Here is a 71,822-nt window from a genome sequence, read left to right on the forward strand (position 1 = left end):
CCAGCCTTTTTGGGCCCCCTCGTCACTTTAGACCACCTTTTTTAAATAAATGTCACTGTAAGCATTCCTCGCCCATGTTTGTCTGCACTTTTGGGTCCACTTTCCTGGGCGAACCTGTTGGTTCATGACACACATCTTTATCCACTGAAGGCCACCAGAAATATTTTATTCAATGTCTTTCCTGTGTGGGCGGGGGGTGGGGGGGTTATGAGCTCATGGCTGAACTAGTTAAACATGATTGTGTAGAAAGAGGTTCATCAGGAATGCTCAATTACTGAGCAAAGCTTATACTACTACTATTAAAACTTCATACTAAACTTTTCCTAATTTTTGAACATGTGGCTCAAATGCAGGGCTCTAGACCAACTTTTTGCCAACTTGTTTTTCAACCGCGTCACTTAAAACCGCAGTTTTACATGTGCACTTTTCTAGCGCAAAAAAGACGTAAACACAAAGTGCGGACCCGCCGACACATCAGAATCAGTGAGCTGTCGGCTTTCAGCCCCGACGGTGTGTCCGTGTACGGTCCGTCAGGTGAGAAAGCCGAGAAAGAGAACGCTGATTCTGAGGCGTCGGTCCGCTCTGTGTTTACGTCTTTGTGTGGAACCCGTTTACCTGCTCTTATTTGCTGTTTGGTGGTTGTTGAAATAGTTTTTGAGCTTTATCGCTTCATTCAAGCTACTCACCTCTCTCTATCCACCTGCACTTTCAACTGGACCACAGCCAATCAGAGAGGTCCCGCCCTTGACTATATCTGATTGGTTTAGACCACGATAGGGGCATAATGTGTGTCTGTGGTTGACCACACGGAGACTTTCAGAGTTGCGGAAACTTTTCCTTTTTTTTTTCTTTACTCAAACAGTTGGTCTCACCGGTGCGAACTAGGATGTTTTTTAGTCGCACCATTGAAAAATTGGTCTCACTCTAGAGCCCTGAAATGTCAAGGTTAGCGGGAAGAAAGGACCCAGGCATCGGTCTCTCATTGACTGGACACAGTACATTTTATTTACAGTGCCCCAAAAACAGTTCTAAATGTGAAAAAGTCCCAATGGTGTTCTCTTCCCCAGATGCCAGTGGTAGTGCAGCTTTACTCATGAAAATCCAACGTGCTTCTTCTCCTCTGACTGTCCACTCCCATTCATTCCCATTCATTTCCTATGGCGATCACTTTTGACTGGGAACACCACAGGTGTAACAAAGTTGATTAAAACACTCAAAATTCACTGAAAGAGGTGCTGATCACTTTTATATGTTCAAGTGCATAGTGTGGAGGATGTCATAAGGCCTTGGGGCAATCAGATGTAAAACACAATATTTATGGGTGTTTTAAGTTGTAAATCGAACACGACAGGAAGGATTAAAGGAGAAAACATACATTTTAATATAGGTTTAAAATATATTTTGATGAACTCAGGAGTCATTTTGTAAAAATATATCTTTTAAAAATGTGTCACCAGGACTGTGAAAAAAATGCTTTTAAATTTTGTTGACCCTATAAACAATTTAAAGTTATACACAGAAGTTTCATACAGCTTCACTTTAGTACAATAAATTCTGAGTTTGTATTAGCAAAACTAAATCAGGTTGGAGTTCAGTATGAGTAAATATACTAATAGCACTTATAATAGTATATTATATACTATAATACACTATAAACTTACACAGTTAGATAAAATGGTCCAATAACATAAAGAAAAATCTCAAAATGTATTAGTTCATACTAACAAATTATATGTGTTATAAGATTTTTACATGTTACACGGATTTTGGAGAGATTCAGTCCATACATTAAAGGGTTGAAGAGCGGTGGGCATGTCAGAAAGTAAAGTGATAGAAATATCCTCAACATATTTGGTGAACTGTTCATGTTAAATCTGCTCTGCAGTATTTCAAAGCAGGCTCCAAAGGAGAAGTTGAGCAGAGAAGCGAGGTGAGGCGTGCAGGTGCTGACGGCTTTCTGTCGAGTCTGTTTGGATCCAGAAAAACAGACTTTCAGGATCCTCATGTAGGTGTACAGGATTACAATTAAAGGCCCAAAGACTGACAAGGCACTAACAGTGAGTCCATAGATGTTATTCAGTGTGGTGTCAGAGCAGGCCAGCTTCACGATGGAATGGTTGTCACAGTACACTTTGTTTATAATGTTTCCACACCGTTTTAAAGGAACGATCAAAGGCAGTGTCAGGAAATTCACAAGAAGTGGTGGTGACCATACCGCTACAATGAGTTTAGTAACTTTGTTAGATGTCATCAGTTCGTTGTATTGCAGAGGACAACAGATAGCAAGATACCTGTCATACGACATGACTGCTAAGTTTAAAAACTCTATACTTCCATAAGAGTAGACAGAGAAAACCTGCAGGAAGCAGAGAGGAGCAGAAACAGTGTGAACATCAGAGAGGATCTGAACCAGGAGGGACGGAAACAGCCCTGTGCTACCATACAGCTCATTCACAAACAGGCTGCACAGAAACATGTACATAGGTTCATGTAAGCTTCTGTTCACACAGATAACCACAATCAGCAGGAGATTAGATCCAAATATAAACACATACAGAGACATGACAATAGTGAAATATAAGTACCTGAAAGTCCCACCGTCAAAGTAGGCACCAAGTATGAAATCTGAAAGCTGTGTGGAATTTTTCATGAGCCTTGTTTTCATTCAGTTACTATTGTTCACACGAAAAAACAGTTCTTTGCATTTTGGTGTTGACTTGACTGGAAGCTGTGAGGCAGCTCTTTCAAACTTGTGTTTGTTTCGCATGACGTAGAACTAAAATTTGAAGCCCAATTTGAAACAACAACCAGTCACAACTTACAACTCAAAGCCTGAAACGTTCAGTGAGTCTGAGTCAGCTTCAGCCTGCTGGAGCCGCTGAAACTCTGCTTAGGCTTCTTTAAAACGTTTAGAAGACGCCCACAGCAGTGTGACCTCATTATGAAAGGTCACACTGGTTAATATTCATGTCTTATTATTGGCAGACAAACAAACAAATAAATGCTGAATGTTGCATGGTCGTCGTCCTACATTTTACTGTGCTTTCTTAAAAATATTTTTAGTGGTTCATAGTAGGACTGCAATTATCAATTATTTTAGTAATTGATTAATTTAAAAAAAATACAGGTCTTTCAAAATTAACTGCTCATTTGTCAAAAAGAAACAAAACAACCCATTTGGATTCACGTGTCATTATTAGATTCAATTTTTTAAATAAAACATTTTCTTAAATGCAAAAATATATAAATACTTTCAAGTAGGGTCAAATAAGATAAGATAAATGTGCAGCCTAGACTAAGGCACAACAAATGAATCTTTACTCTGTGTTCTTACATGTGTGCATGCTTGTTTAAATGTGTGCCTGAATAAATGAGTTTGAGTCTGTTCGTGTCCTTTAAAGGAGAATGTGATGGCTGCAATGAAGAAAAGCGAGTGTGTCAGCATTGTGAAGTTTGCCCTGTGCTTTGATGCTGAAAACAAATGTTATGATGGTGTATACCTTCATTAATATTAACAATAATTCTGTTTCCAACCTAAAATCCCTCAGGTCAGTGACTCAGAGTTTTACTGGCCCGTGTACATTTTTAATGGCTTTATTAGATTTTGAAAAAAGCTTTAATTTTTATATTTTTAAATATTACCACAATTTAATTTAGATACTATTTAATAGAATTTCACCTTGAAAGAAATATGGTCTAGTACACCGCATGCCCCCCTTTAGGCTCCCCCTTGATGGCTTCCATGTAAAATTGGACAGCGTCCTTCAGGCTTCATTAGGCTGTGTAATTTAAACATGCATCAGACTAAGTTATCAATTCATTCATGTATTTTAATACTATGGAGCCCCGCAGGGGACTTGGGAGAAAAAAAAATTAAGACGGACTTTTGCGAGATCCCGAGTTTGTTTTCCGAGATCTCGCAAAACAAACTCGGGATCTCACAAAACTTTTCCGAGATCTCGCAAAACAAACTCGGGATCTCGCAAAACAAACTCGGGATCTCGCAAAACAAACTCGGGATCTCGCAAAACAAACTCGGGATCTCGCAAAACTTTTGTGAGATCTCGCAAAACAAACTCGGGATCTCGCAAAACTTTTGTGAGATCTCGCAAAACAAACTCGGGATCTCGCAAAACAAACTCAGGATCTCGCAAAACAAACTCGGGATCTCGCAAAACAAACTCGGGATCTCGCAAAACTTTTCCGAGATCTCGCAAAACAAACTCAGGATCTCGCAAAACAAACTCGGGATCTCGCAAAACAAACTCAGGATCTCGCAAAACAAACTCGGGATCTCGCAAAACAAACTCGGGATCTCGCAAAACTTTTGTGAGATCTCGCAAAACAAACTCGGGATCTCGCAAAACAAACTCGGGATCTCGCAAAACAAACTCGGGATCTCGCAAAACTTTTCCGAGATCTCGCAAAACAAACTCAGGATCTCGCAAAACAAACTCGGGATCTCGCAAAACAAACTCGGGATCTCGCAAAACAAACTCAGGATCTCGCAAAACAAACTCAGGATCTCGCAAAACAAACTCGGGATCTCGCAAAACAAACTCGGGATCTCGCAAAACTTTTGTGAGATCTCGCAAAACAAACTCGGGATCTCGCAAAACTTTTCCGAGATCTTGCAAAACAAACTCGGGATCTCGCAAAAGTTGAATTCCAACAATGGCGGCAGCTACTTAGTTGTAATATTACTCTTTCTGGGTCACAAAATACACTTTTAAGATATTTTGAGGCGTGAATGTAGCTGTGTAAACGTCAGATACCTGCTCGGTTTACAAGACATCACATATTTGCAAAAGTGCTCCGACGTTTTCGGAGATCTGACACCCACTAGCTCGAAGCTAACGGGAGGTCGAGACCTACTACAGCCAGGAGGAACACCGCTCTCGCGGCACATCGTGCCTTGACCTCCCGGTCGGCTTTGAGCTGGCGGCCTCCGAAGAATGCGGCTAAAACTTTTGCGAGATCTCGCAAAAGTCCGTCTTAATTTTTTTTCTCCCATGTCCCCTGCGGGGCTCCCTATAATACAACTTCTGGAGCTTTGCTGCAGATTATTTGTAAAATGAACAGCGGTGGATGGAGCAGCTACAGAGTTCGCTTTTCTTCATGTCAGAGTTTGTTGATCAGGGGCTTTGTTGATGGACTCACACAAGCTTTTACCAAGTAAAGATTTGAATGGTGATCACAGGGACTGTGACTGTTTTCTTTCACTCAACCAGTAACAGCTCCGCCTCTTTACTCGTGATGGTGCATAAACAGACTCCGCCTCAACGTTAAACTGTGCCAGTGTCACCATCACTGCTGTTGTTGTGTAATCAGTCTTTTTGTTAAAAACTGGGGGGTGGGCTCAATATTGTCAGACTTTCTATTCACACACTGCTCCCGAATAAGTTTGTATTGCAGGTCTGTTTTAGTTGCAAATGTGGGTGAAATGCTGGTGTATGAGTCTCCATTTGAGCTGCTGCGTTTCCCCAGTTAGACATGTCTCCATGTCTCATTTGGTACTCTTGTCTCTGTGATTCATGTTCACTCTGTCTTCCCTGTGTGCTGTGTCTCCTTGTTTAGTTGGTTTCTCTGTGCCTATCTTGTATTTCCTGTTTTACTTTGAAGGTCTTGTGTCCTGGGTTTTCAGTTTTGCTTCCTCCTCACTTTGTTACATCAGATTAGTCCTAGCTGTGTTTCTCTCCTGCTTCCTATTCCCTCACTACTGAGTGGTAGTGGTGTGTATATAAGCCCTGTGTTTTCCTCTGTCCGTTGTAATTTTCCCAGTTTCCTAATTTTAGTTCCATGTTTCTAGTTTGGGTTAGCACTTTTATATTTGGCTCTTGCATGTGCAGCAATAAAGCTCTTTGAGTTTACTTTTCTGTTTATGAGCCTGCATTTGGGTCCTACATCATGCCTGCCACAGCACCAAACATGACAAGAGGACTCTCCATTTACATGAACAAATCGGAGTCTATTAGATAGATATGATGCAAACCACTGCCACTTTTCACCCTGCTGATATTCTCTGGGTCTGTCCAGATCCCCTCAGCAGACACGAAGTGACCCAAATACTGAACCTCCTTTCTCACAGGCTGGCACTTAGAAGGCTTTAACTTCACGCCATGCTCCCGAAGCCGATCGAACACCAGCTGCAGTCTTTCCAGATACTCATCAAAGGTTTTGGAGAATATGGTGAGGTCATCAAGATAGATTAGAAGGTGGGTGAAGTTCATATCACCAAAGCAGCAGGTCATGAGTCTCTGAAAGGAGGAGGGAGCATTCTGTAATCCAAAGGGCATACGATTTGCTTCAAACAGCCCCATAGGGGTGCTGGCCACACCAACTTAAAGACAGTCCTCCCCAGATTCCACCAACATGTCTCCTGCCACACCAGAGGAGACAAGACTTTAGACCATGTGTATTCCAACCTGGCTGGAGCCTACAAAGCCACACCCCTCCCCCACATTGGACAATCGGACCATCTCTCCCTGTTCCTCACACCTCGGTATTCACCACTCATCCAACTTGTGAAACCTGCTGTGAGGACAATTAAAGTGTGGCCAGAGGGAACAGACGCAGCGCTCCAGGACAGATTTAAAAACACAGACTGGAATATGTTCACCCACACAGACCTGGACCAGTACGCCTCATCTGTACTGGATTACATCTCCAAAACCACAGACAGTGTCACCACCCAGAAACGGATCACCATGTACCCCAACCAGAAGCCTTGGATGAACCGGGATGTTCGTCTCCTCCTGAAGGCCCACAATACCGCCTTTAGGTCAGGAGATGCACACGCCTACAGTACAGCCAGGGCTAATCTAAAGAAGGGCATCAAAAAAGCCAAACACCATTACAAAAAGAAGGTAGAAGAACACTTCTCCAACTCCAACCCCCGACGCATGTGGCAAGGACTCCAGACCATTACAGACTACAGGACCACCAAACCCTCCCCCGCATCCTCTGATGTCTCCTTCCTCAACGAGCTCAACAACTTTTATGCTCATTTTAAGCGAGGGAACCCCACAACCACAACCAAAGCAGACATGACGCCAGACCACCAACCTCTGACTCTCTCCCCCACCAATGTAGGAGCGGTGCTGAGCAGGATCAATGTCCACAAGGCTGCAGGTCCTGATGGCATCCCCGGGCGTGTTCTCAGAGCGTGTTCTGGGGAGCTTGCAGGAGTGCTCACAGACATATTCAATCTGTCCTTGGCCCACGCTGTGGTACCGGCCTGCTTCAAATCCACCTTATATCTCACTTATCTTAACTGCACTACTGTATAGCTCTGTGTAAATAATCATTCTGTACATTCGATAATTTTTAATCCTACAACTGTTTACAACTTGCACAGTTCCCATTTCTGTATAGCTGTATATCTCAGATTCTGTAAAGTTATTTATTTCATATTCTGTATAGTTTTTCATATTTATATCCTGTTCATAGCCTGTACATAGCTTGTACTCACTACAGCCTGTACATACTTATAGTTATAGAATGTTCACAACATACTTCATACCGTGTACATTATAACATACCATAATAGACCCATTTCTGTAATATACTCACATATCTATATTATTGCTAATATATATTGTAATATATCTATATCACTAAAGCACTTCTGGATGGATGCAAACTGCATTTCGTTGCCCTGTACCTGTGCATGTGCAATGACAATAAAGTTGAATTCTATTCTATTCTATTCTATTCTAAGTATCATCCTCGGTCAATTCAAAATAAATTTGAATGTCATCCGCGTAGCAATGATAAAAGAGTTTGTACTTTTCAATAATACGACCAAGGGGTAACATATATAGAGAAAACAGCATAGGACCCAGCACAGACCTCTGAGGGACACCACAGATAACGGGGGCAATGGAAGAGGAGTAGGTACCCGCATGGCAGGGAAGGACCTCTGCATTAATTACATTAAATCCCTCCTTAATAATGCGAGATGGGAGAATGTCGTGAACAGAATTTGAGTTTTTTAGATAATCAATAATTCCCTTAAGGGTAGGAAGTGACACTGGTTCAAACTGAGCAAGTGTCATAGAGCAGCATAAAGCGGGGGCTTGGCACATCCCCGAAGCTTTTAAGGCTCTTAAGGTGGAGATTTTATCAGTGAAGTGATTTAAAAACTGCTCACAAAGAGCCGAAGAAGCCAGCCACAATGCTTCAGGATAAGGGTTAACCAAGGAGTTAAAAATATTGAATAAAACGCATGGATTATGACTATTATTAGTAACGATGGCTGACAGAAAAGCCGCTTTAGCCATCTTAGCAGCTGGGACAAGGGACACCTGGAGCCTATCCTTTTTCCACCGCCTCTCAGCTTGGTGGCAGGTATGGCGTAGGGCACGTGTAGAGTCATTTAATCAAGGTCGGGAACAGCATATAGGACATTTCAGTTTTGAAGGGGCCACAGAGTCCAGTATGGAGGTGCATATAGCAAGTAGGGAGTTGGCAAAGTCATCAAATAAAGACTGTGTGATGCCATCCGTATCAGGGAGAACAGATTCAGAGAAAGACACATTCAGCCACAGTCCCAGGATCACTGAAACGGCCAAGGCGTCGAGGGTCCCCAGGGTTCAGATCAGTTTCGTATAGATCAGCATGAAAAATGACTGGAAAGTGGTCAGAAATCCCAAAGTTGCTAGTGTCCCTGACACAAATGTCCAATCCATGAGAGAAAACCAAATCAAGTGTGTGACCTTTAGAGTGTTTTGGAGCATTTACCCTCGGAGTAAGATTAAAAGAATCAGCTAAAACCAGAAAGTCTTTGGCAAGCCTGTCGTCTTTACAACAGATATGAATGTTAACCAGCAATAAGAAGACGGTCATAATTTAAGCAAATAGATCCTAAAAAGTCAGCAAAATCATTGATAAAAGTCTTGTTGTATTTCAGAGGACGGTAGACCACAACACAAAGAGCCAGTGGGGGGACCAGCAAGTTCCAATAATTGTGCTTCAAAGCTAGCAAACATTGGCGAGGGCAGCTGCCGTATCCGGAATTTATTCCTAAAGACCACCGCAAGTCCTCCACCCCTACCCGAAAGCCTCGGTGAGCTGAAAAAAGCACCGAGGGGAAGGAGCTCAGAAAAGGGAAAGGACTCACCAGGACGAATCCAGGTTTCTGTCAGGAGCAGTAAATCCAGACCCGTAGTGGTAAAAAAGTCATTCATGATAAAAGTCGAGCCGACGAGCAGGTCACTGGAAGGGCTGGGTATGCTTGACTTTCAGCAGGTTAAATCCATCGATGATTGAGCAGTCTAAAAGTAAACAGCGTGAACCAGATCGAGAATCCATCTATGTTGAGATGGTATCACTGACGCTCCAACACGGTTCCGGCCTGTAGGGGTCCGGCCCATAAGTATGGAGTGGGCGAAGACTTAAAAGAGTCAGCCGGTCATAGGAAATCGAAGCAAAGCCACCAGAATAGCATATGAGCAGAAGGACAAAAAACAACAGAAGACAAGGACGTAGACAGAGACGGCAAACCGAACACACTGGCGCCATCTTGGGTGATAGTGGCAAGTCCTTTCTTTACATCAGCAAGAACTCTGGCAACCGGAATGTCTTGGGTGAGCTGCAGGGAGGGGTGACCTTCATTTAGGTCTGTATAAGTCTTTCTTTGCGGTCCGGCTTTTATTTTGCACATTAAATCCATCTCTTTCCCTGCTGGAATGTGTACCTTACGGCCAGTGTAAACAACGGGGCCCACTGTGTCATCCATATCACACTGTTCAGTGCTCCCAATCTCTAGTAGGGAGGTGTACCACTCCGGATGAGTCTCCTTGACCTTGAGAAGGAACTGCTGGCCGTAGGTTGCCTGGAGGTGGCTTCTGGAGGCACGGAGGACATTAGTTCCCACCAGAGATGGGCAGTAACGCGTTACTTGTAACGCGTTACTGTAATCTGATTACTTTTTTCAAGTAACGAGTAAAGTAAGGGATTACTATTGCAAAAACGGTAATTAGATTACCGTTACTTTCCCGTAGTAACGCTGCATTACTGCGTTACTAAAACCGTGATTTTTTGCGAGAATGTCTCACGACAGTGACATAAGCGAGTGCGACGTTCGTGACAACAGCTGTGTGCAGATCAACAATGGATCACATATCGAGTGCAGAGAGAGTATGAGCGTGCAGCGTTTAAAGCGTGGAAGTACTGACCTTTGAGTTTGATTCCATAAAAAGTGACAAAAACATTAGTGTCCGCTGTGCGTGGGAAGAAAACTTCTTTTTACAGCGAAAAAAACCCTAAACTTCCAACAAGCACCGAGTAGCTACGACGTAATGGGAAACTCACAGAGAAACTCGCGGATTCTTCAACTGACCGCGGCACACCTGCACCAGGGTAAACCTCCGCCTGCCCCACTCCTGCTTTACAGGTGAAAATAGAGCAACAGGACCGCTGAGTCTTTGACTTTATTTATTTTCTGCTGTGTTTTACTTGCATCTATTTGAAAGACTGAGTGTAAACACAAAAAATATTTTATTTTATGAGCTGGAATGTGCAGAAAATAGGTTTAAATGTTAAACTAATTTATTCAAGTCAGAGAATGTTGCATATAATTAAATTTTGCTTGATGCATAAAGTTAAAAGATTAAAACTAATAAAACAAGTTTTAAAAAGAGACTTTTCCATTTGATTACATTTTGTATGATGGATTATGTAGAAAAAGTAGAATTGGGCTGAAAGATCTATCGCTTTATCACCTCTTCAGGTTGTAAATCGTGTTTTTAAAAAGTAACTAAGTAACTAAGTAATTAATTACTTTTGAAAATAAGTAATCAGTAAAGTAACGGGATTACTTTTTTGGGGAAGTAATCAGTAATTAGTTACTGATTACTTTTTTCAAGTAACTTGACCAACACTGGTTCCCACAAGCAGGGGAACAGAGGAGCGGTACTCTGAGTTAGTGACAACAAAAGCAGGCACACCCTTAAACTCTCTCCCCATCAATTTCAGGTTGATGTGTAGCACACCATGGTAGGTGACACTCTGGCCACTTGCATCTTCCATGGGTACTTTTGAGGGCTGTAGCTTTTGTTTATGGAGGGTGGTGTGGCTACGCCAGTACTGATGTGTAATACTGGTTATCTGGGAGCCAGAGTTGATGAGTGCCCTGCACTTCATTCCATTGACTCCCACCTCCCCCTCATTCCTGGGACCCACTAGGGGAGTGCTCTCTCCTTCATCACTTTTGTTCACCTGCAGTATGGTGACTTGCTGCTCGCCCATGGTTGCCCCGGTGACCATGGGCTTTACCTGTTTAAAGGCTGAGCTGAATGAGTGTAAATCAATCAATCAATCAATCAATCAATCAATCAATCAATCAATCAATCAATCAGAACTTTATTTGTCACATGCAAGTTGCCCTGCAGTGAAATGGGACACCCCCCGACCTTACATACACAACAAAGACATCACATGGGGAGACAGGTCGGAGATCAGTAGTATTACGGAAAAACACTGAAATGTACACTACAATGGGAAAGTCCAAGAGTGAAAAAAAGAGACCTCTACTCATGCTGGGCTCCTGGGAGGACAGCATGAGAACAGAAAACAAAAAAACTCCTCTGCACAAAAAGCACATAAATGTCCACAGCACAACATTATGGAGCACGTGACAAGCAACAGGGGTGGGTAGGGGGTGAGGAGTAATCCGAAGCAAACACAGCAGCCATCCTGCCCTGTGCTATTATTCCAGCGCTGGGCCCAGACCCGCCGTGTTCTCCAGGAGGGAATAAGCATCGAAGGCGTTTGGAAAGGGAGGGGGGATGAGTGAATGTGTATCAGTGTATGTGTATGTGTGTTTCCAGAGTTCAGCTGAGACAGTGTCCTTCGCCCTGCCAGGCTAAGTAAACATTCTTCCAGCCAACCCAGCTTGCATAAAATGGGAAGAACAGTCTAACTACAGTTTGTTATCAGGGTGTTTTTGTTCAGCTCCAGCCTTGAGACCGCAGCTGGGGCTGAAGGGGTAGCCGCATCAAGTGATGGCAGTTTTTACTTTAGTGCAAACAGCTCATGAGAATTTCAAAGCTGTTCTAACAGTCCGACACTGGTCTCTCAATCTCCCGTTGGAGAGCCGTGAGCTTCTCCATGATGTAATCAAACTTACACTCCGTGATGTTGTCATTCTTGTGCTCAAAGAGCCGATTCTGAGAACTCACGACCACAGTGAGCTTCTCCAAGATGTATCCAGTTTGCGCTCAGAGGTGTTATTCTGAGTATTCACAGCAGCCGTAAGCTTCTCCAAGATCTTATCCGTGCTGCACTCAATGAGCCCATTTTGAGAACTCACGCCTCGTCCCATCGTTTCAATCCCACCGGGCAGCCTTGTGGGGGTTTTAACAGCCGGTTCCACTTTCTTAATACTTCGATAAGCCAGGGCCAAGCCAGCTCAGAAGAACCAGCAAGAACTCAGCAAGAACCCTGTTATCATGGTTCCGAATAGGTAGATATCTTCAGCGTCTTCGATCGACAGTCCCGCCAGGCACGCGACCCTCCAGTTCTGCCACCCGTCCATCGTGTATCCGGCAGGGAAAGTCCCTCCAGGACACTCAGGCTCACCCGAGCCCAGACTTCTCGTTGAGAAAAGGGTGTCACAATTGCATTCAGGGACCAGTTGATCAAATCCATAATTCCTCTTTTAGGTTTTAGAGAACAGACTGTGAGAGAGTGTTCCAGGGAAAAAGTAATTTAAAAAATCACGAGACAAGACAAGCACATAAGAGGCTAAGCAGGGAAGATAAGGGAAAGGAGAGGAGAAAAGTGTGACCACCTTCGCCGAGAGGATCGTGTGTCCATGTCTGATCAGGCCCTGGGAGCACTGCTCTGCAAACCCAGGCTATATGTTCTTGCTTCCCACACTGGTAGCATGTGACCACTGACATTGGGGTTGTAGCCCCAGGAGGTGGTCGGACTCTCAGCAGGGTGGCAGAGGATGGAGCAGCAATTCTCAATTCAAGGTGGTTCAGCTCGGCCATCTGCTCCTCCTGGCTCAATGCTAATTTCTTTGACTTGTTTTGAGGCTGGAATCTTTTTGTTTCTTTCGCTAGATTTCGGAGCTCAGCCTGTAGCTCACGGAAACTCAACAGCCGGGGCTTCATGGGTGAGATCCTCGCGTACACATCCTCATCATTAAGTCCCCATATGACCTGCCAGGTGAGTTTACTGTCATGGTCAGGGAAAGGCTTGCCTCCTCTTTGGTTTTCTTCCAGTGTTGCCTCCAGTGCGATCGCATATGAACAGGCAGACTCCCCCGACCTCTGAGCACGCTCGTAGAAGTCAAGCAATAGATCTGAGGAGCTCTGTGTGTCACCGTACTCTGCCCTCAGTTCTTTGAATGCCCTTTCAGGTGTTTGGTCATGGAGACGTAGATTCAGGACCAGGTTTTTATGGCTTCACCAGTTAGGTGACGCACCACGGTGGAAAAGCGGAGGTGAATGGGGGCAGATATTTCAAAATGAAACATGTACACATACTCCTCACACTCTCATCAGACAGTACAAGAACCTCTTAATAAACATAATATATGCTTAGCTTAAATGACAATCCGCTATTTTACACAGTGGAACACTTATTTTTAAACAAAACCAATGCGGTACGCCACTGAAAGTGCTTACTTTTGCAAATCACAGTAAACACTGAACCAAGATGGCACCCGCACGAACGAGAAACCTGAACTACGGTAACCTACAGAGGACAAATGGTCAAAATTACTTAAATCTACAATGTATATGCAGCTCAACAGAAAAACTGGAACGCGGTGGTAGAAGCTTGCCGATGCGTCTTGGGAATGACGGATATGGAAGGTACCTGCTACAAGGATTTGCTGCTGCTTTTGCCATGATAGATCAGAATCAGAATCAGAAAGGGTTTTATTGCCAAATGTTGAGCAGGTTTACAACATTAGGAAATTGCTGCGGTGCTTCAGTGCAAACATACTGTCATAAAAATATAAAAATAAGAATAAGAATTAAAAGTGCTAAGTGGATAGATATATACATGATATATACATGAGTGCAGGTGGTGATCAGTGCCAAACATGGAATGATGCAGTGAACACAGCGTAGGGTCATGTGTTAGTGGCGGGAACAGTCATACGGTTATTGTTCATGTGTCCGACAGCAGAGGGGAAGAAACTGTTCTTATGGCGAGAGGTTCTGGTGCGAATGGACCGGAGCCTCCTGCCTGAGGGGAGCAGGTCAAACAGACTGTGTCCAGGGTGAGAAGGGTCAGCTGAGATCCGAGCTGCACGCCGCAGTGTCCTGGAGGTGTACAGGTCCTGCAGAGATGGGAGTCTGCAGCCAATCACCTTCTCAGCAGAGCGCACAACACGCTGCAGTCTCTGTTTGTCCCTGATAGAGGCTCCAGCGTACCACACGGTGATGGAGGAGGTGAGGATGGACTCGATGATTGCAGTGTAGAATTGCATCATCGTCCGTGTTGGCAGGTTGAATTTCTTCAGCTGCCTCAGGAAGTACATCCTCTGCTGGGCTTTCTTGATGACGGAGGTGATGGTGGGCTCCCACTTCAGGTCCTGGGTGATGGTGGTACCCAGGAAGCGGAATGAGTCCACAGAGGTGATGGGGGTGTCAGTCAGGATGATGGGGGGGAGTGGAGCTGTGTGCTTCCTGAAGTCCACAATAATCTCCACTGTCTTCTGGGCATTCAGCACCAGGTTGTTGTGGCTGCACCAGGACACCAGACGTTCAACCTCCCTCCTGTAGGCAGACTCATCCCCGTCCGAGATGAGCCCAATAACGGTGGTATCATCTGCAAACTTGATTAGCTTGACAGACTGGTGGGTGGAGGTGCAGCAGTTGGTGTACAGGGAGAAGAGCAGAGGAGAAAGAACACAGCCCTGAGGGGAGCCGGTGCTGATGGTCCGGGAGTCCGAGACATTCTTTCCCAGCCTCACATGCTGCTTCCTGTCCGTCAGGAAGTCAGTGATCCACCGGCAGATGGGATCAGGCACATTCATCTGGGAAAGCTTGTCTCGGAGATGGTCTGGAAGGATGGTGTTGAAGGCAGAGCTGAAGTCCACAAACAGGATCCTGGCGTAGGTTCCTGGGGAGTCCAGATGCTGCAGGATGAAGTGTAGGGCCATGTTGATGGCGTCATCTACAGACCTGTTGGCTCTGTATGCAAACTGCAGGGGGTCCAGGAGGGGGGCCGTGAGGGTCCTGAGATGGGAGAGAACTAGGCGCTCAAATGACTTCATGACCACAGATGTCAGAGCCACGGGTCTGTAGTCATTTAGTCCAGTGATCCTAGGTTTCTTGGGGACAGGGATTATGGTGGAGGACTTGAAGCAGGCAGGCACATGACATGCCTGCAGTGAGGAGTTGAAAATGCCAGAAAACACTGGGGCCAGCTCGTTTGCACAGTGTCTGAGGGTGGCAGGAGACACACCGTCTGGGCCGGGAGCTTTCCGAGCATTCAGACTCTTAAACTGCTTCCTCACATCTGCTTCATGAATATGAAGAGTTGTGGTGGGAGGAGGTGGTGTGAAATCCTCTTTTGTGTGGGGTGAGGAGGGGGGTGTTGTAGGTGAAGTGTTTGAAGGTGGTGATGGCTCTATGGAGGGGGGAGAGGTGGGGGAATGAGTGTCCAAAGTGTCTCTATTGTTGGGGCCGTTGGAGGTGTGAAGGCTGCCTGATGGCTCGTCTAAACGGCAGTAGAAGTCGTTAAGGGTGTTGGCTAAGAGCAAGTCATCAGTGGAGTGGGGGGTTTTAGGCTTGTAGTTGGTGATATTCCTAAAACCTTTCCACACAGAGGCCGAGTCATTCTCTGAGATCTGCTGCTGCATCTTCTCAGAGTGCTGATGTTTAGCAATGTCCACTTCTTTAGTGAACCTGTACTTGGCCTCTCTGTAGCAGTCCCTGTCTCCGCTTCTGAACGCCTTTCTCTTTTCCAGCCACAGCTTTTTGAGTTTAGGAGTAAACCAGGGTTTGTCATTGTTATAACTCACCCTGGTGCGTGATGGCACAATGCTGTCCTCACAGAAGTGGATATAGGAGGTGACAGTGTCCGTAAACTCGTCCAAGCTGTTAGAAGCAGCCTTCATTGTGTCCCAGTCTGTAGACCCCAAACACGTGCGAAGCTCCTCCACAGCCTCGTTGCTCCACAGTTTTTTGGTCCTCACGACAGGTTTGGAGAGCTTCAGCCTCTGTCTGTACGCGGGGATTAGGTGGATCATGACGTGGTCAGAAAGTCCATGCACAGGAACTGGCAACTCAGTGGTAAAAAGCTTGCTGCTGCATTTTGCAAGTGACGGATATTGCAAGAGCCTGGCACCACAGTGCTAGAAGGGTTTGCTGCTGCTTTTGCACCAATAGATGCGGAGAAACTTTCAACTTGTTGGTAGGAAAACTTGATGCTGTGTTTGCAAATGAGTGATAAATGAGAACCTGGCAATCCAATGCCTATTTTGTTTTAGTCTATGCAGAGAAACTGGGAGCCAAGAGCATGCTGGTTTTTGCTATGGAGGGATGGAGGGGAAAGGAACTGGCAACCCAGTGTTTTTTGGTTTTTTTGCCTCCCCCAGTCTATGCAGAGAAACTGGCAGTTTGATGGTAGGAAGTTTGCTGCTGCATTTGTGAGTGACAGTGACAGAACCTGGCATCCCCATGCCAACTTGCTTGTGCACTTAGTGAAAGGCGGGATGGAAAACATCAAAACTGGCATCCCATGGCTAGCAGAGATAAACAACGATGGAGGAGCAGCAGAGCATGGAACTAGTGTTAGCTTTCCAGCTTGCATTAATTTAACTGTGATTAATATGTTTTGAAGCTGAACTTTAATCTCAGCCAAACGGATTTACTCAGGAACAAATACAACACTGAAATAAACCAAACATTAACATTTAGAAGTTATCTAAGTGACTTATATATCATGTTTAACCTGAGTAGCGATATCTTTCTATTAATAAAAAATAGTATACCTATATGCCTGAATAAAAACACACAGGTGAGATGTTAAAAGGCTTATATTTTTTATTTTAATATTTTAAAATTACAACAGACAGTCACTGGGGTTTGGAAGAGAACTGAACAAATATTTAAAATATAATCTGATCATTTTTGGAGCAGGATTCTGAAACTCTAGGATTTACCTTGCTGTTTTTGTTCCAGGTGAAAATGTTAAAATATTTTTAAGGTTAGATTTAATTCAGAGTCAGCTAATCTCAGCCAAACCAATTCACTCACGAACAAATAAAACACAAAATAAACCAAACATTAACATTTAAAAGTTATCTAAGAGACTTATAGATCATGTTCAACCTGAGTAGTGAAAGACCGTGGGAGGTTTGAAAAAGATGTGCCGGGAGTTCGCTGTTCTCACCGGGCTCTAGTGTCCCTTGACCTCCCGGTCAACTATCAAGCTGGTGGGTAACAGATGTCTTGGAAAACGTCGGGGCACTTTTGCAGATATGTGATGTCTTGATAAACCAAGAAGATATTTGAAGTTTATGGTTGCTGTCGGATACTCGATGGTCGGTTGTGTCGTGTGTCTGGCGACACTCTCGATGGAGGACATTGAACGACATCTACCAATTCTGAACCACGGTAACAGAGTTCTGGCTGATTGGAGCTGGTTCGGACCTGGCTTATCAAAGAACAAGAAGCGTCTACAGCTGTTCAAAATCCCACAAGGTGGCCGACATGATAGACGATGGGCAGGGCTGTGAGTACTCAGACTGTGTTTATTGAACACAATATGGATAAGATCTTGGAGAAGAACAACGGGAATTGAGAGACCTGGTGACCAGTGACAGACATTAGACCAACTGTAAAATTGGAAGCTGTTTGTTCGCACTAACCAAACCAACTACCATAATATGATATGAATATTATTCATATCATGCGGCCCTGGCGCCAACTGGATGCTCAAGGCAAAAGCTGACGGGAATAACAAAACTCTCCCTTAGATAATAAGACTGTTGTGACTTTCGTCCTCCTCATTCAAGGCCACCCGCGTCGACCTAAGATTGTTGACTTTTGCCTAACTGAGTGAAGGGACACTTTCTCTCGGCTGAACACGGAACAACCACACACTCACGCTTACACGCGCATGTACACTGACACATACCGACACTAACCGCCCCACCCCATCCAAACGCCTTCAAAGCTTATGTCTTCTATGTTGTGAGATGTGATGATTCATGAGCTCAGTCTGGGGGGAGTTCTTTTTTTTTTCCTCGTCTTTCCTCATGTTGTGCATTTTCTATGGTTTTGGTTTGGGTCGCTGCTCGTGTGGTCGACTGGCCAGTCAGTGTGGAAAAACTTTTCTAGCAGTCCTTCACAAACAGGGAACAGTCTGTCTATTCTCTCCATCTGTCAGCTGCTGCTGGCTCTTCCTCCTCCTCTTCCTCACACACTGCCGAGTTTGTCCTGGTGGATCATCAGGGCTGCAAAGCCTCACAGATGATGTGCAGCAGTGGGTCCCTCAGTCTGTCCTCACTCTGGACACTTGCAGTCGTCACACATGGAAATCAAATGTGTGATAAGCTGCAGGATTCAAACACAAGTGTAACTTATAAACACATGTTCATACTTTTATTCCACAATCAGAGAGAAAGAAACAGAGAGAGAGTGCAGGACAGACAGACAGGTGACAGTCTCAGGTGTACACACTGCTACACAACAGCACCAGAGAAGCAGGATTTAGTGTTTGTGTTATTACGAGTGTAAACAAGAAGAGTTCCAGATGGTGCAGTGGACACATGTGTGACTGCTGTGATTAAAGCATCTTTCTTTCAGCTTAACGAGTGAACCGTCAGCTCGTTCAAACACACGTTAAAGTCCGTTTGGCTCGACACCACCGAACAGAGGCAGCAATGTAACACAGCTAACATTAACAGTGCAGTGGATCCTGCTTGTGCCGTGATGTTCAGGACTGCAAACCGAGCAGCATCACTGACTTTCAGCTTGTTGTGTTTGTGGATATATGACTGACTTTAATTATCCATGAAATCATCACAATCTCTGTAAGATTAAGGTCGACTATTGAACGGCGCATATTTAAAGGCTTTAAAACCAAGTTAGTACAAACATCACCAATGTCACATAACTTTGCCGACATGTGACCAACAGTAATGTTTTAATGTTCTTCATTATTAAACATTTGTACATAAATAAGTGACACAATATTCAGTACTTACTTTTGAAAGTTTACTCTTTGGCTGCCCCGCTTCAGCCATCTGCCGTTTTTTTCAAAAAAATTATCCACACCCACCGCGCTATGAATTGTAGGATGGGTAGGCGCAGGAAGGATACACCTCCAATCTTTCAAATTTGGGGAAGCACAGATTTTTGGCCACATTTGGAGCAGGCTTCGAATTGGGGCAGTCTTCGTCACGTCACTGTGATGTAATTGGGCTTTAAATGCAGCCTCCGAAGGATGCAGACCCTAAATTGGGACACAGCTATTGAGACAGGCCCTGTTTGTCTGCCTGCCCCTCTGTGTGTATGTTTCCATTACTTCCTGTTTTACTTTGGTAGTCTCCTGTCTGTGTGTACCATATTTTGCTTTGGTTCTCTTATTTTGAAGGTACCTTCGTTCTCTGTCTCACGTGTTATGTTTAGCTTTGCGTCCTCTGTCTCATTGTGTGTAATTTACCCAAGCTGAGTTTCCTGTTCAATTCACTTTTATTTATATAGCGCCAAATCACAACATAAGTCGCCTCAAGGCGCTTCATAGATACAGAGAAAAACCCAACAATCATATGACCCCCTATGAGCAGCACTTTGGCGACAGTGGGAAGGAAAAACTCCCTTTTAACAGGAAGAAACATCCGGCAGAACCAGGCTCAGGGAGGGGCGGGGCCATCTGCTGTGATTGGTTGGGGTGAGAGAAGGAAGACGGGATAAAGACATGCTGTGGAAGAGAGACAGAGGTTAATAACAGATATGATTCAATGCAGAGAGGTCTGTTAACACATAGTGAGTGAGAAAGGTGACTGGAAAGGAAAAACTCAATGCATCATGGGAATCCCCCGGCAGCCTACGTCTATTGCAGCATAACTAAGGGAGGATCCAGGGTCACCTGGTCCAGCCCTCTCATGTCTCGTTATAGAAATGTTTCATGCCATTCATTTCTTATATTTCTTCTCTGGCAGGTATTTGCTGTTAAGCAGACAAGAAGTTATCTCACTGCATTGGCTGAGTTCATGTCTGCTTAAGGTTTGTCTCTCTTCGAGCTCAGCTCTCTTTTCACTATGATGTTGACAATATTTCATGTTAAGAATTTTCTTGAAAATGTTTTGAATGTTTTGAATGCTGCTGTTTTCAGGTTGTTTTCAAGTAAAACCACGGGGCGATCGTGGCTCAAGAGTTAGGAGTTCGCCTTGTAATCGGAAGGTTGCCGGTTCGAGCCCCGGCTCGGACAGTCTCGGTCGTTGTGTCCTTGGGCAAGACACTTCACCCGTTGCCTACTGGTGGTGGTCAGAGGGCCCGGTGGCGCCAGTGTCCGGCAGCCTCGCCTCTGTCAGTGCGCCCCAGGGTGGCTGTGGCTACAATGTAGCTTGCCATCACCAGTGTGTGAATGGGTGGATGACTGGATATGTAAAGCGCTTTGGGGTCCTTAGGGACTAGTAAAGCGCTATATAAATACAGGCCATTTACCATTTAAAACCAAGCCATTGTGAAGTAGGCCTCCGTGCTTCCCCTCGAATATTTCTGTTTTCCCTGTCAGTGGACAAAGCTCAGCAAGAGGAAATGATTCACTGCTACCATGTCTTACACAATGCATGTTACAGAGCAGACAACTGGACCTGGACATCACTTAGCACATGGAGCAACACAACATAACTAATGATTCATCTTAACAGCTTGAAGAGTTTCATACAGGATGTGTGTTGTAGTGTGGAGTATTAATAGATCATCATTGACATCATTTAATATCTCAGTGATGCTGTTTGCTCTTTAATGTTGTCTAAATACACTCAGTTCAGTTTTATTTGTATATCACCAAATGGAGGTTTAATTAAAGGTTAAAGGTTTCTTTCTCTTTGTTTTCAGGCTGGTTGAACGGAAAACCTTTTAGGAAAGAGGGAGCATGGAGAACGTCTCTTTGCACACACATTTTATCCTGGATGGCTTTAGTGAACTCGGAGAGCTGAGGCCGTTCCTCTTCATCCCGTTCTCCTTCATGTTTGTTGTGTCACTGTTTGCTAACTCCCTGCTGGTGTACGTGATCGTTTCACAGAGAAGCCTCCACTCGCCGATGTACATCCTCATTGCCAGCATGGCGTGCATTGACCTCAGCCTCCCTGTATTCTTTGTTCCCCACATGCTGCTGAGCTTCCTGTTTGACTGGAGGGGGATCTCTCTCATCGGCTGCCTTGTTCAGATGCACTTCATCCACTTTTTTGGAACTTTTCAGTCCACTCTGCTGGTATGGATGGCTCTGGATCGCTACTTTGCCATCTGCACACCCCTTTACTACCACAATCACATGATCTTATCGAGATTCATTGCATTTTTAATACCACTTGTTGTCAGAAATGTTCTCATGATCACACTCCTTGTATGTCTGGCTGGAAAATTGCCATTCTGTTTGAGAAATGTGATAAACCACTGTTTCTGTGAGCACATGGCCTTGGTGGAGCTGGCCTGTGGAAGCACCACCATCAATAACCTCGTGGGTTTGATGGCCGTGTTTCTCATTCCTGTTCTTGACTTTGTCTTCATCGCTGCCTCCTATGTGGTGATATTCAGCTCTGTGCTGAAGTCTAGCAGGTCAGGTGTAAAAGCACTTCACACCTGCATCACTCACATCATGGTCATCACAGTCAGCCTCATTCCAATAGTGTAAGTGCCTTTGTCTTAGTGGCATTTTAAGATGGCGGCGCGCACAGACGCAGCGGCCCGGAGCTCCTACACTTTTGCACTTTTGGTGGTACTGTGTATTATTTCACACAGTCTGGGGTTACTTCAATACAACAGAGATGATCTACTACAACTAAGCCGTGGAGATCTTCAACTAACATCCGAGTATCTCATCCCCCCGGAGATCGTTAAGCAACCCCCGGGCTACCCGCAACAGCAAGCCGCAGGAGGAGACGTTGCGAGCGGAGGCAGAAGAGAGGCAAGCGGGGAGGCCTGTGGGCACGGCTAAAGACTAGTCCGTTTAAACCACCACTCCCGATCATATTCCTCTCCAACGCCCGTTCAATCCGTTACAAACTGGATGAAATACGACTGCAGATCGCCACTCGACGGACTTTTAATAACTGTTCGTGCATGATTTTCACTGAAACCTGGCTGGACAGCGCCATTCCCGATGCGGCTATCGATCTAGCAGGCCGCACCGCCTATCGAGCCGACAGGTCTGCGGACTCGGGTAAGAAGACTGGCGGGGGGCTGTGCATCTATATTAACAACCTTTGGTGCACGAACGTCACGGTAACGGAAAAACTGTGCAGTACAGAGGTAGAACTGTTGGTGTTCAAGTGCCGTCCATTCTATCTCCCTCGGGAATTTTCTGCCGTTTACATCTGCGCTGTTTACATTCCACCAGATGCTAATGCTAAGCTAGTGTTAGCACAATTGAGCAGCAGCATCAATAACAGCCTGGTAGCACACCCGGACAGTGTCTTTATTGCGGCTGGGGATTTTAACCACGCGGACCTGAAATCTGTACTTCACAATTTCCACCGTAATGTGAAGTGTGCTACCAGAGGAGATAGAACGTTGGACCAGGTGTACACCAACATGGCGAATGCGTACAGAGCCCAGGCTTATCCCCACCTGGGTCTGTCAGACCATCTCTCCCTTCTGCTACACCCAATATACACACAAAAGATCAAGAGCACTGGGATTACAACCAAAACCGTGAGAACATGGCCGCAGGATGCTATTCCGATGCTTCAGGACTGTTTCCACTGCACAGACTGGGATGTATTCAAGGTGCAGGACACTGACAATCGTGTCGCATTGGACAGTTACACCTCCACTGTCTTGGACTACATCTGTTTCTGTGTGGACAATGTAACAACTTGGAAACGATTCCGTGTGTTCCCTAATAATCCACCCTGGATGACACACGGAGTTCAACAACTTATTCGAACAAGGAACAACGCTTTCAAATCCGGGGACCAGGAGGCATACAGTGCTGCCAGGGCCAACCTGAGAAGAGGCATCAAGACTGCCAAGCAGCAGCACAGGAGGCGTATCGAGGCCAGGTTTGAGAACAACACAAACCCAAGGCAGGTCTGGGAGGGCATCAGGGCTATCACGGACTACAAAAGAAGAACACCATCACCCTCAGCCGACAGTTCTACTCTGGCTGAGGATCTAAATCTCTTTTATGCCCGTTTTGACAGGGAGAACACCGACCCTGTCCTGTCCCCTCTCCCCTCAACCGACCCTGCTCCGGTCCTGAGCACTCATGAGCTGAGGCGTGTGTTCCGGAGCATTAACACCAGGAAGGCGGCCGGGCCGGATGGAGTGCTGGGCCGGGTGCTAAAAGACTGTGCTGCGGACCTGGCGGACGTCTTCACCTCTATATATAACACCTCGTTGTCCTGTTCACTGGTACCATCCTGTTTCAAAGCAGCAACCATCGTTCCCATCCCAAAACAGTCAAATGTCACATGTCTGAACGATTTCAGACCTGTGGCACTCACCCCCATTCCCGCCAAATGCCTGGAGGGACTGGTCATTAAACACATCAGAGCTGCTTTTCCACCATCCCTGGACTCGCACCAGTTTGCATACAGGGAGAACCGGTCAACCGAGGATGCGATCGCCACAGTGCTGCACACATTACTGAAGCACTTGGAACACAGGAACACCTATGCACGGCTCCTCTTTGTAGACTACAGCTCGGCTTTTAATACCATCCGGCCATACAAACTCCGTCCCAAACTCCACCAACTGGGACTTAACTCCTCTCTGTGCAACTGGATTGTGGACTTCCTCACTAACCGTAGACAGAGTGTCAGAGTGGGTAAGAACACCTCTTCCACCCTTGTGGTCAACACCGGTGCCCCTCAGGGGTGTGTTCTGAGCCCTCTGCTATACACTCTCTTCACCCATGACTGTATTTCCTCCTGCGCGTCCAATCTCATTGTTAAGTTTGCAGATGACACTACAGTGCTCGGACTTATATCCAACAATGATGAGACAAACTATAGGACAGAGGTGCAACAACTAGAGTCATGGTGCCACGACAATAACTTGGTCTTAAACACCAAAAAGACCAAGGAGATCATTGTAGATTTCCGGAAGAGGGGTCATAACAACCATCTGCCTCTCTTCATTGGCAGTGAGGCGGTGGAGAGGGTGAGCAGTTTTAAATTCTTGGGGGTAACTGTGACCGAGGACCTGTCCTGGGGCAACCATATCACCTCAGTTGCACGGAAGGCCCAACAGCGCCTCTACTACCTGAGGAGACTGCGGAGCGCACACATTCCCAGATCTCTGATGTTGAACTTCTACAACTGTGCCATCAGCAGCGTTCTGACGTATGGATTTCTAGTGTGGTTCCCCAGCTGCACCAAGGCCGATCAGCAAGCACTCCAGCGGGTGGTGAAAGAAGCTGGCAGAATTATTGGAACAAGTCTGCCAGAGATCAGTAATATCTTCCCCACTCGCTGTCTGAGGAGGGTGCACAGTATCCTGCGGGACCAACATCACCCTGCGCGCCACCTTTTCCATCTGCTGCCCTCAGGGAGAAGGTACAGGTCTATACAGGCCAGAACATCCAGACTGGCCAACAGCCTGTATCCACAGGCTGTGAGGCTCCTGAACTCTCTGCCCCCCTCTCACGGACAATAACCATATCCAACTTCTTAATAGCAATGAACTGGTCTGCATTGGTGTATCATATCTTTATTCTCTTCCCCCTCCTGCCCCCCCCCCCCCTTTCTTAAATAGATAACTATCATATCTGATATCATATCTCACAGTACAATAATATTGAATGGGTTGCATTGTTGTATTTTGTCATGTTTCTCAGGTCTTTGTCTGAATTTCTACGAACATTATTGCTAAGGATTGTCTTATTGCATTGGAGTCACACTGGGTTAAATATGTACACTTGGGTTTTAAGGGGTATTTATTATTTTCTTCTTTTTTGGGGTTGTATGGAAGCCCCAAACGCAATTTCATTGTTCTTGACAATGACAATAAATAAATAAATACTAAATACTAAATACTAAATTCTGGCTCTGACTGCTTTCCTGTCATATCGGATCAGAAACGGCCTCCCTGCAGCCAGTCGAGTTTTCTTCAGCACCATGTACCTGCTTTTTCCAAGCTGTTTCAACCCAGTTGTCTACGGCATTAGGACCAATGAGATCCGACAGCACATCCTCAAGAGACTGACTTGCTGTCACATTTGCCAGATGAGCCCAGTTACTAACAAATGATTATCAAAAGGCCAACTCCCCAGCTGTCTCATGAAAACTTCAGTTTTTTATACGTCCTCATCAAGCAGGGCACTATTCGAGATGCTCTATTCTTAACCCTAAAATGAAAGGTGAAAGGTGTACTCCACTCCTATGACTAGGGATTTTCACAAGATGCTAGTACATGTTGAATTTGATGTGTTCATTTGTATTAGAGCGTGCAAAAACTAAAACAGTGAAAGAGCTGTCTCCTTCTTCAAATCCATCTTGAAGAAGGCACATAGATCATGGTTGAAAAGCAAAGAAAGGAACACTAAAGAATCTGTTTCCTTGAAAAGTGTTTATTCATTCATTAGATCCAACAAGGAAGAGTTAGACTGAATGAATGCCCCTTTAGGTCAGCGGCATTCAATTAAAATTTAAGGAGGTCCAGATAACGAAAATTTCCACATGCATTATAATAATGTACCAGTGTCTGAATATACTCAACAACTGATGGTCAATTAAAATAAATAAAATACAATTCAGAATTATTTAATTTGTGTTTATTATTTAATTTCATAACCAGGAAGATAATATAATGAAAAATAATAATCAAATGTTCTGTTACGTTTCAAGTAAAACTATAAAAAGTTGCATTTCCTGCGAAAATGCAGCGTGACTGCCGTGTAAATGGTAAATGGCCTGTATTTATATAGCGCTTTTCTAGTCCCTAAGGACCCCAAAGCGCTTTACACAACCTGTCATCCACACATTCACACACTGGTGATGGCAGCTACATTGTAGCCACAGCCACCCTGGGGCGCACTGACAGAGGCGAGGCTGCCGGACACTGGCGCCACCGGGCCCTCTGACCACCACCAGTAGGCAACGGGTGAAGTGTCTTGCCCAAGGACACAACGACCGAGACTGTCCAAGCCGGGGCTCGAACCGGCAACCTTCCGATTACAAGGCGAACTCCCAACTCTTGAGCCACGCTCGTGGATCCCATATAGCCCTGGCTTAATTAAGAGTCCGAAATAACTTACACGAGCCATGCTTTTTGAACGCAGGGTTCCTCTGTATACGCATGGGTATGATAGGCTGTGTTGTGTTTATATCTTTCAACTCTAATTAAATCTCTTACCAAACCCCTCCGCTGTGTTACTTCCTTTCTTAATAAATTAGGCTTTGAAATGTCTGGAACAATTAAGGCACCCTTTCGTGGTTGCTTCAGGGCCTTGTCAAGAACTTTGGTTTTTGTAGTCTTGTAGATACTCTGGGGTTATCCTCTCTTGTTGGGGTCTTCTTCCTTCCTCCTCATCATGATCTGATGGCGGAGCTTCTAAATCAATTTTCCAGCATTCACCATCTTAGCATTTCCATTTCCGTAAGTTTAATACAGAGCTCTGGTGTAACTGGTGTTATGTAGACTTCTGAGCATGTCCAACAAATTGACAGGATACATGTGGTGTAGGGAAGTTGGGAAAGCATTTGGGACTTGTGATTTTTAACATACACTGACTGGTTAAATTGGCAGTTTTGCTTTTATGCTCAGCTCTCTTTTCACCACAACATACTAGTACAGCTTCTGCATTACTGCAGATGCTGCACTGATCTGTCTGTTAATCTCTCTCCTTATGAATAACACCTAGAGATACTTAAACTCCTCCACTTGGGACACCAACTCTTCCCTGACCTGAAGTGTTCACCCAAACCAAGGCAGCTCTCTGGGTGCTCAGCACCCCCAAAGCGCTGATCCTAGAATCGCCCCTGCACTCTGCCATGACACCAGTCAGTCAGAAGTGCCAGCTTGATGCCAGATCCGGGCCAGACCCGTTTTCTATGAGCCTGGGCCAGATGGACCAAACCATAATCGGTCCAGATATGGCATGCCATCACATAAACAGTGCCATCTATGCCAGGCCTGGCCCACATCTGGATGACATACGACAGAGAGGAGATTGCTCGAGAAGGAATCACGTACACAGATTCAATCTGGGACAGCTTGCACATTGAACTGTCACTGAACTCTTCTCACTTTAAATAAAACGCACTGTCTATTCCTTCTAAATCTCCACTCCTGGGTCCTGGGTCGGCATGTTATGAAGGGACATTTCTCAGATAAGTTTCCCACACCAGTAAAAGAGTCCGACCGCCAGTGAGTGTGGGGAGTCTGACGGGCGCCATTGCTTTTTTTTTTTTTTTTTTTTTTTTTTGTCCCGTTTGGATCTTTAGCATCAGAATTGTTGTCTTAAGGCCAAGAAAGATGCCAAGCGGATTTATTTTACCAAGTGGATCATCATGGCCTTGCCGTATTGGTCCATTTGATTGGCCTTTATTATAATTATGAATTTATTTTATTTTCAGTTGCTACAAACGGGACAGACATGACTGGGGGATAGGACAGGGAGAAAGAATGAAAGAAAGAGGGGGAGAGAAAGAAAACCAAAGGGGAGAAGAGACGGTGAGAAGGGGGGAAGAAAGAAAAAAAAAAAACAAACAACAAAAAAAACAAAACACCTGGGTCACCTGTATGGAGAAAAAAAACAGAAGAGAAAGCAAACAACAAAGAGCAACATAATAAAAAAAACAGCACCATCACAATAAACTAGCTAGCAGTAGATATCAGTAGATACTAAATAATAAACGATATTGTGCAGCACGCAAGATAGACAGCGCACAGTGTGCTTTGAGGCAGCAGCCAAGAAAGCTGTAGTCCGCGTCTGTGAATACTCGTGTGTACACCTGTGTGCATACCTGTGTGGATCAGCATGCTTGCATTCCAAAGGTTTCTCCATGTAACGATCTGCTAGGGAGTGTGGGGGGGCCACAGCCCCGTCCTCCAGGGTATGAAGCAGGTATGGAGGAGATCAAAACTCCAGACATCCAGAGGACCGTCGCCATTGCTAACTTTGTTTCCCACCCAAGTTGTTCTGCTAAACTAATCTTTCGTTCTCTAACTCACCCATGCAGTGCTTTGATTGACTCAGGTGCAGAACAAAGTTTTCTGGACGAGCCACTAGCCTGTGAGTTAGGCTTCCCGGTGATGCCTCTACCAGAGACACTCCAAGTAGCAACGATCAACGGTAGCCCGCTGGCAGTAGTCACACACTGCACCGAGGACATCACTCTTTTCCTCTCCAGTAATCACACTGAACATATCATTCTTTTTCTTTTCAATGCTCCCCACACCGGATTGGTGTTGGGCTAGCCTTGGTTTAAACTCATAACCCTCAGATTGTTTGAGAGAGGGGTAGAATTACGGTTGGAGTTCTTTGTGCCCTGAACAGTTTTTGCGTTCTGCTACACCGAACAAAATGCCCGCTGCTCTACCTTACAATATAAAGCGCCTTGAAGCGACTGTTGTTGTGATTTGGCGCTATATGAATTGAATTGAATTGAATTGAATTGAATTGTCCTACTGAACCAGCCTCTTCCCTAGACCTGTCAGCAGTTCTGGAAGAGTATCATTATTTAGCTCCAGTTTTTTGTAAAGAAAAAGGTTGCTGAGAGATGGTGGTCTAGGGCAATGAAACAGAGGGAGAGGAGAGTCAGGATGGTTCAGAGAATTGAATGAATAACAGTCCAGTAACAGTCTGTATGTCTTACTTTGTCAGAAGGCAAAGTGATGCCAGACTGTGAGGTAGCAGCCTGGGTGAGTCCAGTCCAATAATCAACCTGTTGGAGTAGCGTTCAGGTAGCTGCTCTGTGGGTGGATTATATTCTTAAACTTAGTTACAGAATTCCAGAAAGACATCTACTTTGATAAAGTCTACTCTCCACTGCTGTGTAATCAATTATTGTAAATGTAAATGTTATCAGGAAATGATCAGACAGGAGAGGGTTTTCAGGAAACACTGTTACATGTTCAGTTTCTATGCCATATGTTAAAACAAGATCTAGAGTGTGATTAAAGTGGTGGGTGGGTTCTTTTACATTTTGAGAGAAGCCAATTGAATCTAATAACACATTAGACTGTGTCACCCCATATGGAAAAGAAATAGAAAAACTTATAAAAGACTTGCATCAGCTTTAGCTTGCTTCATATGGTCAATCATATAAGGCTCATATGATTTACTCATGAACCCACATAGCAAGCAGGTCTGGCCCGGATCTGGTATCAAGCCGGCACTGCTGGCTGACTTCTGGCATGATAAGACGTATGTCATCCAGATATGGGCCAGGCCTGGCATAGGTGGCACTGTCTATGTGATGGCATGCCACATCTGGCTCATTTGTGGTTTGGTTTATGTGGCCCAGGCTTATAGAAAACAGGCCTGGCCCAGATCTGGCATCAAGCTGGCACTTCTGACTGACTGGTGTCATGGCAGAGTGTATGTCAACCAGATGTGCGCCAGGTCTGGCAATGACGCCACTGTTTATGCGATGGCATGCCATATCTGGCCCACATACCTCTAAAATGATGGCCCTTTGGTTGCCCAGACCAGGTTTTCCAGAGGTAATCCACACATGGGCCAGCAAAGGACCACCAGTGTGTCTGCAACTGGCCTTGTGCTGGCCAATGTGTGGGCCACCTTTGGCAAACCAGATCTGGGCCACCAAAGGGCCGTCATTCTTTGCGGTATGTGAACCTGTGAAGACTCCCCAGACCTGCTGGTACCAGGAGTCCAGCAGTCCACCTAAACAAAGGGCTTTTATAGCAGATACAGAGTAGGTGTCCTCCCATAGTATAAATCAGTAAGAGAAGGTATGACCTCTCTCATGACCTTAAGATGTGTGTTTATGCCACAGTGCTCTGGGAGGCACACAGAGTCTTTGCAGCCTGCTAAGGATCAAACATACTATCACTACACAATCGATTATACACCTCTAAGAATATATGGTTATATATTATATAAGCGCCTTGAGGCGACTTTTGTTGTGATTTGGCGCTATATAAATAAAATTTAATTGAATTGAATATTTCTAAGCATAAATAACAATCCAACAACATAAACCTAACAGGGACAGCTTGGAATAAAACTGTTAAGTGCACGTCACGGCAGTGTGCCATGCAGGACACATCTCCCTTCTAGAAGTGAATAAAAGTGTTAAATGATCTACTGAGCAGTGTGTTGTCTTCCATCAGATGCCTATGAGGAATCAAAAAACTTGGTGAAGTGTTGAGACGCAACACCTGCCTGTGGGATTTGTTTTGGTTGTTTTTTTCCTTCTCCCGTTTTTCTCCCTCTCCATTCCTGGTGTTGTTTAAGGAAGTTGCACTTCTGGAAGTCAGGCGCTGAAGGACGTCCGACCTGGAAGCACCTCTACGTGGGAGCTGAGTTGATTCAGCATCCCAGCTGTTGACAGACGGTGACAGTCAGCGCTGGAATATTTCACCAAGCCTGGTATTAACTCTGGTGTCTAAACTGAGTGAAGTGAGAGAAGAGACTGTTTGCTGTGTTTGCCTGCTCAAGGATTTCCAACAGGGAGGAAGGAGTTGAGGAATCATGAGCACAGGTCATTGCTGGGAAAGTGACAGAAGGTGGTACCACGCACCACAGGAGAAATGGGGAAGGCTCACTGATGATTGTTTGCACACTTGCATTGCCTATTGGACTAATTTATCACTGTAAATAAATTCACTGTCTGCTCTCCAAGAGTTCACATCTGGGTCCTCCCTTCCACCCACCCTGAAAAAATGCTATGTTGAGGACTTCTTTAAGTTGCTTGAAGACGTTTCACCTCTCATCTTCAGTTCTAAGGTCAAATGGTGGGGTGCAAGCTCCTTTGACTACGATGACCTGGATGACTGAGAACCTTCACAGACATATGTTGAGGATGTCATTTTTAGCTTCTACATGGATGTTAAAATCACCCACAATAATTATTTTATCTGAGCTGATCACTAAATCAGGTAAAAAGTCTGAGAAATCAGACAGAAACTCTGTGTAAGGCCCAGGTGGATGATAGATGATCAAACATTTGGGTATTCCAACTGAGGTAGACAAGGCTAAGCTCTTTGGTCCAGTTGTGGCTACTGTAATATTCTTTCTTTGTGATTTGTTTATGTTTAAGTAATTTTCGCTTGTTTTTTGTTTGTTCCTGGTGTAAACTGGTTGCTGAAATACAGAATAAATCATTATTTTGACTAATTATCAAACCATTCACTAACAGGTCTGTGTAGGTTCTCAGTCATCCAACTCGTGGTAGTCTGTGGAGCTTGGAAAGAAAGCAGCTGGACTTCTTTAACTTTCATGAAGATGTTTCACCTTCCATCCAAGAAGTTTCTTTAAAGCCATCCAGGATAAAATGTGTGTGCATGCTCCCTCCTTCCTAATAGCTTTTCAGTTCAATCAGCCTGAAAAGAAAGAGAAAGAAACATTTAACCTTCACCGGAAATCAAACTACATTTCTCTCATTTAAGTTTTAAAAACCGTCATACAGCCATACCAAATCAAAAATCAAACTAGGGTGAATGCCAGGGCCTACTATGATGCAAGCCACCAATCTCAGTTTGATTTCTGCAGCATAATTTCATAAATGATTCAATCAGCTGTGACATCCTCTCACACACTGAGTTCGGCTAAACATGACACGCATGTTGTTACAGAGGAAACACATGAACCCGAACTGCAGTCCAAAGAACTTTATTGCAGTTCTGTAATACTGAGGAGTAAAGCTAAATGATTTATTTTAAGCTTATTTTATGGATATAAAACATTGAAAATTGCAGTGTGCTGTTAGGGTCAGAGTGAGGGCACAGTGGGGACTCTTTCATCATGTATACTGTGTGTTTGCACGTTAATGAGTCCCAGACGAGCTCCTCATTCTTTCATCCTCCTCAGCAACTGTGATGCAACACAAGGCTCGGCCTCGGAGGCCTGTGGCCAGTCAGAAAAAATGGAACTACACTGACACACCTCAAAAATGCAACAACTGATTAATATGCAGTATTGTCCACATTATTTTCCTTTTTATGGAGGAATGTAACAAACTTTGTGTTTGTGTGGTTGTTGCAGGAAACAAAACAGCTTCTTGTGGTCACCTCACAGGAGCATAAACACCAGAGTCCCAAAGCCGCTCTGAAGAGTCCCCTTCCATTATTCCCCGTGCTGTACTGTGTGTTAATTGGCCTGTAGCTGGTTCAATCCTCCAGAGTGTCCGAGTGGCTACAGGCCTCTGAGGTCGGGTCTTGTTTTGCATCACAGTTGCTGTTGATGAAACAATGAGAAGCTCGTCTGAGACTCATTAATGTGCAAAGACACAGTATACATGATGGAAGAGTCCCCACTGTGCCCTCACTCTGACCCTAACATCACACTGCATTTTTCAATGTGCTATATGCAAAAATAATAATCCTAAAATACAGAACAAGGTGCTTTGAATTTTTACTTTTGGACATTGTTTTTTTGTTTTTTGTATTGAATATTTTGTAGTTGGTATTTTACTAGGCTATAACATTACTGCTGATTGAACTACTGATGCCTGTCTTAGCCACAACACTTTTGCTAAAGAGATTTTTATTTTCAAGATTCATATTTTCCTCGTTAAACAAAAATTAAATAAAAATTGTGTCCATCCTTCCATCTTCTTCAGCTTATGCGGGGCCGGGTCGCGGGGGCAGCAGCCTAAGCAGAGAAGCCCTCCAGCTTGTCTGGGGGAACAACAAGGTGTTCCTAGGCCAGCCAAGAAATATGATCTCTCCGGCATGTCCTGGGTCTGCTGCGAACATTCTAGTGCGAGCTGGAGGGCATCACCCGATGAAGCCAACAGAACCCCATCATCCACAAAAAGCAGGGCTGAGATTCTGAGGCCACCTAAGTAAAAGCCCTCCGCCACTTGGCTGTGCCTTGAAATTCTGTCTATAAAGATTATGAACAGAATCGGTGACAACTGGCAGCTGTGGCGCAGCCCATCACCCACCAGGAACGAGTCCAACTTATTGCCAGCTTTGCAGACAGAGCTCTTGCAACGGTTGTATAAGGACTGAATGGCCCGTAGCAATTGTCCAGACACCCCATACTCCCGGAGCACCCCCCACAAGACCCCCCGAGGGACCTGTGGTTTAGACTGAGAAGACTAATGCCTTCTCCAAGTCCACAAAACACATGTAGACTGGTTGGGCAAACTCCCATGCGCCCTTGAGTATCCTTGAGAGGATAAAGAGCTGGTCCAGTGTTCCGCAACCAGGACGAAAACCACTTTGTTCCTCCTGTATCCGAGGTTCGACTAATGGACGCACTCTCCTTTCCAGCACCCTGGCATAGACTTTCCAAGGAGGCTGCGGAATGTGATTCCCGTGTAGTTGGAACACACCCTCCGGTCCGCTTTATCAAAGATGGGAAGCACCACCCCGGTCTGCCTGTCCAGGGGTACTGCCCCTGATCTCCATGCAACATTGTAGAGGCGTGTCAACCAGGACCGCCCTACAACTTCCAGAGCCTTCCGGAACTCGGGGCGGACCTCATCCACCCCAGGGGCTCTGCCACCAAGAAGTTGTTTAGCTGCCTCAGTGACCTCGCCCCCAGAGATTGGCGGGTCATGCCCTTTGTCCATAAAAACAGTGAACATAGTCGGTGACAAACAGCAGGCAGTTTTGTAAAGAAGCTGGAGTCATTACAAGCTTCTCACATAAGACACAAGATGTAAGAGATCTAACAGGCCGCACAGCACAACTGCCAACAACACAGCTGAACGCATGTCATCGTTCCACCTACAGGGTTACTGGAACAAGCATTGTTGGTGCCTGGAAGTAAACAGGAAGTAAAACTGAAAGTAAAGATCAAAACACAAGTCTAAAAACAGGACACAAACTGCAGTGTGCTGTTTGAATTTAGCATCAGGGCTTTAGCATTAGTTCATCAACACAGTGATGTTCATACACACTGCGTTCTTTACATTTTCCCACAGTGTGTCTGTTATTTTGACCATGTGTTCTGTGATATTCAGCTGGTCACACCAACAGGGTTGCAAAGTGGTCGCGTCAGACGGAGAGTATTAAAGTGCTCAGTCAGATCAGCAGGGACAGGTGGATGGAGGAATGGATGGAGGTGGATCAGGGTTTGACACCATCCGCCTGCAATCGAGGCACACAGTCAGCAAGTCAAGCCTGCTCATTTATTTCCATTCAGGAACAATTAGGTAACCTCTGACTCTTTATGAATAATCTTTCATAAAAGTCTTCATTCTTCTTTATATGCAGCAGAGAGTTCCCGTACTCTAATATTTCTGAGGAACTGACTGATTTTTCACTGAACCGATTGTTCTGAGTGTGCTTTCAGTGTTGTCTTCAATGTGAACCCTGTGAACTCTGAGAGGACACATGAGCTGCCTCGGCTGTGAGTGAGGTTTGTTTGCTGTGATCATTTGTGCTGCTCGTGTGTTTTTCACTAACAGCTGATGTTGAGCCAGTTCAAACTTTCCATGCGGTGGAAAGCACACCACACCGTCTGAGTCTCCTGTTTTTATCAGATTTTTATCACTTCTTAACTGTTGTTACTTGAATATTAAACATACTAAAGTTGACCTTTGAGTCAAAGGCAAGGTAGAAAAAAACATACAAGAATGGTGAGAAGTGAAGAGGGGAGGGAGGGCTCCACTGACATGAAATAGCTGAGAGTCTGAACCGCAAGTAGAATTAAAATGTGACTACAAAGTAAAGAAAGAGTGAGGTGGAAATCATACAACTGTGTAATGAAGATTTCTCCTGCTTGATTTCATAAATCCTCTAACATTTGTAGGTTCAGCTTCCAATATTTATGTCATGGATAAAGCTTATGTAGTTCTGAATAAGAAAAGAGTCCATGTGAAAACTGTGAAGGAGCTCCTTGATTCAATCAGCATCTGACAAACAGAAACAGCTCTAACTGTTGAATGTTTATTGTAGATCGTCCTTGAGCCACATTCATGGATTTCAGAATTCTGTGGACACACATAAAACATGGCGCACCATCTCTGTTTAGAAGATATCAATGTGTGTAAAGACGACTGTTGTATGTATCACACTTTCATGCAAGAGGCCTAAACAGTGACACTGGTGTTGCAGCAGTTTGTCGTTCATGGCAGGGTTGGGACTTTGTGGTTCCTCGGTTGTTTCTAAAGATCTTAACTCATTTCCTCTTATCTGTGAGTGAGAGTTTGGACTTTCCCATTGCTTTGAGTATTGGTCAGTCTACTGAGTGCTGTTAAACAAATTATTTTTATGCTGCAAAGAGAAACTACAAGCTGTATTCTATAAAAAGGGGTTAACCGTCTGTTAGCCAACGCTGGAAGGTTGAAGTGTCAACAGAACACAGAGTCTGTGTTTTTGGCTCCAGCTTTCTTTATCAGTTCTTTCAATTTGTATTAAACCACTGTGGATTATTCTGATTTTTTGTCTCATTTCAGCCTGATCCAGCTAAAAACTAGGAGGGTTGGGGAGGCGACAGAGATGGAGGCAGTGAAGGAGAACATCTCCTCACACAAATATTTCTTCCTGGATGGCTTTAGTGAACTCGGAGAGCTGAGGCCGTTCCTCTTCATCCCGTTCTCCTTCATGTTTGTTGTGTCACTGTTTGCGAACTCCCTGCTGGTGTACGTGATCGTTTCACAGAGAAGCCTCCACTCGCCGATGTACATCCTCATTGCCAGCATGGCGTGCATTGACCTCAGCCTCCCTGTATTCTTTGTTCCCCACATGCTGCTGAGCTTCCTGTTCGACTGGAGGGGGATCTCTCTCATCGGCTGCCTTGTTCAGATGTATTTCATTCACTTGTTAGGAGCCTTTCAGTCCACTCTGCTGCTGTGGATGGCTCTAGATCGTTACTTTGCCATCTGCACCCCGCTCCACTATCAAGAACAAATGGCTTTAGCAAGATTTCTTAAATTTGTAATCCCTTTTTCCATCAGAAATATGTTTGCTGTCTTGGTGGTGGTCAGTCTGGCTGGAAAATTGCCATTCTGTCTGAGAAATGTGATAAACCACTGCTTCTGTGAGCACATGGCCTTGGTGGAGCTGGCCTGTGGAAGCACCACCATTAACAGCCTGGTGGGGTTGATCTCAGTCTTCTCTGTCCCTGTGACTGACTTCTTCCTCATCACTGCCTCTTACACAGTCATATTCAGCTCTGTGTTGAGCTCAGGAAAGTCAAGTGCCAAAGCTCTTCACACCTGTGTAACGCACATCGTGGTCATGACTGTTAGTCTGACCATCATACTCACAGCTTTCCTCTCATATCGAATAAGAAACAGTCTCCCTGCAGCCATTAGGATTTTCTTCAGCATACTGTACCTGTTCTTTCCAAGCTGTTTCAACCCGATCATCTACGGCATCAGAACTAAGGAGATCCGACAGCACATCCTCAATACACTGAGAGTCTGACCCATATTTTTTTCAGAGCAAATATAAATATTTCAATAACTTGGAATTTTCTTTATATTTATTAAACATATAGTTGGAATCATGTAATAACATATGATGCCTTACATATGTGCAATTCATTTTATTTTGTATGGTATGTATTTGACAATCAGATGCTGAGAAGAACATTACCATATAGAAATTAACTATGACTATAACATAGCAGTTGAATAAATCAGGGGGGGGGAAACGGTTTAAACATCTGCATCTTCATGTCTTTAGAGACACTGGCACTCAGAATGGTGTAGTACAGCAATATAGTCACCAGGTGTCAGTGTGCTGCTATCACACCTGCTATGTATGCTACACCACTCAGATAAAACATTACACTCAAGCAGTGTATCTACTCTGGTCCAAAGAAATCCCACTTTGTACGGATGTCCACAATTTTTCCCTTTTTATCTCCTCTCACATTCATGAAGCACCGTGAAAACTAGAAAAAAAATACTTTTAATAGTACATATGGCATCCATCTCAGCCACTTATTTCTTTTAAGAAAGTGCACAGATCCTCAACAAAATTAACCAGCATAATTTAACTGTGCACACCCTGTAGAGCAGCAGTAGAAAAGTTGTGTTATCGTTCTGTCTTGACTCTCTTCTGCTTCCTGTGACTCATGGAGGAGGAGACTACTCTACAATGATCATCATTCCATTCTAAGAAAAAAATGTATGTCACTGGACTCGTAAATTATCTTTTTCCACTAGAAGTGTACACAAACTGAACCCAAATCAAAGGAAAAAGTCTGAAATCAATGTGACGATCTCACATGCTGGCTTCATTTCATTTTTCCACCTTTCTCAGAGCTATTTAGAAGATCAGCACATCCAACAGGTCTCAGAAGTCAGGTCTCAGGTCTCAGAAAAAAGCCTTCAGGTCTAAGGGCTCAGAATTTTGTTTTTCAGGCTTCAGGTTCCAGACAAAAACCCATCAGGTCCGAGGTCTCAGAAGTAAGGTGTCAGGTCTCAGAACACAAGCTATCAGACTGAGAGTAGCTTCCTGCAGGTGGCACTGTTGTCAGGTCCCAGCCTAATAGATTTCCAATTACATCATCAACGTGTGACAGTGAAGGAACGAAGAATTCTACCACAGGATTTGAATGTTTTTTGTTTGGTTTTTGTCTTTCTTGTTTTGTTTTTTTGTCATTTCAGTCCACACTCCAAACCAGTTTGTGGCGGTAATCCACCATTTTGCTGTTTACCAACCGCCAATAAACAATATGAAGATGAAGAATTCTACCACAGCTCAGACCAATGACTGTAGAAAACATGGACGACGCGAAGGCTCCCCAAAAATGAAGCCAAAACGTCTCTATCACCCCCTGGTGTCTGGCTGCAGCATAGGGCATAGGTCATAAACCCCGCCTCCTCCGTGTTAGTGGATGGGACTGGGGTCAGACTAAAATAAATTTATTCTCCTCAGATAAGATTCTTTCTTTTGTTATCAATAGTTCTCATCACGCTGATTTATGTTCAAGGGGTCTCCTCTCCCATAAGTCTGATTCTAATTCCTACCGCGGTGATGTTAAATTGGGGTGAAACGTCATCATAGCAGCTTTGACTGACAGCTGCAGTCACGGAGAAACTTGCGTATCGTACGCATAGCGTACGCTCTGAGAGGAGGGCCAGCGTTTACGCTATGAAAACACGACTGAGTGTTTTAACCTGACAGCCCGAGGTGTTCTTCAGTAAACTGGACTACCCGACAGAAGGACCCGAGGCCCCGCTGCACTTTTTCGGTAAGTTAAACGTGTTGATGCACTCAGCTGCATGAAGAGCACATGAGATTTTCTCTGACACAATTAAATAAAACCTGATGAAGGTCAAAGGTCGTCACTTGTATATTGAACTACAAACTTGTCATCTGGAATTCTTTCAGTTTTTTGCAGATGGTGTGTTATTTACCATAAAGTGATTCAGAGTTATTCATACCAGAGTAACCAGAGAGGATCATATATTTTTAAATGTATAACTTTCTACAGGACTGAATATAATATCTTTATGTAAAAGTCCGAAGCCTCTGGGGAGTATCTGAGTATTTATAACATTACACAAACCAAAGGTCTCATCACAGTGTTGATGAAATGCTGGGTTTATCCATCTCCTGGGGCGGGCCTACGGAGGAGTGCTGAAGATTTCCCTGTGAGGGAGCTGCTGGTGAAGATCATGAGTCCTGCTTGATCAATGCGATGAGCTTCAGTCTTCCTGGTGTTTCTTAAATGATGCCTCTTTCAGCGGGTCAACAGAACATCTGGCACAGGACAGCTGTGATGAAAGAAAGGGAAGAAGTTTCTCCAAACCTCTGGCCCTGAAACCCAGCTTGGTCCTGATGGTCTCCCTCACTAGTTTCTCTCCAGGGTGAATGTAGCTGTTGATATAATATCGACCCTATTATTAAATGAAAAGAACAAATTAGACTACACTACTGAAACCTTCTGCTGCTGTTTTAAAGTCTCCATGTTACCAGGATGTAGAGGGCTCTGAAGATTTAAACAGTTTTAGATGCATTACACTCACAGTCTTATGTTAAAATCTCAATGGACAGCGTTACATTTTTGATATTAACAGTAACTCTGGGCCTCTGTAGAGTGTGCAACTGATCTCACCGCTGTCTAAAAATGTATAACAAAACCTAAGGAGTCCTGAATCCTTCAATAACACAGACTATTAGAGTAACAGGTGTGTAGCATCGCTAACTATCTAGCAAAAAGCCTCCAACACATTGGATGTGATAGCGGCTAATCTAACTAACGAATTAACAACAGAGCGATTTTAGATGTTGTAGAACTATAAGATGTTAAGCTGTGTGTCTTTTTCATAACAGTGAACTGGTTGTATTTACCTTAATTTAACGAGTCGTCAGTCGCGGTAAACCCATCAGCAAAAAACTGGAGCAGCCGGGCTACGTAAAAAGTGTAGGGGGGCGTGTTTGCAGTCATGTCCAGTGGCATGGCGTGACGCAGTCGCTCCACCTCAAGTCACTACTGCGCAGACTCTGGCTACAAAAATGCAAGATGGCAGCCTCCACAAGCGTTCACTGCCACAGCCGTGGTGCTACTGCCTGAAAGGCCCAATCACCACGAGTTTTAAAACGAGCCGTTGGCAACTCTACTAACTAACCTTATGAATAAAATAAAGTTCACTATCAGTAACATCATAGCACCCACCCAGCTGTATAAAAACTCCGTCAAGCTGGCTAGAACGCAGTATGAGTTATTGCAACTGACAGTAAAAAGTCAGCAACATGAAAATAAACTCCACCTAAACTTGGTTTATATCTGACCCAGATAGACTGCAGGTCATAACGTCTTACCTGAAGTTCAGTTCACCTGACACTCGGACTGGTGGCTGCCTCGGGGCTCTCCTCCTGCCTCCCCTTCCCTCATCCACCTGCTGGCCTCTGTGGAAGCTCCACCATAGCCACCACCAAACAACGGAGTTATTTCTACACATCGACCTGCATCTGGCCAATCCACCACCTCTCATTGTTCATGCCATTACAAAAAAAATAAAAAATAAGTCACCGGGCAGATGCCCGGTATGCCCGATGGCCAGTCCAGCTATGTTAACCTGCAACCAAATCTGCAGCTCCATACAGCAATGTTACGACTTAGATTATATCTTATAACTCATAACTCTTATGTTAGCTGCCCTCAGTAGCATACTGTCTGAAATATTCCACAGCTGCAATAATTCTTTAAGTGTTATTTTTTCCTTGGTATTCTAATTTCACCGAAGTTTACTAAACTCAACAAACTTAATATTACTTACCGGGACATTTATTCTGTCCTCATTTTCTTTCACCGAAAAATTGTTTCCTGCAGTGCCGTCTTTCGCGCTTGGCTCTCCTACCTTTGCTAACGTGATGCACATAGCGCAGAAGGATGCTGCATTCACTTACACTCGGATATCTGAGCGTCACCGTGAAAACATAATCGGACATTTGATATTTGATTGAATTTTATTGTTTTGCCTTTGGGGTGGCACCTGGGGTGGCCAGTCTGGTTTGGGGGGTGGCCTGTGCCCCCCCAGGCCACCCCGCTGGACACGCCATTGGTTAGTGTGAAGGCAGATAGTACGGTGGCTGGGAAGAGCAAATCGCAACAAATTAAAAAACCGCAACAAATTAAAAAACCGCAACAAATTACAAAAACCCGCAACAAATTAAAAAAAACCCGCAACAAATTACAAAAACCAACAACAAATAAAAAAAACCCACAACAAATTACAAAAACCCACAACAAATTAAAAAAACCCACAACAAATTAAAAAAACCCACAACAAATTACAAAAACCCACAACAAATTACAATAACCCGCAACAAATTAAAAAAAACCCGCAACAAATTACAAAAACCCACAACAAATTACAAAACCCCACAACAAATTACAAAAACCCACAACAAATTACAAAACCCCACAACAAATTACAAAAACCCACAACAAATTACAAAAACCCGCAACAAATTACAAAACCCCACAACAAATTACAAAAACCCACAACAAATTACAAAACCCCACAACAAATTACAAAAACCCACAACAAAGTACAAAAACCCACAACAAAGTACAAAAACCCACAACAAAGTACAAAAACCCACAACAAATTACAAAACCCCACAACAAATTACAAAAACCCACAACAAATAAAAAAAAAACCACAAAAAATTACAAAAACCTGCAACAAATTACAAAAACCCACAACAAAGAACAAAAAACCCGCAACAAATAAAAAAAAACCCACAACAAATTACAAAAACCCCACAACAAAGTACAAAACCCCACAACAAATTACAAAAACCCCACAACAAAGTACAAAAACCCACAACAAATTTAAAAAAACCCACAACAAAGTACAAAAACCCACAACAAATTTAAAAAACCCGCAACAAATTAAAAATCCTTGACGGAAGGGGATTGTCTGAAATACCGGAAGTGACACAACGATTAGCCTAATAGGGCTTTTGGAGCGTGATGTCACGAGAGGGGGCGTGGCCAGGATTTTTGGTTGAGGCGCCATGTTTCTGGGCCAAACAAAGCGCTAGCAAAGAGGAGCGAAAGTACACGGATAACACCAGCTATGGTTCGTACTTGCTGTGCGGTCGGTTGTAAAGTTAGATCGCAAGACCGGCAAGAGAATAAGGTTGAAAATGGTTTATCTTTTCATTCTTTCCCCAACTGGAAGCAACATGAGGCAGCTTATGTATCGGATGTTGCCAAAAGAAGGCGTCTAGTCTGGATAGCAGCTGTGAGACCAGCTGATATCCAGTTCTCTTCCATCTCCAAATATCTGTTGGTGTGCTCCAGACATTTTCATTCAGGTAAGTTATAGATATGTTCATATCACTCTTTATCCGGTCTTTAAGTCTGTCATCACTAGCCGTGTCTGGGCTCAAACTCCGCTGCAGGTCCATAAATCACACCATCACTATGGCATTACTGAGAGTTGAAAAACTATCTAAAGTCTTTCATCTGTAATAAAATGATCAGCGTTCTGCTCTACCATGTATAACAATTGAGTTTATCATCCAGGCATCCATGAAAACGAAACGGAATTCATGACATTTAACAGAGTTAGAAATTAGCAGGAAGTTAGCTCGCTAGCTTCTATCTAAATGTCTAAATGTCTCGTATTCAGAGAAAATATTACGCATTTCGTATTGAACTGAAAAGGAACACAGTTTGTCCCGTACGTCAGCTAGAATGGAAAAAGACACAAAGCTGGAGTCAATCTGTGTCTTTACGCTGCACGGCAGCTTCTTCTTCTCTCATTCTCTCCCCCTCCCTCTCCTGTTGCTACTTCAATCATGAAACTGATCAATGATCAGCTGATCGGCTTTTCTCTCGTTTGTTTATCTCCCACTTTCCACCAGAAAGAGGAAACCAGCAGATGTCGCGCTAAAAACTGGCTGAGTTAATGCCAGTTAATGCGACATCGAAATGCAGCTGATTGAAGTGAAAAGCTCGACTCTGTGGGGGTCAAAGTTCGCAGAACTATGAATGCAGCTGGAATCCACAGCTGTTCATGGCGTGTTCATGGAGCTGCATGCTCACCTGCTGGACATCACTACCTGACAGGTTTAACTGTCTTCAGAACATTGCAGAGGCCTTACTGACAGTGTTTGGCTCTACATGTCTGTGTGAGCAGATTTTCTCTCACATGAGTCCTGAGGCAGCCTCTGAATGCTGGACACTCTGAGACCTGTGTCTCTGAGTGGGAGACCAGAGATCACATTAACATGTGTATCCCTGTATTAAGAAACATGCTATATTGGCTTAGTTTATTTTTCTTATCATTGTTGTGAGGAGACCATAAATAGCATTTGCATTTTCTGTTGTACAGTTCATTTGCTGTTATGGATAAAAAGTGTCTTTTTTTTGTTTCAAAATAGCTGATAACTATTCGCTGATAGCTGCAAACATCTGTAAACAAATATAATCTTATAAAGTTGTTCTATATAGTGTGTAACTGTTAATATAGAGCGTTGTTAAATTTATTGCTAATGCAGTCAATGGAAATTTTAGATGTCACTCATCATCAGAAAGGTTGCCGACCCCTGATGTCGACAGATTGATGAAGGGCTATGTGAGAATTTGACAGAAGGAGAGATAATCCACACTGTCCTAAAGATAATTAAACCAGGTACATTTTAAGGATATGTTAATGACCAAACCTGGATTAACAGTGGCTAAGCTCAAACGGTTCCTTTGAGCACACCTGAGAGACAAGAGCAGTACAGAGCTATTTCAGGAGCTTAACAATGCTAAACAACAGGACAGAGAAAGTCCACGTCAGTACATGTACCGGCTAATGGGGCTAACACAGCGCGTGATGTTTGGTTCTCAGCAGAGTAGCTCAGAGTTCCAATATACCAGGAGTATACAAGGAGTATTTCTTCATTCATTGTATCAAGGAATGAGTAGAAATACACTCATGTCCGAAGAGACCAAGTCCGTTAGTGAAGAGGTAGAGAGACAGACTCGCCTAGGTCAGACACATAAAGCAAAAGCAGTCACAGTTAATGCCATGCAGCAGGGTGAAAGACAACTTGCAGCTCAGCCTCCAGCCGAGGTCCAAGCCACCGTCCTGAAAACCCGAGCTGAAGTCCAGGCACAACGAGCAGCCCTGCATGAACTAACAGCACAGGTGTCTGCTTTGGCCAAGACTATTGAGAAGGCTCTCACTTCAGAGGGAAGCCCTTCTGAGTCCACACAAGTCAGCTCACTCAGTACTGCCCCACCATCCAAGTCCTCCGTGAAAGGAAAATGCAGGCCCTGTATAACCCAAGGGATTGCCAGTTGTAACCACTGTTTCCAGTGTGGCCAGGAGGGACACCGGGCCGTGGGCTGTCTGTCCAAGTACAAATCAGGAAACACCAAAGGGTCACTGGGGAGGGACCACCAGTGATCAGACAAGAGCCAGAGTCCCAAAACATTGTAACGAACCATGAGAGAAGGACTCCAACTGATAATCAGCCACTCTTAAGAAAGAGACCAGGGAAAGGAAACCATGTAGTCCGACTGATAGGCAAAAGGTGTATGCTTACCTGTTACCTTAATGGTGTACCAACTGAGGTGCTACTGGACAGTGGGGTTCAGGTCACAATAATGGCAAAGTCGTGGATAGAGAAGCACCTACCAGCCACCGAAGTCAGGTCGCTTAAAGAGCTTTTACCAAATGATCCACTTAGAATAACAGCAGCTAATGGGACGGATGTCCCCTTTGAGGGTTGGGCTGAGGTACTAGTGGAAATCAGAAGTGAAAAACATGGCCAGGTAGCCATACATGTACCCATGTTAGTGAGTCAGAGCTGTGCGAATGGTCTGTTATTAGGTTTCAATGTGATAGACGAACTCGTCCTAGAATGTCTGGAAAAATCAGGGAGCGTCAGTTTAAGTGATTTGCTAGCAGAGGCATTAAAACTCCATCGAGATACAGCTGAAACAATTGTTTCTGTTGTCAGCAAAACCCCAACGTGCCAACAAACTAGGAATGAGATGATCAGATTAGTAAAGAGACGTCTCACAGTTCCTATTGGCCAAATATGTCAAGTGAAATGCCACATCAGGGATTGGCCTGAGGAAGGGACAATGTTATTTGAACCAGCCTTAAAAAGAGATGTCCCAGATGGACTGGATTTATTTCCTGCTTTAGTTATCGTGCCTCCCGGTGCATTTAAAACTGTAAAAATCCCAGTCTGCAATTCAGCCAAACATGATATCTTCTTGCCACCAAGGACGGCCTTGGGCTGCATAGAAGGAATCATAGACAGTAGGCCAACAGACTTTGGTCCCCCTTATCAGCAGCCAGGGCAGTCAAGTACTGATACATATATATGTACCACGCAGGGTAGCCAAGCCAGTCACAGCAGTGCCAGAGCAAACAGTATCCCAGAAACTTATACATCCAAAAAGTGGCATCCTCCTGTTAACTTGGAGCATCTTGACCAGCAGCAGCAAGAAGTTGTGCGTTAGATGCTCTTTGAGGAATCTGATGTGTTTGCTAGAGGGGAGGGAGACATAGATTGCATACCCAACTTGCAGCTAAAGATTAATGTAACAGACAACAATCCAGTTCAAAAGTGCTATAAGTCTATCCCTAAGCCTTTGTACCAGGAGGTTAAAGACTATGTGAAGAATCTCCTAGACAGAGGTTGGATCCGCAAATCTGTGTCCTCATACTCCTCTCCAGTTGTCTGTGCCTGTAAGAAGGACCATAGTTTGCGGCTATGTGTGGACTTTATGGGACTGAACAAAAAAAACACTTGCAGATCGTCATCCCTTGCCACGCATACAGGACTTACTTGGCAACGTGGGTGGCAACACATGGTTCTCAATATTAGATCAAGGAAGCGCATATCACCAAGGGTTTGTAAGTGAGGAATCCAGACAGCTCACAGCTTTAAATAAACCGTGGGGGCTTTATGAATGGATTCGAATCCCATTTGGTTTGACAAATGCACCTGCAGCATTCCAAAGGTGTATGGAGGGAGTGCTCTATGGAATTAGAGATGAGTGCTGTGCTCCATATCTTGATGATGTGTTGTGTTATTCTACATCCTTTGAGGCACATGTCAACCACCTCAGACAAGTTCTGGGCCGCATGAGAGAACATAGGCTCAAACTGAGATGCGTGAGTTGTTCAAAAGAGAGGTTCGTCATCTTGGACGTTTAGTATCAGGAGATGGAGATTGATCCACAGGACTTGGAGGCAATCTTGGCTCTGAAAGATAAAGTGCCTCACACTGTTAGAGATGTTAAGTCCTTGCTGGGATTCCTGGGGTACAATTGCTCCTTCATTCAAGACTTTTCTCGGTTGGCTAAGCCGCTGTTTGAACTTCTCCAGAAACCTAGCAGTGCTGACAAAGGTAAAAACAACAATCAACATGAGACAAATGGCCAGCAAAAACACCAATCATTTGGACAGCAGAGCACCAGGGTGTTTTGGCTAAACTTGTGGATGTGCTGACGACTCCACCCACCCTAGCATACCCAGACTTCAACCTTCCATTCATTCTACACACGGACGCATCCAGTGAAGGGTTAGGTGTACTTTGTACTTCCCCAAAGAGCTCCAATGGAACATATAACCACCAGCAGTCTTCTCGAGTTCCTTTGTATTGACTACCTACACCTAGAGCAAAGTCAGGGCTATGAGTACATTCTTGTTCTTGTCGACCACTTTACACGCTTTGTCCAGGCGTATCCAACAAGGAATAAATCTGGGAAAACCGCAGCTGACAAAATATTCCACGACTTTATCCCTCGCTTTGGATTCCCAGAGAAACTCCACCACAATCAGGGGAAGGAGTTTGAGAACTGAACTTGTTCAGCAGGTTACAACGGCTGACTGGTATTGGTCATTCACGAACAACGCCATATCACCCGCAAAGCAATCCAGTAGAGAGACTTAACCGGACCCTCCTTCAAATGTTGCATACTCTGGAGGAGGAGAAAAAGAGTCAGTGGAAAGATCATCTGGCTCATGTTATACATGCCTATAATTGTACAAGGCATGAGGCCACCGGTTTCTCCCCATTTTTCCTCCTATATGGCCGATCTCCACGTTTGCCTGTGGACTTGCTGTTTTTGCCCAAAAGAAATCCTGAAACATTAGATCGACAGTCATATGCACAGAAATAGGAAAAGAAGATGCGTTTCGCATATGAAATGGCAGCACAAAACAATGAGAAATCCTCTGCTAAGGGCAAGAGACAATATGACCGTGCAGTGAGAGGTGTTGTTCTCTGTCCAGGTGCCCGAGTGCTCCTGAGAAACCTGTCAGAACGAGGCGGACCTGGCAAGCTGCGGGCGTACTGGGAGCAGGTAGTGCACCGTGTGGTGGAAAGAGTCAACAGTGGACCGGTTTACCGAGTACAGCCTGAAAAGGGTCCGAAAACAGTGTGAGTACTCCACAGGAACCTACTGCTTCCAGTAAATGAACTGCTCCTGAAGGAAACTCCTCTTTCACAACCTGAAAGGAGACCATACAAGGTAACAAAACAGAAAACGGCAGTTGTTGACACACATGACCAAAACACAGACAGTTCTGATGAAGAATACTCTTACCAAAAGATTCCATGTTAAAGGCTGAGATTTTGAAAGGAAGAACAACCACAGACAGTGCACCATCCTCAGGCTGAGCAAAGACTAAGAGCCCCAGCTCATGAATTCCACCCTTCTGTCATGGAGGAAACTAACATCCCAGATCAGGATGAGAATGTACCGCAGGCACACTACAGAGCTTTTGAGGACATTGCACTGGAAGACAAACATCACACTGAGCCAGACCTGCGTAGCAAGCCACCACCTAACCCAACAGCTGATGGGAATAAACAACAAGAAGAAATAGAAATTGCGAGGAGATCGCAGCGCACTGCCAGGCGAAGAGAGATGTTCACCTATAACACCCTGGGACAACCATCATACCAGCAATGGAACGCAGGGGTGAACTCTCTCCTGCCCACATACCCTCTCCAGGGTATTCCCAGTACTCTTCCACTCCCATACTTCACATACCCACATCCATACATGGACAACTGTTACACTCAACCACAGTAACTAGAGACATACATCCCTCAACATGAAAAGTGTCAGGAGACAAAAATAAAAATAGGGGAGAGTGTAAAAGGTTAACATGTGTGTTTAAGTTTAAATATGTGGTTAATAAATCTGGATTAAACTAATAGTTTAAAAAAAGTTAAGAGATAAAAAGACTTATGGGGATTTTAGTTCAGTTCATGTCTTCATAGAGGGAAAAAAAAGAGAACACCCCAGTTGTGTTTTTCTGTGTTTGTTATGTCTCATTGCTGATTCAGTATTTTCCCACTACACTTTACATCTTCCCTGGCATTACTTACAAATACCACTAGGTGGCGCATAGTGCTCAGGAGGATCGTGAACCCCCCTTCAGGCAAATCTGCAGAATAAATCCTGCAGTTGAACTGTAAACAAGTTCATGATCTGTGCCTCTTTATTTCAATACACAGGTGGGTTACTAGTCCTCAAAATGACTAAAAGGTAACACAGTAGAAGCAATAAGACTGTTGTGAACTTGTCAATGAAAGTATAACGTTGTAAGTTAAGTAATGCTGAAGTACTGTGCTTAGAATGAGATCGTGATGTGAACGTGGTTGTGCTAGGCCAGGGGTCAGCAACCTTTAAGACCCAAAGAGCCATTTGGACACAGTTTCCACGCAAAAGAAAACACTGGGATCTAAAATGAAGATAACACTGTATATATTGTTTTTTTTACCTTAATGCTTTGTGTGAACAACTAAGGTGTGTTGCTTATGAAATCCATGAAGTGCTACAGAGAAAATTACATTTTATTTATGTAATGAACACATTTTGAACTCTTAAAGAAATATAACAAAAAGCAAAGACACCCAGCTGAACTAAATGGTCCATGTAGCAAAGAAAAACTGTTGTGAGCCGCCAGCCTTATATCGCCTTTGGGCTTTTGGAGCACAGCAGAGCCTTGACCTGAATTTTAAAAAATAATTGGAAAAAAGCACTATGCTACTAAAAAAATGAAAAATAAATATTTGCAAAATTCTGCATAAATATTTTTTATTTACTTATATGTATTTTACATGGTAAATGTGTGTGGTGGGGCTTGGTCTGCGGTACCGCTGCAGGGGAGGCGGACGCACCTGAGCTGCACCCACAATCACGCCTCGCCACCTTAAAGTCTGTGCTATCTATGCTGTTGTGTTAGTGTGTGTCGGGCTGTGAGCTGCAAAGCTACAGCCGGCTGTGTGCGTACAGCAACCGTGTGTGAAAAGTGGTCAATAAAGAGAAGCTGTAAAGCGTGTTCATGCAAACATCGTCGGGTCTGCCGTGATATGTTTACAACGGGACTGTAACTGTAAGCTGTCGTCTGTGAGGCGTGAGCGTGTTTGTTTTTAACATAGTTCACGGCTGCTGACATAATGTGGATCCCAAGATCCATAATTGGCCTACCTGGGGTTGCAGGTGTTTCGGCGGGTATACCGACTTCAGCGAGTGTGACGCTTATTTTGAGCGACGAAAAATAATAAAATATAATTTTCATTTTATATTTCAATATCAAAATAATCTTTCAATTTAGAACTACAAGTTTAAAAAGAACTAATACAAAAAAAATACACTTCAGCTAAATACTTCTAATTTATTTTCCCAAACCACGCGGAGCCGCAGTATAAGGACTAAAGAGCCGCAGGTTGTCGACCCTTGTGCTAAGCTAATGGACTGGCTAGCGGGAGAAGTGAGTTTCAAGTACCGTAGCAATGCTAATCAACGTTTTCAGTTGTAGTGGGTTTTCTATATATGTTGTTGAGCTGCGGGATCTAGGATCGCACCCCTCCCAGGTACCTGTCAGACCAGGGGGGGCAACACTTGCGACACTTAATAAATGTACTACTACAAAAGCAAGAGGATTGAGTGAATCATATAAATTCTAAAGAAATATATTTTCTTATTAAGCAAAGCTTATTAAGCAAAACTATCATGTTGAAGTGATCTTAATTGTCTCTGTATCTTTGAGCTATGGTACTAAGATGTAAAAAATATAACTGTTTGATGTTCAGTAATGACTCTGGATTCGTGATTACTAGCAAGCTTTGTTTTACTGTGTAACTGAGCAGACATTACATGTAAGCAACTTCACTCTCACCTTCGCGCTGTCTCATTGCGTGCGTGCACAGCGTACTACTCGGAACAGGTATATGAAAGCAGCATTAACGAACAATATTAGTCAGATGTTCTACATCCCCTTTCTTTAGCTTAGGACTGTATAAACGACTAACAACATCTTTAGCAATAATACATTAGCAACATATCCTAATCCATAGCATTCTAGCCTGGACATTAACGAATTACTTCACACCTGGAACTGTGTCATTGGTAAGAACATAGTGAGCATTTAACCTTGTTAACATCACGTCACATGTAGTGTCCATTGAGGGTTTTTTTCATGTTACAGTCCATCTCTTATGTCTTAGTGTTCATACTTGGGGTTTGGCTTGCAGACTCTCCCAAACTGTAATGTAATGTAACCTAATGTAAGCATTACTTGCCAGGCGACAGGGGGACTGGACAGGGGCTTGTGTGAAGTTTTGTGTGCGGCTATGTGTTTGTTCTTCAGTGTGTTGCACAGGTCTTTGGATGTGCTGTGGGGAACTTGTGGTTGGTGGTTGGGCCGCGGTGTAATCATCACGGGAATCTCCGTGTTGTGGTGGCGGTTCAGGGACTGGGAGGACATGCCTTCGGTTCCGCCTGTACTCTCCGCCTCCTGACTGGACGATGTATGAGCTGGGTTCCGTGCAGGCTTCCTTGATAGTCCCTAAGGAGTCATGTCCATGACGCATTTGCATCCGCACAACCTCACCTGGCATGGGGGGACGGAGGGGTCTGCTGGACTTGTCATAGTATTTCTTTTGTGCATGGCACTTGTGAACTAAGTTTGTTTTAACAGCTCTGTTGCTTTTGGGGCTGGGAATGAGCAGACGTTTACACACAGGTAGGGTAGTGCGCGTCTGTCTTGACATCAGCCTTTCAGCTGGAGAACCTAGTGTGTGATCTCGTGGCACATTGCGGAGATTGAGTAGGTTGAGGAAGACATCTGTTCCATCTCTCTTTGACCTTTCCATCAGCTGCTTTGCACTGCGAACTGCACGTTCAGCCAGTCCATTGGCCTGCGGATAGTGTGGGCTACTTGTCACATGAACAAAGTCCCAGTCCGAAGCAAAGTCTGCAAAGCGTTGGCTAGTGAACTGGGTGCCATTGTCTGATATTACTATGTGCGGGCAGCCATGGACGGAAAAGTGTCTTTTGAGCTTCGTAATGACAGTGCTGGCAGTTAGGTCACGAAGCAAGTCTACCTCGAACCAACCTGAGTAAGAGTCGACTACAACCAGGTGATGTCGACCATTCCACTCAAAGATGTCAGTGGCGATGGTTGACCAGGGTAAGTCCGGCACTGGATGTAGCTTGAGTGGCTCTTTCTGTTGATGTGGTCTGGTGCTGTTGCACACCGGACACGCAGTTGTTTCTTGCTCTATATCTTCAGTCATTGTGTTTAGTAGCTTCAGTCATTGTGTTTTGTGCATTTAGTAGCTTCTGTGCCTGGGTACCCTCTGTGGAGGATGGCAATATAATCCTTTTGCAAAGACTTTGGGATCACTGTCTTCAGGCCTTTTATGACAATGCCATCTTCTAGGGTGAGTTCATCCAGATATGGGTGGTATTGACGAAGTTCTGTGGGCAGCTGAGTTTGTCTGCAAGGCCAGCCTCTCATTATGACAGTGCTCAGTTTCTGTAGCTCTGGATCAGAGGCAGTGTGTTCCTTCAGCTGGGTCAGCCTAGAAGAAGAGATTTGTTGGATCGACATGATCTCGTAGTCTGCTGTTTCATCACTGTGCTGATCTGTCGAGCTTGTGGGAGCACGGGACAAAGTGTCGGCGAGGTACATCTGCGAGCCTTTTTTGTACACCATCTGAAAGTTGTACTTCTGCAGTCTGAGCATCATGCGCTGCAGTCTGGCTGGAGCTGAGGATAGTGACTAACGGCTGGTGATCGGTTTCGATTTGGATTTGCTTTCCATAGATGTAATCATTGAACTTGGAACATGCGAATACAACTGCAAGAAGTTCCTTCTCGATCTGTGCATAGCGCATTTCGGTCTGCGTCAGAGTATGAGAGGAGTAGGCGATCGGGGCGCCTTCCTGGAGGCATGCAGCCCCGAGTCCATACTGCGAGGCATCACACATTAGCGTGACGGGTTTCTGGACGTCGTAGTAGCTGAGAGTGGGTGGACTTGTTAGGCTCTGTTTTAAGGCATTGAATGCATCTTGATGCTGCTTCAGCCAGTACCACTGAATGTCTTTGCACGTTAGCTCCCGAAGTGGGGCTGAGAGCTCACTGAAATTAGGAATGAACTTTCCTAGGTAATTAATCATCCCTAAGAAGCGTTGGAGAGCTATGACGTTTTCAGGTGTGGGCATCTCCTTAATTGCTTTAGTCTTTGCTGGGTCAGGCTTTAAGCCCTTGCTTGTGAAAACGTGACCAACATAGCAGACTTCTATGAGACAGAATTTGCACTTTAGAGGATTGAGTCTCAGCTTGACTTCCCTTGCACGGTCGAGTACCTTTCTGAGATTCTGTTCATGCTCTTTCATATCTCTTCCGCTGATGATTATGTCGTCGACGATCCAGCAAAGATCTGCTCCATTGCACACTGGAACACCTCGCTGGCTGAGTTTATTCCATACGGCATTCTGAGAAAGCGGAATCTGCCAAACGGAGAGCTGAAAGTCGTGAGCATGGATGAATTTTGGTCGAGCGTTATCTGCCAAAAGGAGCATTTCGCATCCACGACAGAAAAAACTTTGGAGTTAGGCATTTGGGTGGCTACCTCCTCTATAGTATCCATAGGGTGATGCGGGCGTTTCAGCGCTTTGTTTAGATCTCTTGGATCGATGCAGAGTCTGATGTCATCTGAATTTTTCTTGTGGGTCGCCACCATAGACAACACCCATTCTGTTGGCTCGGTGACAGGGGTGATCACACCCAACTCGACCATGCAGGTTAATTCTGCTTTAACCTTGTCTTGCATTGGAACTGGTATTTTGCGTGCAAGCTTTACTACTTTACTACTTTCATGGAATAGGTAACCGGAAGCTTACCAAGTTTATCTTTGAAGAGGTCTGAATACTCTAAGAAGATTTTTGAAAAGGTGTTTTCCACATCCTTGGATACATGGTGGACTTCTTTGTTCAATGTGATTAATTGTAAGCGGAGTGAGTCTGGTAAGCCAAGTAGGGGTTATACGTCTCGTTTCACTACGAAGAACTGCAGAGGGTATTCCTTTCCTGCAGAGTGGCATGAGAGTGTCGCGGTGCAAGTTGTTTGAATTTCCTCTCCTCCATATGCCACCAGTTTAGTTTTCTGTGATGGCAGGAGTTTTTCATCTTGTCTCTGTTGTTCAAAAAGGTCAGCCGGCATGACATTACATGTCCACCTTGAGCTCTATGGGTTTTCCATTAATATGCACCATGGTGAAAATGTCATTCTTGTATGGAAAGCAGGGGTTTATAGTGTCTATATTAATTCCATTCACATAGAACATTTCCTCATCACTGCTAGGCGCTTGCATCTCAATGTGGTTAACGGGTCTCTTTTTGAATTGCCGTGTTTGTGATGACTTGCAGCATTTCTGGAAGTGATTCCATTTTTGGCACTTATGGCATTGCTGGCCATATGCTGGGCATTTGTCTCTTTTTGCCTCGTGGCAGTTGTTGCAGTTTGTTATTGCGTGAGCGGGCCTATGTTCTGGTTGTGTTGCACGCTCATTGCCTGTCTTCGTCTTGACTTTGTGTAGATGTTTTTCTTTATAATGTGATGCAAGGTATCCACCTTTGCGGCCATTTGTGTCATGGTCCTGTGGCCATGGCTCAGTGACTTTGTGTTTATGTTCTTTATTGTTATTACTTTCATTATTATTCGTGGCTGTTTTGGGATGGTTTGTGTTTGGGATTTTAGACACTGGGTTCTGGGTTTGTGCTCCCTCTATTGGTCCCTGGTGTTAGTGTTCCCCTGTCTCGTCAGGTTAATCAGGTCCAGCTGTTTCCCCCACCTGTGTGTGATTTCCCAGTGTCTCTCTGTGGTACTTATAGTGTGTGTTTTCCTCTGCTCCTCGTCGCGTCGTCTGTGTTTATACCCTGTGAAATCCCCTGCGTCCTCTCCCTGCTGTTCTCCCTTCATGTTCAGGTTTGCCACTCCTTTGTGTAGTTTCGCCCAGTTTAGTTCATCCTTAGTTCTGTTTTGCCATCTCCACTTTATGTTTGGTATTGTCAATAAATCGCCTTCATATCTGAGTAAGTGCTGCATTTGAGTCCTCCTTCCACTCTTCACACGGCCGCTGACCCGGACCGTGACAGTACGACGCGACCACGAGATGGACCCAGCAGCGCTTAATCCGTCCAAGGAGCTACGGGAGAATCTAATCGATGCCACACAGGAGCTTATCGACCTGTGGCTGGAAAACCCGGGTGGCACGTCCCAGCGCGCTATAGAGAGGCGGCTACAGCGTCTGGTGACCGGTCTCCCATGGCTTCTAGGCTCGCTTTGTTCGTGGGAGCGGGAGTTTCTCCTTTTGGATCTTGGACTTCACCCCCCGTCTGCATTCCCTTTCGAGCAGCCCGATGCGGTGAGTGAGCGGGACGCTTTGGCTTCCCCAGATTCCGGGACTTTGTTTTCTGGGGCTATTCAGAGCGGGATGAGAGACAGTATGGATCGCTTACCTACCTTCGTGGTAACGGATCCTTCCCAAGTGGGCGTCTACAAACCCTCTGCAAAACTGACAGACTGTGTCTCTGCCGCCCCTTCTGAGCCAGGACTTTTTCGCCATTCTCCGGCTCAGTTCTGTGTCCAGCCACAAGCTTCCCGGTCTGTAGCTCAACCGTTAGCCTCCCTAAGGCCACAATTACCTGTTCTGCCGCCGCTCCAGTTAGCCACTCAGCCACCACCACCGCTAGCATCGCTACAACCCATAGTTCAGTTAATGGCTGAGTCACAATATTCACACTGTTTTTCCACCGCTGTTTCTAAGCAGGGAGATGAACTGTTTTACAACGGACCTGTTCCTCAAAAGCTGGCAACATTAGAGACTGTTGCTCACTCCGGGGCTTCCTCAGAGGCTGGGTTACTGCCCTCAGCTTACTCTGGACCCCTGGAGGCCAAGATGCCAGCTGTGAACTGCACCGGGCTGTCACTGCCTGAGCAGGGTCAGTGCTCTGCGCAGCTGCAGCCCTCCGTATGTGTGCCGGAGGCCCATGTGCCTACTGGTTTTGTTTCATGTGTGCCGGAGGCCCACGTGCCTACTGGTTTTGTTTCATGTGTGCCGGAGGCCCACGTGCCTACTGGTTTTGTTTTGTGTGTGCCGGAGGCCCCGGTGCCCGCTGGTTCTGCGGCTGTTTTCGCTGGGGGCCCCGAGGAGCCCGTCCAGCCTCCTGTTTCGCCCGCTGGGGGGCCCGAGGAGCCCGTCCAGCCTCCTGCTTCGCCTGCTGGGGGGCCCGAGGAGCCCGTCCAGCCTCCTGCTTCGCCTGCTGGGGGGCCCGAGGAGCCCGTCCAGCCTCATGCCACACCGACTGCCACGTCGACTGCCACGTCGGCTGGGGGGCCCGAGGAGCCCGTCCGGCCTCATGCCACACCGGCTGCCACGTCGGCTGGGGGGCCCGAGGAGCCCGTCCGGCCTCCTGTGGCTGCTTCTCCACCTGTGGCTGCTTCTCCACCTGTGGCTGCAGCACCGCCTCCTGCAGTACCACCACCGGCAGTGCTACCGCCTGCTACGGCCACACCTCAGCCTGAGGACCCATCCTCACCTGGCCCGGCTTCATCCTCACCTGGCCCAGCTTCATCCTCGCCTGGCCCAGCTTCAGCTTCAGCTTCAGCCTCGCCTGGCCCAGCTTCAGCTTCAGCCTCACCTGGTCCAGCTTCATCCTCGCCTGGTCCAGCTTCAGCTTCAGCCTCACCTGGTCCAGCTTCATCCTCACCTGGTCCAGCTTCATCCTCAGCTTCAGCCTCACCTGGTCCAGCTTCATCCTCAGCTTCAGCCTCGCCTGGTCCAGCTTCAGCTCCAGCGTCAGCTTCGCCTGGTCCAGTTTCAGCGTCAGCTTCATCCTCGCCTGGCCCGGCTTCAGCTACAGCTTCGTCCTCGCCCGGCCCAGCTTCACCCTCGTCTGGTCCAGCCTTCGTGTCTGCATCCTCGTCTGGTCCAGCCTTCGTGTCTGCATCCTCGTCTGGTCCAGCCTTCGTGTCCGCATCATCGCCTGCAGCAGCGTCTTCATCATCTTCGCCTGCGGCGGCTTCATCATCTTCGCCTGCTGCGGCCCCGGCTTCCGTGCCTTCAGCCTCGCCTGGCCCGGCCTCGTTTGGGTCTGGAGCTAAACGGCCGTTTTCTAGACCACTGGCTAGGCTACTGGCCGGGCGCCGTCGCCTGACTGGCCGCCGTTGCCTTCCGCACGGCCGGCCCCCGGACCGCCATTGCCTGAGCGGCCGCCGTTGCCTTCCGCACGGCCGGCCCCCGGACCCTCTTCGCCTGAGTGGCCGCCGTTGCCTTCCGCACGGCCGGCCCCCGGACCGCCGTTGCCTTCTGCACGGCCGGCCTCCTGGACCTTTTGCGCGCCACCACGGCCTTCTTCGTGGCCGGCCTCCTGAACTGTCCCATCCTGGCCTCCTGTGTTATCGGGCCCCGGGCCGGCCACCTGAACTGTGTTTCGGACTCTGCTCCCCTGTGAGTTTTGTGTGCCTTTTTTTGGGACTCTGGGGCCTCCATCTTTGGTCATGGCCCGATCCCTCCGTCCTGGGCCCCCTGCCGCCCGCCCGGATCTGGTGGTGTGTTTCTGTGGCTGTCGGGGGCCAGCCCTTGAGGGGGGGGGGTACTGTCATGGTCCTGTGGCCATGGCTCAGTGACTTTGTGTTTATGTTCTTTATTGTTATTACTTTCATTATTATTCGTGGCTGTTTTAGGATGGTTTGTGTTTGGGATTTTAGATACTGGGTTCTGGGTTTGTGCTCCCTCTATTGGTCCCTGGTGTTAGTGTTCCCCTGTCTCGTCAGGTTAATCAGGTCCAGCTGTTTCCCCCACCTGTGTGTGATTTCCCAGTGTCTCTCTGTGTACTTATAGTGTGTGTTTTCCTCTGCTCCTCGTCGCATCGTCTGTGTTTATACCCTGTGAAATCCCCTGCGTGCTCTCCCTGCTGTTCTCCCTTCATGTTCAGGTTTGCCACTCCTTTGTGTAGTTTCGCCCAGTTTAGTTCATCCTTAGTTCTGTTTTGCCATCTCCACTTTATGTTTGGTATTGTCAATAAATCGCCTTCATATCTGAGTAAGTGCTGCATTTCAAGGTTCAAGGTTCAAGGTTCTAGGTTCTTTATTATTTGTCACATGCATAGTTATACAAGTATAACACACAGTGAAATGTAGCCTGACACACTCCTCGACATGTGCAAAAATTGGGGGGGGGGGGGGGGGGGGTGTAGAGGAAGAACATATATATATATATATATATATATATATATATATATATATATATACACACATATAGTATATACACTGGGTGAATGTGCAGTAGTAGCAGCAAGCAGGTGAATTCTGTACATTAATATGAATAGATATCTGACTATTTTACAGGATAGACAATATAAACATATTTAAAATTAAAGGAATTGGAATGTACATTGTGCCTTGGTTTAGTGTCTGGAAGAGTCCTGACTCAGTCAATTATAGATGATTTGAGAGGGCGGGTGTGTGTGTTTAGGGCACGGATGGCTTGGGGATAGAAGCTCCTCTTGAGTCTCTCTGTCCTTGCCCGGAAGATGCGGAACCTTCTACCAGATTGCAGAAGTTGGAACAGTTTGTTGCCAGGATGGGACGGGTCCTTCAGTATCTGCGCTGCTCTAGTCCGGCATCTCCTGGTGTAGGTGTCCTGAAGCGGGGGGAGAGCAATCCTGCAGCAGCGTTCTGCTGTACGGATCACTCTCTGGAGAGCTTTTTGGTCCTTCACACAGCTGTTCCCGAACCACGATGTCATGTTCTGTGTGAGGATGCTCTCCACAGCGCCTGTATAGAAAATCCTGAGGATCTTTGGAGAGACCCTGAACTTCCTCAGTTGTCGTAGGTGATACAGGCGCTGCCTAGCCTTTTTGGTCTGGACCTGAATGTGGGCAGCCCATGTCAGGTCTGAGGAGATGTGGACACCAAGATACTTGAAGGACTGCACCCTCTCCACTGGAGCTCCATTGATGATGATGGGCTTGTAGTCTCTGTGCTGACCCCTTCTGAAGTCCACCACCAGCTCCTTGGTCTTGCTGACGTTCAGCTGGAGGTGGTTGTCCTGGCACCACGATGCCAGATTCTTCACTTCATCCATGTAGGCCATCTCATCGTTGTTGGAGATGGCACCCAACACCACTGTGTCGTCAGCAAACTTCACAATGGTGTTGGAGCCATGGGTGGCCACACAGTCTGAAGTGTAGAGGGAGTAGAGCAGTGGCGAGAGGACACATCCCTGAGGTGCTCCTGTGTTGATGGTGATGCTGTTGGAGAAGCACCTGCCCACCCTCACCACCTGAGTTCTGCCAGTGAGGAAGTCCAACACCCATGCACACAGACGGCTGTTAAGTCCCAGATCCCTCAGCTTTGTGAACAGTCTCTGCAGGGCACTATTGTGTTAAACGCTGAACTGTAATCAACAAACAGCATTCGCACATAGTTACCCTGTTTCTTGTCCACGTGGCTGAGAGTGGTGTGTAGGACGTGGGCGATGGCATCCTCTGTGGATCTGTTGGATCTGTAGGCGAACTGCAGCGGATCATTGGTGTCTGGGATGGAGGAGGAGATGATGTTCTTCAGCAGCCTCTCAAACACCTTCATTACTACCGAGGTCAGTGCAACTGGCTGGTAATCGTTCAGGGATGAGGGTTTGCTGTTCTTGGGCACAGGGATGATGGTGGATCTTTTGAAGCATGTGGGGACCACAGACTTCGCCAGGGACTCGTTGAAGATGTAAGTGAACACACCTGCTAGCTGGTCAGCACAGCAGCGCAGCAGACGGCCGGTGATGCCGTCTGGCCCCGCCGCTTTCCTTGTGTTCACTCTCCTCAGTGCCGCTCGGACGTCATGCTCCGCGATGCTGGTCACCGGTCTCTCGCTGATGACGTCACTGTCCTCGGTAGTCAGGCGGTAGATAGCATTAGCCGCCTGGCTAACCTCGAAATGGGCGTAGAACCGATTCAGCTCGTTGGTGAATGCAGAGTCGGCATTGATCGGCGCAGTGTCCCTGGCTTTGTAGTCCGTAATGGTGCGTAGTCCGTGCCACATACTCCGTGTGTCGCCCTGGTGGAAGCGGGACTCCACACGTTCCCGGTACCGGCGTTTGGCATCTCTCACCGCGCGCCGCGCGCCGTATGAGGCCGCTTTGTAGGCGCTCATATCGCCAGTGGCGAGACCCGCGTTGTAGGAGGCGGTCCTGGCGTTTACTGCAGTGCGGATCGATCTGTCCATCCACGGTTTCTGGTTTGGGAATGTGGTGACTCTCGCAGTGGGGATAATCTCCTCCGCTAGCATATTGACGAAGCATACTGCTACTTCCGTAAACTCGTTGATGTCGACTGCGCATGCTCTGAACATGTCCCAGTCTACGTCGTTGAGTGCGTCCTGTAGCGTAGCTTCTGATTGGGCAGTCCACCGTTTTACTTCCTTCGTGGTCACGTCTTCCCTCCGTATGCTTTGTTTATACTGGGGAATGAGGAAGATGGCGTTGTGGTCAGACTTCCCAAAAGCCGGGTGTGAGACAGCTTTGTAGCCCTGCTTGTATGGCGTGTAGCAGTGATCCAAAATCCGATCCCCTCTCGTTGGACACGAGACATGCTGGTAAAAGTTTGGCATGACTTGTCTGAGGTTCGCTTTGTTAAAGTCTCCTGCTACAATGAGGGCTGCGCCCGGGTCCTTGTTTTGAAGCGAGCTCAGCACATCATGTAATTCGGACAAAGCCATACCTGTGTCCGCTTGGGGTGGGATGTAGACCGCCGTGGCGATGACTGAGGTGAACTCACGGGGAAGATAGAAAGGGCGGCACTTAATGCTCAGGAACTCCAGATGTGGCGAGCAGCCGCTGGAGAGAGTAGAAATGCTCCTGGCATCACACCACTTTCTGTTTATCATGAAACACACTCCTCCACCTTTGGTTTTGTTCGACTCTGCTGTTCTGTCCGCGCGGAGCACAAAGAATGAATCCGACGGAGTTACGGCCTGGTCCGGCACGGTGGGGGACAGCCATGTCTCCGTGAAGCACAGAATGTTGCAGTCCCTCATGTCACGTTGGAAGGTGACCCTTGCTCTTAGGTCATCGAGCTTGTTCTCCATGGATTGTACATTGGCCAGTAGGATACTGGGCAGTGGTGCGCGATGCGCCTGCTGTCTCAGTCTGTTCCTAATACCAGCGCGTTTTCCCCGGCGCTTCTTTGTTCTGCGCCTCGGATGAGCGGCCCGTCCTTTGTTGTTCTCCGCGCCGCGTAGAATCTCTGGCGGCCAGGAAGGGTCAGGTTTAAAAGTGTCCATGAGTAGATGTGCAACCTTGGCACCGATGTTTACAAGTGATCCGCTGTCGTATACTATAAGACTAGAGGATTTTGGGATGTAAACCAGAGCAAAAAATAAGTAAAAAACAAGAAAAGTGGATAGTCGGAGCGGAGCGGTCAGGAAGGCGTCTGGACGTGGCCGCGCCATCTTGGATCATCATTTGAGTCCTCCTTTCCACTCTTCACACGGCCGCTGACCCGGACCGTGATAATTTGTTTTGGAGCTGCTAGAGTTTTGTATGTTGATCTGTCTGCTCGAATATCTGGCACATTTCAATTGCTTTGCTCAAAGTTAGGTCACTGTCGCGCAGCAGTTGCTTTCTCATGCTGTCACTATTTATACCACAAACGAGTCTGTCTCTGATAGCTCGTCTTTAAGCTGGCCAAATCTGAAACTGCCTGCCTTATTTTTCAAGTCGCTCACGTAAGACTCAATTGTTTCATCTGGTCGTTGGTTTCTGGTGTTAAACTTGTGCCTTTCCATTGTTATGTTTGTTTGGGGATTACACAGTTCCCGAAATTTGCACTTGAGACATTCCGGGTCTTCTCTCGATTCTGCTTCGGTCACCAATCGTCTGTGTTCTCCTTCCCCCACGTGCACAGCAGGTGCATAAACGAAGGCGCACTCCCGCTCGATGGCTTCAGAGCCGGCCAGGTTTAGCAGGATGAACGCTCTAGTTCGAACATCCTTATCGGAATGAGCAGCAGCTATGAATATGTCGTATTCCTGCTCGAATACACACCACTTCTCGGCGATGTTTCCACTGAACACCAAAGGTTCTGGCCTATGGAATCCGTCTGACGTGGTCGTTGATGCTTAATAGCCTTTGCTACGATAGCCAAGCAACGCTAGCTGGTTGTTTGCTTCGTCCGCAAAGTGCTGAGAAAACGTTAGCCTGACAGCTCGGCAGGGCTGTAGCACACGACCAAACCACAACTTCTGACACCATGTTTTATGTTCAGTAATGACTCTGGATTCGTGATTACTAGCAAGCTTTGTTTTACTACGTAACCGAGCAGCCATTACATGTAAGCAACTTCACTCCCGCGGGGGGGCGGGTCTCACCTTCGCGCTGTCTCACTGCGTGCGTGCACAGCGTACTACTTGGAACAGGTATATGAAAGCAGCATTAACGAACAATATTAGTCAGATGTTCTACAATAACCAAACAGCAGCGAACTTTAATACTTTCACTAAACATAAGATGGCTTAGATGGCGTTTTTCCTGAGACCTGAGGATGTCCTGAAATGAACACCATAGCATCAGATCACATCAAATATCGCATGTTGTTGTTTGAGGTTCTGGTAGAAAAACCATTTAATGTTAAGCTGTTATCATTTTTAATAAACTTGAAGTTATATTTGGTTATTGATTTTTCGATGCATGCTAACAGGTAAATCGTTGTTTTGTCTTTTGTCTTAATAAAGTCATCTTAACGCCATCAAACTCTATCCAAACTATCTTTGGCCTTTCATTATGCTCATATGTCAACTTATTCATTTTTCTGATGTTTGGTCTCTGCATGATCACATGGTGTTCAGGCCGGTGTTGATTAGAGCTGCAGCTCTGAGATTCCCAGTAGTGTGACAGAAAGAGCCAATTAAGCAGCCCCGATAATTAATCCCTGTGTTCTTCTCAAAGGAAGCCAAATTCTGTTGTACTGACCTCGGGTCCAATTAGCTTCAAAAGGAAAATGGGAACAAATATACAGATGAAATACCTGAAGGAAGGAGCAACAGTCAAATTAGATAAACCTCAGAGGAAACATCTGCGCTCCTCTGAATTCAATATCAGAGCAGGAAATAATATCACGCTGCAGCTTTTCATCGTAGGAGGAAAGATATAATCACTTATATAATAGTTATTTTCTTTCTGAAGAACATTTAAGTATTTATTTATTTTTGCACATGCTAGCAAACATAAAATGTGATTAGGAACTTAACTTAAAGTTTGTTAACTCAGTGTTTATCACACGAGAATCAGAATATGTATCGGCCTTATAAAACAGACATTGCGCTGGAGTTTTTAAAAAAAAACTGAATCTGGTATTCAGTGAAAAACACGTCAGAAGTGCGTGTGCACAAAAATCACCAGATTCAGAGTCGCGTCAGGTTGTCCCACATGTCTCTGCTCGTTGTCCTAACAGACCCACACCCTGACAAACCTCCGGAGACCGATGGGCTCAGGGACCTTTACACTGCCACAAGCTGCTTTGAGCCAATCACAGCGGTGCTGTGTTTGAGGTCAGCCTTTCAGTGGGACATGAGCAACTGGCTATAAGATGACTTGAGAAAAGACCGGGTTTTTCCTGACGTTAAACCAGCGCTGCAGGTAAGAAAGATCTTGTTTTCTCTTTCTTCTCGCTTTTGTTTGCTTTTTAAAACCAGTGTTTGGATTTAAAAAAATATTTTGGTTAGAGTCCAAACACTGAGACAGTTCTCAAAGTACTCAGAGTACTTTTAATCAGCTATTTAAAAATAGAAACTAGTTTAATTTGAGGTGAAACACAGAATGCAACGATGTGCAAATCTCAGAAACCCATATTTTATTCTATTTACGTGATGGCAGCAGCACATCTGTAAAAGTAGGACAGGTCCATGTTTGCTCTCTAACGTCAGTGTGTGATGGTCTGATGGAGGATTCCAGCTGCTCAGCAGTCCTGGCTCTGCTTCGTCCTCTTCAGTCTAAGGACCTCCATGTTTGGATGGGTCTGACCTCAGATCTGTTTTAAGGAGTTTTGGTCCAGAGGACATGGTGCTGTTTCTCCATCGTGGTCACACGTGGCTTCATCTCTGTGTGATGGAGCAGTAACCTGCACGCTGAGCTGCTCGCTGGTTCTTTTGAAGTGTTCCTGAGCCCGTGCACTGATGTTGTAATGTACAGGTCACAGTTATCGGCCTTGTCCCTGTGCATGACGAGACGTTCAAAGACAATTTGGAACTGAAGAACATTATTCTGAAATTGCAGTTTTTTGCAGGCCTGTCACTGACCTGTTGCCAATTAGTTATCAAATGTTCCTCTCACTGTTTCTTACTTTTCCGGCCTTTTGTTGCCTCATCCTAACTTCTCTGAGACGTGTTGCTGCCATCAAATTAGATATCAGGAATATGTCCTCTGTGTTCTATTGTGAGTAAAATACGAGTTTGTGAGATTTAAAATCTTTGTATTCCGTTTACATTTTCAAAAGTTCCAGATGAACCAATGCACTAACTACTTATGTAGAAATCCCTTTTTTTTTGGTCATTATTTACCAAAAAAAAACCTGTTTAAAAGAAAAAAATACTGCACTGTTTTACAGCTACGGTTACAGCACCAAAATTCAGTGAACTTAAGCACAGCCGATTCTTTCACACACACTGTAAAAAGAATAACCCTATTCAAATTAAAAAAAATGATGTCCAATTGTCACATCCAAAATATTTGGCTTCAGAGAATCCAAATTGAGTCACTTGATTTGACCTGATACTTTTATGTTGATATAAACAATATTACTAGACTTGACTGAAACTTTAAATTTTGCATTGATCCAAATTGATTTTTTTACATAGAACCATATTTTAATTATTGAACCAAGCTAATATATTGAAATTTAACCAACCTAATGTATTCACATCGAACCAAATTAACATGAACTAATATGTTTGTGTTGAAGCCAGGTAATTGATTTACATATATTCAAACTATATTTTTTACATTTTATTTCACTTCAAAAATGCTCTGCATTTCCTATAAAAAACAAGACAGTTGGCCAACCAATTATTTCAAAATTATTTATTGTTCCAAACCATTTTAACTATAATCAATAGAGAGGATTAGTAATATACAGATTTAGTGCTACGGCAGAAATGATTAGAGAAATGTTTGTTTTATAAAACCTGCAACCTTTTGAAAACCAGTATAAAACCTGCAACCTGTCTAAAACTGGCATAAAACCATAGTAAAACCTGGGACCATTTCGTGGCCTTTGCATTTTTCAATTCCACGCCATTTCCACTGTGTTTAATGGAGTATAGCCAAATTTTCAAAAATGTATTTTTTTCCCATTTTATTTTAAAATTTCAGTCTGAGTTTTTTAAATGAGCTTAAATGGCTGAATAAAAGGCATACATCCACTATCGAACCTCGTGGCCGATTTGTGCCCCATTGACTTCCATTATAAACGCTATTTTTCACGCCAGAAAAATTACGGTCAAAGGGATCGTCAGGTTTCCAGCTTAGGTTTCGTTTTGGACTACAGGCCTTAGAGTTGTAATTTTTTTATTTGTCCACCGGGTGGCGCCCTTGCTCCACATTTGACCTCTGCTGGAAAACAGCGGGCTGCTTGGACAGACCTGCCGGAAATGAAGCCTCATTTCCGGCGTGCAGCAGCGGCTTCGCCCGCTGATCGGGCGGACCATTTTTTGGTCCCTAGGACCATGAGAGGGTGCATTTTTTTTTTTAGTCAACAGGAAATGACGTATTTGTTGTCACGTGGTATCGGACGTGTGGGCTGGAAAAAGCAGTCCCCGGTGATCGTGCCCCGGTGATCGTCGCGACTTACCCCGGCAACATGCACTTATTTCGGCCTAGAGGAGGAGCATTTGCCGCCTGGAGACCATTTTCTGGTCCTGAAAAAAAAAAAAAAGGCGATCGAAATGACTCTTGGTGCCAATCTTTAGTCCATCTAAAGGCCTAATTATAATAACAATCAAATATTACTTCAAATGTTTTTTTGGGAAAATATTTAGTTTTTTAGTTTTTTTTTTAGTTTTTTTGTAATTTAAAGGGTTAAAACAACGAAAATATAATTAAAACTTTATATGAATATTTCAGGGAGAAGTAGTTTTAAAAGACTGACCAATTTAAAGTGAAAAAAAAAATTAATATTTAATATTTTTATTGCACTTTTTGGGCATGGTCGATAGTGTGCATTTTATGAAATGCGCTCCTGGAAAAAAAATAAAAGGCGATCGAAATGACTGTTGGTGCCAATCTTTAGTCCATCTAAAGGCCTAATTATAATAACAAACAAATATTACTTCAAATGTTTTTTTTGGAAAATATTTAGTTTTTTTGTTTTTTGGGGCTAAAAAAACAGGGCGCTCATGTAATAAAACTGGGATTTAAAGGGTTAAAACAATGAAAATATAATTAAAACTTGACATGGATATTTTAAGCAGAAGTAGTTTTAAAAGATTGACTAATTTAAAGTAGAAAAAAATATTGATATATAACATTTTTAGAGCACTTTTGGGGCGGGACCATTTTTTGGTCCCGAGGTTCACGAAAGGATGGGATTTTGAGGTCCTACCAAGGGGTTAAACCAATTTGCAAGTACTCAAAAATGTTTATATGTGCACTGTGCCTGTACAATGTAAAAAAAATCTACACATGTATCAATGAAATCAACTTAAATCTCCCTTTCAAATGGGTGTTCTTATAATTTTTGAATGTAGAATACCACTGCAGGCCAACCAAGCAAAATAACCAAGCACACATGCACATGCATGTGCACATACACATCCACACATGCATGCAAACACACTACTGTGCAGTGTTAAGTTCACAATTAAGTTTGTGAATCTTAGAGGTCATCTTGTTAAAGTCAAGCTCCATCATAATCTTTTGAAGAGCCTCAAAGGTGAACCTGAATCCTCGTGGATATTCCATATTAAGAGCATAACAGAGTCCAAAGACCATTGCCACTCCAGCTGCCACAGAAGGCAACTCATTCAGGACTTCCACACCATCAATGATTATCCCGATGTCTCGACGCTGATGTAGGAGGCTTGAGTTGTCCCTGAAGATGAAGAGTGCCATGGTGGTACTCTGCAGCTCTTCCTCAGCTTCATCTTTCTGGGATATCTTGAGGTAAAATATGGAACAAAATGTACAAGTGAAGAACTGAAGTCTGGCACACCTGATAAATCTTTGACCATAATAAACTACTATTTTGATAGTTGTTTGGTCACAGACTATTAGAACAATTATTTGACTAATCAGATTGTGAATTGCATAATCATTAAATTAAATCAATGGTGGAAAATTTTCATAAATGTTCCACAAAGCCCAAGAAAAAAAAAAGAAAACAATACAGAACCCTAAGATATTAACTTGATGAGTTGATTAATCGTTGCTGTCCTACATTAATCATTGCATTTAATAGCAGAGTTGTCAAATTTACATCAAGAGACTGCATCTCATGTAGAGACAGAACAGATATGGACATACCATGTATTCTTTTATCAAGTCCTCAACACATCAGCAAGGTGAATGAGAGGATAATGATGGAGGGTCTAGATTATTATGAAATGTTTAAAAAGGATGTGCAGTGTAAATGCAAAATGATACCTGTTCAGATTAAATGAAAATGTATGCTTCAGCCATGGAATGGATGGAGCGATCTGTGGTTCTGAAAGCATACAGAAAAAAAAGAATAATGTTACTTCTCTATAAAACACATTACATAGAAAAACCAAGAAATACGTAACATGACATACACATCCTTATAAAAAGCTAGTACTATAATTTGATTTAGGTTTACCAAACAGTCTACAGACCAGCCATTAGCGACTAAGTTTGGCATAGGGTCAATTTAATGCTGTTAAAATTAAAATTTCTTCAGAAAATGCACATTTTTCCAAGCCGCGCCTGAAAGTCAATTGAAGGAATTAGTCTTATGTCATTGATCTTATATGCTGGCTTGTTATTTCTGTCTCTAAATCATGCACATTAATAATTATCTTTTGCGCTCGGTGTACACACACATAACACACAGATATTTATATGAAGAGAGACAAACGTGCGCGCACAAACACAAGCTTGTGTCTAGAAACCGCGAGCTCACCAGAAAAATTCAAACGAAGCGGAGCACGGAGTTATACTATGAATGTTATGAACTATGAACTTATGCTAGCTAGCTGTATCCACCACCGATGCATCGTGGTAACGCTAGCTAGTTAGTATACTGGTAAAAAACGGCTTTTTGCCTAACTTGCATTCCTGACTGTGATGGTCGGTTTCTGGTAACCAGTTCTAACGTCGCGCCGGATAGCTAGCTAGCTTGTAGCTAGCAGCTACAATCATGCAAAAATTAGGGGTGGCTGTCGACCCAGCTTAAATGGGGTTATTTTCTGCAATTTTGGCAATACAAATACAAGCTTTTGTAACACACTTGGCTTTACTTACGTTTATTTTCAGATGAAATTAATCAAAGATGTGACACGATGTTTCCAGCAGCCATGCAGAATAAAAATGGGTCCCGGTCTATTTCTGGTGGGCGTGTTCAAGTGCAAATCACTTTGACTCAAATTAAAGATATTATCTGTTCAACATGAAAAGAAATATATGTTTTGAGAGAAATCAAAAACTTTGCGTTTTGTCCTTTGTACAGATATTTAGTTTCATCCAAATCAAAAGTGGTATTTTAAAATGCAAAAAGAAAGGGTTTCACAATCAAATCAATGATTTTATTCTGTTTTGAATGGCACTTATTAGATTGAATGAATGACTGCATGTTAGACTTTTTTCAGTGCATGTCGGTAAAGGCAGACTGCGCGGTGAGGTGCCCACCGCCAATTTAAATGAAGTATGCTCACTGTGTGTGCAATCTTTTCAGCAGCCTTAAAAATGTAATTGTGTTTGGAAGAAGTGGAAAATTTTAGCAGGCAAGAACTGCATTTGGATAAGTCCCCGTGTCCTCTCGGCGACGGTGGTGCTGACTGTTTCTGTGTGGCCGTCTCTGTGCAGGTGAAGCCAGAGCCATGTTGGAAGCACCGCTAAGCAGAAACTTCTCCCATTGCACATTTGTGTTACGAGGGTTTCCCTCGCTGCAGAAACACCGCCGGCTGTTGGCGCTGCCATTTAGCGCCTCCTACCTGTTGGTGCTGCTCGGAAACTCGCTGCTGGTGTACGTCATCTGCAGCGTGGAGAGACTGCACAGCCCCATGTACCTCCTCATTTGCACGCTCTGCTTTGTTGACATCCTGGTTGTGACAACCATCATCCCCAACATGCTCCTTGGCTTTCTGTTCGACTGGAATGAGATTTCATTGGTGGGCTGCTTGACTCAAATGTTCTTCATTCATTTCCTGTCCTCAGTGGAGTCAACCCTGTTGTTGGCAATGGCACTGGACCGCTACTTCGCCATCTGCCGGCCACTGCGCTACAATGAAATAATTAACTCCTCCATGCTGGTGAGGCTAGTGCTCTTCACGCTGGTGCGCAGCGTCTCCGTCATGGCGACGCTCGTAGGTTTGGCAGGTTCTCTGCAGTTCTGTGGTTCCAACGTAATCCAGCACTGCTACTGCGACCACATGGCGCTGGTCAGCCTGGCGTGTGACAGCACAAGCCGGAGCAGTGCAGCTGGCCTTGCTGTCATCATCTGCTTTGTAGGAGCTGACATACCAATTATTTTCTTTTCCTATATGAAGATACTGAGCGTGGTCTTGCGATCGGCAGCAGCCGGTGAAGACAGCAGGAAAGCTTTTCACACCTGCAGCACTCACCTCATTGTTATGATGTGTTTTTACCTGGTGGGCAGCATCACCTTCCTCTCTCACAACCTGAACATCCCCATACCAACAGATATCAACAATTCCATGGGACTCATGTACATCCTTTTCCCAGCAACAATCAACCCTATCATCTACGGAGTACGAACCAAAGAAATCCGTGACAGCTTTCTGAGAATTTTCAAAAACAGAGCAAAGAAAATAATGACTGCGAAGGTTTCGTCTGCTGGAAAAGAAAAATCATGAAGCCCCTCTTCTGTGGGGTTTGGTTTATATGATCTTCATGAACCTCTTTTATGCAAACATACTTTTTTTTATACAACTAATGCCTGTAGTTTCAGACTCTGAAGTGGAAACAGGACCTTGGAACCATCCCAGAGTTTCAGATTATAGACGGCTGCTTTGAAACTGGGTTCTGCTCATATGCACCAAATTTTTGCTTTTGGGAGTTCTTGGGTGCTGGAAAATATCCCGCCTGGGAACTCTGTTGTCCAGTTGGGGTACCTCATTTTTTAATGTTGGCAATAACAGAGAAACTTGTTGATGGGGAGGAAGGGCTTGCTGGAGGCCAAGTGTTGTTCTGTTACTGGACTTCTGTGCTGTTGGTCTATAATGAACATTGGTTGATTTTGTCATTTTTTACTACATGCAATGGCCAACTCACCTGTCTCTGACCTGGACTAGGTGTATTAAGGAGGATGCCAGACAGCCATGAAAAATGAAAGTGTGCTGGGAGGATCTGGGACGGGCCTTGGAGTGGAGATCTTCACCTCCTGCAAAACTTTTGCAGCATTATTCTGATTGGGGCCAGGGACACCGAGTCTGAATGGACCACATTCAACACCACCACTGCTGATGTGACTGAATGAGGCTATGGCTGTAAGGTGTTTAGGGCACGTCATGGCAGAGCCCCACCAGTAAACACTGGAGGTAAAGGGAAATGTGATGGTGAAGGAGTAGACCTATCAGGGATAAAGGGCTTATGGGACAGTTGGCATGTTTAGGCAGAGTACGACCATGACATGAAAAAAGAGTGGGAGTTTTTCAGGGAGTGAGGTATTTGCTGCTGCTGCTCTTGTGACCTAAGCGCAGATATGCAGCAGAAAAATCAAACTGTGACTGCAAGGTATACATGAGTCTGAAAACCTCCTGCAAGACGTGTTATCTGAAGTCTAACTGTTAATGAATGCTCAGGGATTCAGACATGCTGTCGAAAGCATTTGCTGTTTGGTGAATCACTATAAAGCTTCTTTAAAAGGCATCTCTACAATTAACACATTCATTCATTTCCTTAAATGGAACACCCAGCATTAGGCATTAGCACAAGTACCGTATTTTTCACACTATAAGGCGCTCTTAGAATTATTTAATTTTCTCAAAAATTGACAGTGCGCCTTATGTATGAATTCTGGTTGTGCTTACTGACCTCAAACTGATTTTTTGTGGTACACGGCGCTCAAAACTATGTCAAAAATGTTTCAGTACAACTTTGGTAAGCTACGAAGCCGCACCGCTTGATGGATTGTCGGAGCATTATGGCTACTGTAGTCAGGAGCCTCGTGGAGTGATCTGGGTCCTAAACTCCGTCCTTCAGGTCCCAAAGTCAAACGAACACTGCAGCATCACTGAGAGTTAAAAACTGTCTAAATTCTTTCATCTTTAATAAAAGTGTAACAGGTGTAGCAATTAAGTTTAACATCCAGGCATCCATGAAAACAGAATTTATTCAATTTAAAGAAGTTAGAAGTTAGCAGGAAGTTAGCTCGCTAGTTTCCACCTAAACATGATATAGCATGTTCTGACTGGGAGATTTCTGAAAAATTTCAAACATACAGCTTTGTTATCACTTCCAGCATAAATGAAGACAGAAAACTAAACAGCAGTGACGTTTGTAGGGTTACTAAAGTTGGGCTAGCTGGTATATAATGATGTGCTACGTGACCGCTAGCTACACAGCTATGTTAGCATAACAAACACAGTGAAGCTGGAGGATGAACGCTAACTCTTTTCCACTCGATAAAAGTTAACGTGAGGGTTTCCGATGGTTAGAGACAAATGCAATCGCATGGCAGGATGCTGTAAACGGACCAAACTTCAGTCAGGAGAACAACTGAGATAATCCATCCACAATACGAGGTTAGTCATTAATATACTGCAACAACATGGGAATAGAGCAGCTGCAGAGAATTCAGCATTAATGAATCAATGGTACAGAAGTGGAGGAAGCAAGAAGAATGAGTTGAGTAAAGTTTGACTTATTTGACTGTTTTGTTTCGCTTAATGCGCCTTATAATCTGAAAAATATGCTAGTCTTTATCTGCCTTCAGCTCACCCTTTTCCCAGCATCCTCCTCTGTTGCACCAACCTTCTGCATGTCCTCCTCCACTACATCCATGAATCTCCTCTGAGCTCCTCGTCGGTTGAAAAGTTCGTTTTTGTTTAGTTTCATGAATCCAGACAAATGGGGACACAAACGTCCTTTTATTTAAGATCCAGTGAAATATACAAGTTTTCCTCACGCCCCGCCAAAATGAACAGTCAGACACAGCTGATGTTTTCTGTTTTTTCTTAAACTGTACGTTACAATGCAAAAACTGGTTTCAGTCTGACTTTAAAGTAAGCAGAAACACATCTTACCCCTCATACAGGATGTTTGAGACTCTTTAACTTTGAATCTTTTCAAAATAAAGGTTTGCACAATTTCTTTACCTGCTCAAGTCACCTGATACGACATATGGATGGATGACATCCCTGCCAATTCTCTTACAAATCATTGATGAATTTCCATGTGGATTCTCTTTCTTCAGCACAGCCACTAGTTTTACTTTGTTTCTGTAAAATCAGCCGGCACGTAGGGATTGCCCATTAGAGCGCTAATCTTCAGCGGTCTAAGGAGCCAGTCCCACAGGCCGAGAGACCGGAGAACGACCCACTGGCAACCTCTGGTCATTGTTCACCAGCCAGCTGTAAGTGGTTAATGTAAAAGAAGGCCGCTACGCCACAAACCTCTCTGT

At 44.9% G+C, this 71,822-nt stretch overlaps 5 protein-coding genes and 2 long non-coding RNA genes across 12 annotated transcripts in view; 3 read left to right on the forward strand and 4 right to left on the reverse strand.

The window, feature by feature from the left end:
• Window positions 1-1,720: 1,720 nt before the first annotated feature.
• On the reverse strand, window positions 1,721-2,650 carry LOC309721096 (olfactory receptor 11A1-like; the record flags this gene model as incomplete). Its single annotated transcript, XM_082558450.1, has 1 exon — window positions 1,721-2,650. The coding sequence occupies one exon, from the start codon at window positions 2,648-2,650 to the stop codon at window positions 1,721-1,723; it is 930 nt and encodes a 309-aa protein (XP_082414576.1).
• A 15,666-nt stretch (window positions 2,651-18,316) lies between these two features.
• Window positions 18,317-40,535, reverse strand: LOC309687438. Its single transcript, XR_014270765.1, has 3 exons — window positions 40,466-40,535; window positions 40,008-40,094; window positions 18,317-18,527 (listed from the first exon to the last, which is right to left on the reverse strand). It is a non-coding gene; the product is annotated as an uncharacterized lncRNA (long non-coding RNA).
• Window positions 21,040-25,393, forward strand: LOC309721097 (olfactory receptor 52K1-like; the record flags this gene model as incomplete). The annotated part of the gene is made up of 2 exons (XM_082558451.1): window positions 21,040-21,830; window positions 25,198-25,393. Exons 1-2 carry the CDS (start codon window positions 21,076-21,078, stop codon window positions 25,391-25,393), a joined length of 951 nt encoding a protein of 316 aa, XP_082414577.1. The 5' UTR covers window positions 21,040-21,075.
• On the forward strand, window positions 35,727-36,656 carry LOC309721098 (olfactory receptor 52K1-like; the record flags this gene model as incomplete). The annotated part of the gene is made up of 1 exon (XM_082558452.1): window positions 35,727-36,656. The coding sequence occupies one exon, from the start codon at window positions 35,727-35,729 to the stop codon at window positions 36,654-36,656; it is 930 nt and encodes a 309-aa protein (XP_082414578.1).
• A 23,724-nt stretch (window positions 40,536-64,259) lies between the features above and the next one.
• LOC309687023 lies at window positions 64,260-67,667 on the reverse strand. Its single transcript, XR_014270606.1, has 3 exons — window positions 67,484-67,667; window positions 66,647-66,707; window positions 64,260-66,160 (listed from the first exon to the last, which is right to left on the reverse strand). It is a non-coding gene; the product is annotated as an uncharacterized lncRNA (long non-coding RNA).
• A 322-nt stretch (window positions 67,668-67,989) lies between these two features.
• On the forward strand, window positions 67,990-69,501 carry LOC309687419 (olfactory receptor 51E2-like). The gene has a single exon (XM_082502413.1). The coding sequence runs from the start codon at window positions 68,059-68,061 to the stop codon at window positions 69,052-69,054; it is 996 nt and encodes a 331-aa protein (XP_082358539.1). The 5' UTR covers window positions 67,990-68,058; the 3' UTR covers window positions 69,055-69,501.
• Window positions 69,502-71,274: 1,773 nt separating this feature from the next.
• Window positions 71,275-71,822, reverse strand: part of LOC309687391 (beta-arrestin-1) — a 48,569-nt gene continuing 48,021 nt past the window's right edge. For all 6 annotated transcript variants that reach the window (XM_082502340.1, XM_082502339.1, XM_082502341.1 and 3 more), the window contains one exon: window positions 71,275-71,822. This exon is cut by the window's right edge and continues 1,567 nt beyond it. The gene's annotated coding sequence lies outside the window, so the exon portion shown is untranslated.

Source organism: Aulonocara stuartgranti (genome assembly GCF_965226115.1).
Source record: "Aulonocara stuartgranti genome assembly, chromosome: 14".
Classification (NCBI taxonomy): domain Eukaryota; kingdom Metazoa; phylum Chordata; class Actinopteri; order Cichliformes; family Cichlidae; genus Aulonocara; species Aulonocara stuartgranti.

What these genes read in the sequence shown, in the direction of transcription:
- LOC309687419 (XM_082502413.1), top strand. Translation starts at nt 68,059, where the DNA reads ATGTTGGAAGCACCGCTAAGCAGAAACTTCTCCCATTGCACATTTGTG.